The following is a 68962-nucleotide window of genomic DNA, read 5'->3' as shown; positions in this document are numbered from 1 at the left end:
CTCTCACGTTGTGGTAGTCTGACTGATAATCTGTAACACACAAGTGCATAGCTCTTAATACATTTCCTGAGGTAATTTCCAGTTTTAGAGAGAGAGAGTGAGTGTGTTGGTTTGGAAAACTCACTCTCAGCATCTAAAAACAAAACATACAGGCAGGTCTTGAGCCAGTCAGAAACATGTAATAATTCCTGGAATCAGGATGAAATGTCACAGTTAAAAATATATTAACAATTTCACAAACTTAGGTGAGTGTTTCTTCAGTCAGCCATATGTTCTTGTTTCCTGAGCTCTTTTGTTCACTCTATGTCTTTTCCTGCTCTGAGAGCATGGATCAAAACTCTGTATGCTTAGAGCACCCTGATGTCTGAGAACACTCACACTGATCCAGGCCTCTGGTAACCGTTGCTGGATGTGGCCGCAGAGTGTTTCGCAGTCAGATCTGAGCCACACCGCATGTGTGAAATTTTGCGTATGTGTGTTTTGTCCTGTGGGTCCAGCGACATAAGACTCTGTACAGATCCGTGGCAGCTTTTGTAATCTAAGATAAAAACACAATGAATCAGAAAAAGTAAACATGGAAGTGACAGATATTTCAACCTTTCACACTATCATCACACTTTATCCTGCAGATTCATCTTTGTCTTTGTGCAGCTACAAAAGAAATGTACGCACCCTCAGAGATGTGTAGGGAGGTGAGAGAGGAAGATGTGGAAAGTTGGTAGGGAAACAATGAAGAGGAGGAGGAAGAGGAGGAGGAGGCAGTCCTGTAAGCAGTCCTGTGCTGCTGAGAAGGAGAGGTAGAGTCCGTCACTCTTGTTTCTTTGACAGTGGAAGCAGTGCTGGATGCATTTCTTTGATCCACTGAATGAATGCTCTTCAGAGAGGAGACAGATGACACTCTCTGAACAAGCTGACCCTCCCTGACAGAGGAGGCTCCCTCCAATGAAGACTTCTGGATGGAGGTGGACGATGTGGAGGTTCTGGAGGGAGATCTTGACTCTTTAACAGATGACAAAGAGGCAGTGGAATTTACTTTGAGAGGCAAACTCCTCTCTGCAGAGAGTATAGAGGACATGGAGGAAGACACGGAGGAAGTCTGCTGGGCTGGAGTGAGCTGGGAGGAGGTCCAGGAGGAGGAGTAAGGAGTGAGTTGAGGGGAGGTGGCGCTGTCTGTTGGGTGTTTTTGATCATTCCCATTTGAGGAGCTGTGGGAGGGGGAGCAGGAGGAAACTACAGGGGGAGATGCAGGAGCTGGGGGGGACGAGTTGGGCTCGGCAGCAGGGGAGGACGGAGGAGAGGTCTGAGACAGTCCGTTCTTTTCAGAGGAGTGTGATGACAGAGACTCCTGGCTGCCCATCGGAGTCGTGCTGGGGCTGCTACTGAATGTGTCACCTAGCGAAAAACGGAAACATATCACATAATGAAGAGACTGAATGACAATGACTACATCAAGGTTACTGCTCAAGGATTACTGAATCTTCTAAGGACCGTCCCACTGATACTGTCTTAGCCCCTTTAACTCATTTGTATAAAGATTAAAGTCAAGCATTACCAAAAGTGTACATTCTTTAAACTTATTACTGTCACAATAGTTGGAAATGTTTCTGCTGCCAAGCTCGATTTAATAATAATTAACTAAGCCCATCACTCATTTTTTAATGTACAATCTTAACCTGAAAAGTAACCAGTAGCTATGTCAGATAAATGTAGTGGAGTAAAAACTACAAAAATTCCCAATGAAATGTTGTGGAGTTGAAGTAAAAGAAGCATAAAATAAAAAAACACTCAAGTTAAGTACCTCAAAATTGCATTTCAGCAGTGTAAATGAGTAAATGTACTTAATTACTGTCCACCACTGAAGGCAGGACATACTGTATGATGAGATACAGGATCTGTAGGTTGCAGAAAGACTCACTGTCGTTGTCTGCCAGGCAAAGAGCAGGAGGGTAGAGACGAGCCTTCCTCTTTCCAGATGACAGGCAGATGGCCTTGTTCCTCCGAGGAGTCGACCGAGAGGACGGAGCCTGAGGTAACGGCACCGACAGGTCTGGGGCCTCACCAAAGATCTGACAGGAACACACAGTATACATGTTTGTTAGGTGTGTGTGTTTATGTGTGTGTCTACGTGTGTTTATATGTGTGTTTATACCTTGTCATGGTTTTCGATGATAATCTCCACCACAATGTTCTGAAACTTGATGTTCATCATGGCGGCCACCGTCTCTTCTTGTGACCTCATCAATGTGGGGCCGAAGATCATTCCCAGGTTGGACACAGTCATCAGGTTCTGGTCGCTGTGAGAGGACACCCTACACAAACACACACACACACATAGAATAAGCATGTATATTTAGTATGTTCTATATCATTTAACAGGGAAAGAGATCAAATTTTTTTCCAATAAACTGTAATATAAAACAGAAGCAGAAAAAAAATTAAAAACCAATCACAGTTTCTGTATGTCCTCCTGCTAGTTTATGTAGCAGGAGGACATTATCTAGTTAATCAAATAAACATTCCTTAAAAGGTGTCAGTTTAATGAAATTTGAACTGTAATCTGTAAAAGTATTCACACCTCTGCAGTTTGGAATTACCTATCTTGCTATGAATCTTTTCCCACATGGATTTCACTCTTTGATGTTTATCGTAATCCATGACTGTTTTACATTCTGCCTTCTTTTACCCAGTTTGCCTACAAATCATCTGCCAGATGTTTATAATAAAGCTAAAAAGGGATTTATGGTGTGAGGATGACGTTCGTGTTTTCAAATAAGTTTTAAGGGAGAATAGGATACTCTCGAAGCTGAAGGAACATTTTCCAGGTGCAGAATGAAAAACAACACAATATGTGTTAATATACATACTTGAGGAGGTGGCTGGTTAAGCGGTCCAACATTGCTCTGTTTTTTTCTGGTAGTTTGTGAACAAGAGCATGAATGGCTCTCACTCTGTACTTCTGGTCATCATACTCTGTGAAACAAAGAAAGGGATATGATTCAGTGGCATCGTAATTCGCTTATCTTTACGTGACACATAATGTGGTATGCGGCAGTACATTCAATCCAAACACTGGAAACAATTACAGATTGTATCTTTCATACTCTGTGTACTTTGTGTTTTCAAAGAGGCAGATCTTACTTGCAGCCCTGATGAACTCTTTATGTAGCCTGTAGGTCAGTAATGGTTCTGCCAGACACCTGCATGCACATAAGAAATGATGAATTCATAATTCATGAAAAGTGTTCTTTAAGAGGACTATATGGTATGTTACCTGAAATAATTCTTTAGGCCACTGGTGATGGTCTTGTTGTCCCAAGCGTCTGCATCCAGCTGCATGTCAGAGGGAGCTGTTGCCGCTACAGAAAAGTAGAGACTTCATGATTCATCTATAGTGACACGCTTTTAATCTGTTGTTTGTTTGCTTGTGAGTGTTTGTGCTGGAGCAAACCCTCCCCACACAGGAAACAACATCATCCAGAGGAAAGTAGGCCATTTCTTACCAAACACACTCGTCATCAACCGCTGCACTTTGGAGTTGACTCCTCCGGTCCTGTAAAGCCCCAGGGTGGTAATACCTACACACACAGACAGGTTTTAACATTCTTGGTAAACCAACGCTGATTTTAATCTTCGGTCTGATTAAATAAGAATCAGTCTAATTATAATCATACACATTTTACGGAGGAGGAATACCTCTTGTTTCCACCAATTCAATACACTTCTTAACAAAGCTGAAGCCTGCCTCATTGAGAAATGCTGTAAAACAAAACAAAAAAACAAACATTAACTTAATATCTGATATGCTGCAGGAAATAGTAACAGATAAATCAGTATTTTTTTCGTTCTTCTGAACTAAAGAAAATGCAGCATTTGAGAGCAGAATAAATCAGATTACTTACTCTCCTCCTTTTTGCTAAGTAAGGAAGGAAGAGTGTAGATCTGTAGAACGAAAGATAAAAAGAAGATCAATTAAAAAGTCTGTCATTTCAAATATTAGTTTTTCAGTGATGGATATGACACATGTATTCATACAGGTTCTTTTCCATCCATTGCCTCCATCCACAGCCGCCTGTTGGCCTCGGACAGTGCTTGTAGGGTGATGACGCCATGTCTGCAAAGAAAGAAAGATCATTTTATCTGAGAATGATCCAACAGTAGCCATTTCTCAGTTTATTTATCCCACAGAAAGTCATGTGTTATGGACACTCTCATTCATCTTTCCCTCTCACCTCTCCACCACTTCGATGTCGAAGCAGAAGCGTTTGTCGATTGAATCAGTCTTCCTTCTGACACACGAGCGCAGCCTGAACATCTCCGGTGCGCCGTTCACCACACCATTCTGTGAAGAGAGAGTAATACACATCCAATATGTAGTATTTAAGTACTGTATTGTAGCAAAGAAATGTAGCCCCTCAATTACTGTACTATTACTAGGACTAGTACTTCTTACTTTTCAGTTTGTGTCAAAAAACTTAAAAACTTGTGAGAAGCTTGAGGTAAGTAATGCAGTTAAAGCTAAAACATTTAATGACACTGATACGGTTATTTATCTGTGCTGCCAGCTCACCTGTCTGCTGGCTGGTCTGGCCTCTGTGTTGCTCATGGTGAACATCTTGGAGCTTTTTTCATAAGTACAGTAGTATCTGGTCCACACACTGCCCAATGGACCTAAAATACATGGCGCACATTTTCATGCAGGTGCACTTTGAGTTTGACAGATTAAGTGACATAAAGAGACAGAGGGAGAGAGGAGAAAATATTTAAAATATTTCTGTGCATCTCACGTTTCTCCTGTATGTACAGGTATCCTTCCATGGTAAAGCAGCTGGGGCCTTTGAAATCTTCTTCTGCTGATCGGATCCTCTTCATCAGCCTCTCCACCTCAGCACGTGTACTTTCAAAGTTATTGCGAGCCTTAAAAACAAACATATGCATGAGAAACTGCATTAAAAGGAGGTCAGTGTACATATTTACGTGAAGAACATACAAAATTTCTCATTTGTATTTAAAAAAAGCGCCTGTTTTTATCCAAAAGAGTAGTTCACAAGGTGTATGAACCACTTACAAACACTTTCACTACCATCTGTGGGAGTTTTCTACTTTGGAACAGGTAGTGCCAGATGCATCCGAAATTATTCAACTATTCATAAGTGATATCAGACCCAGATTTTGCCTGGGGGTTTGCAGTAAACACACACTTACATTCTGCAGGTTGAACTGAAGCTGCTGCTTGTAGGGTTCAAACTCATTGGCCAGCTCATAGCCTTCATGGTAGAACGTAAACAAACCCTGCAGGAAGGCTAATAGCTGAAGAGCAGAGGGAGAAATCCACAGGAAAAATGTTAGGAGGGGGCTTGGGAGTTTAGAGTATAATGAGAGGATTACAAAAGAATGATTGTCAGTCATCTGTTCAATCAGTCAAAATAGGAGAAAAACCCCCGAACTCTGCCTGTTGTTTGGTTTTCTACCCATGTTTACTTTACAACAAAGAGTTTCCCTCTGTGTCAGACGGCAGAGATCTCCATGCAGGAAGTGCTGCTACAGCAACAGGAAGTGGGCTTTACTGATATGTATCATTAAAACGTTTTTATCACTGGCCAAACAGTGTGTGTAATGTGTGTTTGACCATAATGTATTTATACTGTGAACTCACTGGCTCCACAAATTCAAACTTCTTTCTCTCCTGCACCTCTTGGATCTTGAAGACATACTGCAGAGATGCATCATAAAAAACCTGTCTGTCCTTACTCATCTGTGAGTCAGCCTGCAACAAAAACACACAACACAGTTACAGCACTTTGTTATCTAACACATGTGGGAGGAACTAGGTGTGTGGTTTGTAGGAGTTGGGACAGTTTACCTCGTGCAGCTGTGACTCCTTCTTTTTGGAGGACAGGCTGAGGTGTTTCTCCAGGACAGAGTAGTACCTTTCTGTCTCTTTGTCAAACTGCTTCTTTCCCTCCTGGTGAAGTCAGAGGAAGGATGTAAACAATAAATAAAGGCAAGCTCCTGAACTTTTTCATCCGTTAATAAAGGTCTTTAAATTCATTTTTTTTATTTAACACATAAAGAATGTCACACTTACACAACTTGAATATAGATTTGAAAAAAATAATAGGAGTCTGACTGGGAATCTCATGTCCAGTTATCAGTACTTGACAGTTTTCAGTACTACTACTGTACTACTGACATGGTTCAGTTAGTACTAAAAAAGTATTGAAGTATGATATCCAGTCTGACTGTATAATAAATAAAACAACCAGACTGAATCTACAGCTGTCAAGCAGGTATAATATTTAACACCTGGATTTAGCCTATTAGCATGTGAAGTACAGCTGAGGTTGATCTTGAGAACATGGCTAGTTTCCTAGTGTCTCTTTGAGGCTGCACTTCAGCAATGATTGGTCACATGATCACTGTAACAATGCCAACACGCTGATGCTTAGCAGGTATTCACCATGTTCACCATCTTTTGCAGGTATTTGGCCATAAATCAAAGTACTGCAACTTTGAATATCTGTAGAAAATTTCATCGAAATCCATCCAATAATTCAAGACACTTCACAGAACTAAAAAAAAAAACCTCATGGTGGTGCTAGAGGAAACATCAGGGGCTTACCAAATGTCTGCTCCAAACTTCATCCTAAAATTCCTCCAATAGCTGTCAAGATATTTTCGTTTAGACCACAGTGGTGGTCCGACCAACTGACCAGAAGACTGACATGGCCTGCTCTGGGGTCTTACTGACAGTTTGGCTAAAAATAGCAAAATGTCACAAACCGGCAATGAGACCACAGCATCCCCCAAAACACCCGCAAATAACCCTTTATCTGATTTTCTAAAAGTGACAAAAGTTCAATGGGATTTTAGGATAAAGTAACATTCCAGCTTTGAGGGAACAAAAAGCTACGACGTGCAGCGGGACCATTAATAATCTAAATAAAGAGACTCTGCCAAAATATTTAGGACAACAGCTCCTTTCCAAAACAGCTGCAGATACAAACTCCACATGTCCAGCGCCTCTTTCTTGCTCAACAACACCAGCGTGAGGATGTACCACTCACACACTCCTGCTACATTCTACAGGCTGAGCACTCGCTTCAATTCAACACAGAGAAATAATCTGTGGTTTCAGGGTCAACTTTATCTGCGACCAGTTCTACTTTTAAAAACCCTGACGCTGCTATCTCTGCCTCTATTTCTGTTTAAAAAGAGAGCAAATAAAAAAATGAGAAAAACTGAATTATAAGATTTGAAACAGCTGCTGAAACCAGACCTACTTTGTGTTTACACTGCCTCACTGAGTTCAGCTATCTGTCTGTGACGTATTCCCTGTCTTGCCTCCCAGCGTCCGTTCCCATGACCTTGCTACTGACACTGGACTGTGATCCACCGTTTATCTGCACAAATTGGATTCTCTGACCACTGACTGAGAGACCGACTGGGACCAGAGCAGGATGATCTGTCTGATCAACAGCCACAATGTTAGACAACTAATGAACATGCTTAACGAACTGAGCTTCGCATATACTGGCCTGGTTGAAACCTCACCAGAGACTGTGTGACGTTCTGAATATCACCTGTGCTTCCATTATGTAAAAAACGTCAAAGCAAAAATGGATCAGTTACTTTGTGTTAATATACCTTAACAGCTCCAATCTGCTCCTTACGAAACCTCTCGAGTGGTGAGATCAACACGTCATCAGCATTCTGGATCTGAGAGTGGGGGAAACACAACTGTTTAAACAGTAAACACTACAACCAGCAATAAAAATCAGACAACAGTTCAGTCTCTGAGGGCTGCAGACACCAGTGACTGTTGTACTTAAAGTCTTGTACTTAAAATAGGTTTTGTGCAATCTGATTGCTCAATAGAAGCTTGTCTTTTATTTTCCTGAACATTTTGTCTTAAAGAGACAAATTTCTTGGCACTTCTGCTTTATCAGGGCCAATCTAAAATATATAGACTTGCTTTAGAGCAAGTGCAGCTTCCTCTGATTTTGCCCCTGACTTAGCCCCTCTGTATATACCATGAGCTGGATGACTGAGATTCTTCACCGACATATGAGCCAAGTCGAGCAAAGTTTGAAATCCTCCAAACGTAAAATAAAAGTGCTGCAGTTATGGTAATTGTTTTACAGCAGATTGCAAAGTGTGTATGAGAAACCCAATGTTGAGTCAAGCACTAAGGAAAGATACAGGGCTCTGGTGTTTGTATTTGGTCTCGGTCCTCTTTAGTCATGAGTCTATATATTGTGAGTCTTGGCCACATCTTGCTTTGGTCTGTGTGGCTGATTTAAGCATTAGACTCTAAATAACTTCCCAGGCCTGCAACACGACTTCACTTTCACTTCAGGTTACTGCACCAGTACCCAAAGAGAGGTCTGCTGTCTTTGTCCATCCTTTTTTTTTTCTTTTTTTAGCGCATTACGATAAGCAGGATGAAACTGAAAGCTAAGAGAATGAGGGGCATTGTCAAATAGAGACTTTCAGGTTGAACAGGTAGGTATTTGAGAGGAATCCATTTGCTGGGATTGCCCTTTAACTTAATAATGATAGTATTATTAGAAGTTCAGACCTATCAGCGGTTTTGCAGTGGTGCCACTCTAAGCAAAAAAAGCATACCATTAACACACACACACTCACTCACACACACACACACATAGAGCAGACAAACACACACAGGACCCTTTTATGGACTTTCCCAGGCAGTCAGGGCTGTGCTCAGTCTCACAGGGGAATTGGCAGAATAGGTTCCACATGGTTCCTCTGTAACTAGACCATGCACATAGCCACAAAGGCACACACACACACACACACACACAGGACTATACATAAGTTAGCACACTATGCACATACATTGCACATGCGCAGAAGTTTGTCTACACACAGACTGTGCCAGACCCCAGTCACTCCCACACAAAGGCCTCTGGTTGATGGAGGGTCTATGAGTCAAAGAGGTTTTTTCCGAATCGCCATGGAGCACTCTCTGCTGCTGGCACGAAGCTTTCACTACAAATGTGTGAATCAAACTTGTGGGAAAACCACATTAAGACAAAGGCATGAGGATGCCAGTGTGATGCATCTTGTGAAGGTTACTGAGAAAAACTGTAACCTTGAAACTTTCACTTGCTGACTGTCCAAGTTGGGTCAGTTTCATCTTGATGAAGCAGAGACACAGAGAGTGCAAAACTACGGGACAAGGGAAATTGTTGGTTTAGACTTATTTGAGCAAGAAGAATTCTTTTCCATGTAATTCCTTTCTAAAGATGTTTCTGGGGTTTATTCCCAACAGAATAAATGTAAGTGAATCACAAACATTTTATTTATGACTGTATGGTGCACAGAAAACAATTAATAAGAACAAAGTTTGTGTTAAGCACACTTATCTTGTGTGTAACTCATACCAGTCGCCTTTCATTTTAATGTAAACTGACCCCCTTTTCTTTAAGAAAGCCTACAACATAAAGACACACATTTTTCATTTTCTGTTCTTCCTCTTTTTCACACACACATACAAACCGACATTTTTCCTTACCAGTCGTTTTCTCTCCTCTTCCATGGTGCTCAGGAGCTGAGAGAACTCCTTTAAGGACTGAGCTGCAAAACAAATTAGACACCTCAAATGATTACCTTTGAATTATTTTGCAGTCTCAACTACTAGTTTTATCGATCATTAGGAACATTTTCATCTCACCTATATTGACCTCATCATCGGTCTCAGCATCTCCGATACATTCAAACTGGAAGTCCTGTAGAGACTGAGAGAAGCGCTGGACAGCAAGAGAAAGACCTGATAGAAAAACAGAGAGAATTTTATTCAGTCACTTAAAGCAGGTACAACAATTTACTTACTGCCATCACTTATTCATAACTACTGTAATTTCCCAGTTTCCACATAATGCACAAGAATGCTCTCAGCGTGCGTTTGCATACTGCCATTATTGGCTCAACACAGTGTAGTGCTCCCATTTCTCTACAAAGATACAGGCAACATCACTTATTCCCTCCTTTAATAAATCATTAATCGTGAAACTCTTGCATATCATCCACTATTGAGACATAAGGTGTCAAAGTCTGACGTAAACAAACTGCCACACCCTGCAGCAAACTCCGCTTCGCCCTTCTCTCTCTGAAAACTGTGTTTACATGTCCAAACAACACTCCAATAATAGCATTTAATACCACCTTTTAGCGTCTAAGGTGCACGAACACTTGGCACCACAAGGCAGCATTCTCTCACTCACACACCCACAACACTGGTCTGTAAGCCAGCTGCCATAATGCACTATTTCAATCACACCACTGCAGTATACACTGACAATAAAACCATTAAAATGTCCCTCAGTAGCATTTTATACCAGATTACTGCCTGGAGATCAGCAAAAAAAAAAAACTGCGGTCAGGCTTGACACATGAAATACAGTGTAGACACGTTTATTTTCTGTCAGTAAGTGAAACACTTCAATCATTAGTATCAATATACTTTTCATTTAAAGGGTCAAAAAACATAACAGTGCCCTTAATTCTAAATATTTAAAACGTACATTGCGTTGTGTTCAAATATCTTTCATACACAGCTGTGCATGTTTCCCTTAAGGGGAGCTGGACTGTGTTAATGCCAATAGTTTGTGGTCAGATGCCTGCAAAACTTTAATGTGTTTCACTCATTTTTACGACAGCGTTGTTCAGTCTAATTGAAAATCCCATTTTGCTGCAGTAAAACACACAACTTTTGAAAAGGATTTTCCAAAGAAAACAGAATCTCCAGTGGATTGAGATGGTATTGTTCTGTACAGCGTCAACACAGATGACTTCAACTGGCAGGTGAGTCAAAGAAACCGCAGGCAGCAGCAAAACGTAGGTGTGTCTGAGCTTAAACCTGAGGTGATCAAAAGACACTCCAAACAAATGGGAGGTACCTGCTTTTATAAAGCCACCATTAGCATATGAATATGACAGCCACCATCAAACTGTGCAGCAGTTAAACATCCACAGCTTTCCAGCATGATCCATTTTATTGTCACAACTAAACCTCTTCCTTTGTGGTCAGTTATTAAATGTCTTATTACCTAAATATTAAAACACAACGATAAACACAACTTTTTTTTACGGGAGAAAAAGTACAATTCAGAATAATCCCCATGCTAACATATTGATCGTTACACCACTTTCCACCTTGTCATACATACAACACACACAACTGCAGACTTGATGAATTATTGCAGAACCTTTTATAAATGATTACAGTTGAATAACCTAAACTTTTACTGTAATGGCTCGGGAGGAACCAAGAAACCCCCCAAAAAAACTTTATTAATGCAATACTAACATTTTTAACATCAAACTTATTAGAAAGTGTGAAACCCTAAGAACTTTATTATTGGTTTGCCAAAATGTATAAAAGCATTAGTACTGAATAGAAACACACAGCCAGTTCATTCAAACAAAAGAATGAAAACTTCTTAACTTCAAAATGTTATAAAAACAGCACTTACCATAGACATTTAACACTCACTGTGTAGTTCTTTCCACATTTGAAATATTTTAAGTTTTGCACACAGATGAACAGCTAGTCAAGACTCTACATATAAGTTAATAAATCGTTATACCATAATCAGTCTGTACTTGTAAATGTAAATGATAAGTTTACAAATGGACTTTGGTCCAGATGTCCTAAACCCCATGCATTAAACTGCTATAAATCCAAGAAAAGTGTCATACTGGAGGAGGATTTTCTACAACCTGGCAACTCAGAAGTCGTTCTTAAGAAATGCTATTAACTAATCTATAAAGCATTATTAAAAATATATATATTATGCACTAATTAGGGCTTTATAAATGGCACCTTGTGAGAAAGTGGTACCAAAGTCTTTGTTTTTGTAACATCATATCGACATGCATAACACTGTGACTACCTACCTAACTGTGCTGTCAATACCACCAAGCATAAATCAGTGTTGAAGACTATTAACCCAGTTTAATGTAGGCTAAACTCACGACACTGTTTGAACTGATGGCCTTGGGTTTGCTCTCTTGTTATCAGGCAGCGGACCGTGCAATTGTTTAAGCAACTTACAGTAATACACATTTTTTCCCCCCGAAAACGACTGATTAAACAGGGTGAACTTACTTCTGAGAGCAGATATGAGCATGTTTCCATCTTTGATGAGGTCTTTTATAAACCTGTTGGTGCGCTCCAGCTCTATCTCATGGCACTGCAGTCGCTCTCTGAACTCCGGACTGTCCAAGAAAGAATCACTAAACTCCAGCGTCGGCAGACCCATCGATAAATGAATACACACAGCCAGCTATAAGACGAATACAGTCAGAACTGTCTTATATCCACCTCCGCAGGTTTTACGACAGAAACCAGTCCTTCTCTGCGCTCGGAGAAAATCGCTCAGAAGTTTCTTCCAGCTCCTTTTTTTTTCATGCCTTTCTCACTTTTTTCCCACAGAACTTCCGGACACTGGAACACAGCAGAGCCTCTGGCAGAGGGGGTTTGGCTAAGTTATACGACGAGCTCCACGGTTCTTCTTTCACCTTTTAAATTGAAATATTCAAATATAACGTCACTTTGACTTCTTACAGACTCTTCAGTTGAGTCAGAAAGCACAACCCGCCGCAAAATAAAGCGGTTAGAGCTTAGTTTTGCTCTCGGCAGAGGCTATGGTGCTAACTCAGTCTACGTACGGCTCTAACTGAAGACTCGTTACTATGGGAACGGGAGACTCCTGCTGGCGCGTGCAAAAATCAGTGCAAAGTTTGCCAAATAATAAAATATATAATGACTGGACTTTAGAAGTCTGGCCTTTATAACAACAACAACAACAATAAGGGCGTCAAACAAACTGGTTCCTACTCTACATGTAAATATTTAAAAAATGGGACACAAATATTTCATTTTTTAAAAAGGCCAAGCAATTTCCTAAAAAAAACAAAACAAAAAAACAAAAAAACATCTGGGCATTGTAGCTTTCAGGAAATGTTATCCAAACTGGAGTACATTGTGTATTTTCAGGGAATATTTTCAGCTACGGATTAATACACATTTGATGTCTGACAACAGTGTTTATGGGATTCGTTCAAAATAAATGTTCACTACAATGAAGGAGCATGTCGCGCAGTTCGAAGGTGTGGCTCACTGATGCGCTTTTAATAGTTTCTGGACAACAATGGAGGTCTATGGTCTAGAAGAACAGGTTCTTTTGGGCTTTGGCAACACAAATAATACATACAATTTATTGTTGTTTAATAAAGATAAAGTGTCTGCTGAAAGGAATTGAAGAGTCAGGTGTAGTGCAGGAACTGAAAATATTTAAAAGCTGAACATTGAGTGATAAGTGTAAGATCTTAAAGTCAGTCACTTCTAGACATAAAAAAAAACACTGAATATATTAAACAGTATATAAGTAGATCAACATTTAAAAGAGGAGCACTCATCACCTGAAGAGGCTGACATTTTTTATTTAGAATGAATTTCTACTAGAAATATAGAAACCTAAATTGTGAATGAGATTTGTTTTTTGAAGAATAAGATATAGACATTATCTTTTATCTTACCTTGAGCTATCACTGTACATGCTGCACTGCAGGATACACTTCAACATAACTCACAATCTCTTGTGAAAATCTGCACACACAATAGTGAAGGCATGTGACAGATAAGGGTACAATCTTGTCTCACCTCCCTCTACTCACAACACATAAACTACAATATAAATAGAAGTGGCTTGAAAGTGTGCAGGAGCATTCTTGCCACAGAATACCTTAAAGTGTAAAATGATTTATGAGAAAAGGAGTTACAGGCTGAAACAGACCCCTCTAATGTGAAGGAAATATAGTTGGGATTTATGCCAGCTGAAAACTGGGAGACATGGTGCATTGCTGAGTGCAGGCCAAGTGCTCCGGGGCAACCACTGAATAGACAACATGATTTCACTTTCTTTCTCTTTTTTTCTCTTTTTGGTGTGTGTGACTATACACAACTGCTATGAGATTTATTTTATAATCATTATTCTTGCAACTGTACATCTTACCTGAGTAACTGATGCAAGATGCAACATTTTAGACATATTGTCTCAGAAACCAGGCTCAGCTTGGCACCTTGAGCTTGCTGAGACGCGTCACTCTTTTCTTTTTTTTTTTTTGTTCCCCACTAAAATCAGCCCTGCATCAAAACCTTTAACACTGGACTATTTTCCCCTTTAAAACTTTCTGTGCGAGCAGCCACCGCAAAGTTTTGGCTCTCTGTTGGTGGTCCAGCTGCTTTATTGTCTCAGTTGGTAACTACTGTATCTGCCAGTCACTGGAGAAGAATAGGATGCCATGACTACTGCAGTAAACAAGATTTAAGTAGCTCTGTATATTGCCTGAAACACACATGCACACAGCACCGAGAAATGTAGACAGTATAGTGAAACTAAAGAAGTGTAGAACGTCTTGTGTTTTGCCTACATGTAAGGTAAGCAACACAGTAAATAACTCTTAGAAACGTTTAAGGCTTCATACTGGTTATTTGAAAGAAAAATTTAAAAGCTTGCTAACTTTCTGATTCTACTGAATATGCATTTTTACAGTATTTGCTGTACCAGACACCAAAGATTCAGAGCTGCTGGTGATGCCAGTGAGCCCACAGGACAGCCAGGGCCGGACAGACAGAATGTTCATTGAAGATGCCAACCCACAACACCCACGTCGCCGCCATGAATTCTTTCTGCGTTGTCGACCCTACAGGGGGGAGCTGCCGACGGTGGCAGGTAAAGGTTTGCTGCTGATAGAAGATTAGGTAGATAGATAAGAGTGTCCAGGTTCCCACTAAGGAGATACACTAAATTATCCAACATTATCACTATTTCTGTAGTTGTGCTTGAAGCCCAGGGCAATTTTCTGAATGGATAAATAAAAATAAAACATTATATTCATATCACAGATATCAGTTCCGTGTTTAGTATATTTTTTTTTCTGAAGCCAAAGTAAATGGGCTTAAATGAGCCATGACCTGTGCCAGCAATTCTTATAATTTACACAAGGATAACCAGCTGGCTTAGGGGGTTTTCCAGCTCAAAGGCTAAAACAAAAATACTTCATTGGCAAGACTTCAACAAATGTTAAATGAGGTCAGCCCAGTTGCGACGATGTGTTAACTGGAATTACTCCAAAGTACTGTTTAAAAAGAAAGAATTTTGAAAATGCCAGTAATTAATTGTAACTTGTAACAAAACCATCTCATTTCGACTGCACACAATAGTTTGTAATCAGGCACTTCTAAAGCCCCCCTCTCTCTGTTATGTCCTGACCTCCTTAGGATTTCTCCTCTACCCAGACACTCCTGCTAAGATGGAGACCACGTCACGGGAGGCTTTCTGCTTCAGGCCCATCCCACAACAAGACAGGGTCAAAGGTCTGCAGTCTTATCTCAAACTGGAGAATAACCTTATCTGTTTGAAGATAGACTGTGTGTTGAGTTGTGTGTGTGCATGTTTGAGTGTTTCAGTGTTGACAGTAGGCACACCAAGAAGTGTGTTGTGTTTTGTGGACATAAAAGTATATGTGTGTGTTTTGGCAAAGGTTTGTGTGAGGACAAGTGATTTATGAGTTTTTTCTTTCGTTTAGAGGTTTAATCAGTCACACTGCAATATAATTAATCTACTGTCATAATACTGAAATGATAATACAGTAATTAATACTTAAAATATAACAGAAAAACTTCTATATAAGGTTAAACATAAAAATGCTTTAACTTGTATATCAAGAAGGAAAACAAATGTGGGTCTTACAGACCCAAATACCTTTTTATTAATTGCTAAACACTGCCAAGTGCTGGCTGAACTAATGAGGGTTTAGCCATTAGCCTTAATCTAAATGTAAATCTAAGTCAAAAATTGCCATTAAGATGTGATATTACAGGTCCACAATTTAAACGGTATGATAGTTTAAGATTTAAAAACAACATTTATCAAAATTAAAGATGACTAACGTCAAAAAGTGCATCAGAATGACACTGGGAGAAGATAAATCTAAGATAAAGATAAAGATGTTTAGGAATTATAAGCCTTTGACTGAGAAAGCAGAAGAAGACCTGAATAGATAGAGACTGCCACTGAATCTTCTGTATTGTGTCCATAGTAACGGTTCAAATGAGTGTTTTACCAAATCCATAACAAGTTTACGATTTCCCTTCAGGAGACCATATCGCCCAGAACACGCAGCAGGAGCCCCACTGTCCTCAGCCCACATCCTCGAGACAAACAGGAAGAGGAAACGGCAGCTGCAGGGAGAGGAAACCAGAGGAAGACGAGCAAGAAGACAGACATGATCAGACAGCGTCCACAGCAGTAAAAAATGAACGAGATACAACAGAGATGCTGTCTCAGTATCAGAAGGATTTCCCTCCCCCGTCCTCCTGCCGCAGGAGGCGAACACCCGCCCTCCCCCAGCTGGACAACATCGGCATCAACCCTGCCTTCAGGTGAGCATGAGTTTTAGCAGTATCACAGTGTCCTATAGCTTCGTGTAGAGAGAAGCTTGTCAGCGTCTGTGTGTTTTGGTTCACAGGATCGAGTTTAACACAGTCCAACGAGAGACTTACCCTGGTTGGCCCGTTCTGAATCCCAGCAGGCTGAGAGCGACCTTGTCCAGACGACCAAACCTGAACTCTGAGAATTAGTCTTTAACGTATGTAAGAAATCAGTTTAGTATGTGCACTTCAGCAATAAGTGACAAAACTGTTGCCTCAGACTCTCTTGTGATATGCCTTATTTAACCATTTGATGTTATTCTAGTAGAATTCCACATTTATATTGCTATAAATCCCAGTTTGTTCCTGCGATGATAAAATCATAAAATACAAAGCACAGTAATAAACAGGATTTCATAAACCAGTGTTAGAGGTTTTTTATGAGACATGGGTGTGTCTTTGCATCAGTCCTACTCTCTCCCCCCAAAAACTGCATTGTAGTTTAGACATGGGGTTGGATTAGATTGGAGTAGATCAAAATTGGGCTCTTTCATGGCACGCCTGTTTTTTTTTGTTGTTGTTGTAGTTGTTGTTTATTTGTTTTTATCGTATTTGCATTCTTATAGTTGTCTTTGTTCAGTTACTTGGTTACATCAGGGTTACCAAGGAATCTGTTCTGTCCAGCACAAACGGGTAGCAAGTGATGCATTTCCCAGCAGTGAGCTCAATCTCATGAGCTAATGGACTGATGTGTTCAGAGCATGGAGTCACTGGATAAGACTTAGCGAACTCATGCTAATAACAGACCTTTAGTGTTTTATATTGGTGACCTCTGACATAATGTCTTTGGTGTCCGTTTCAGAGTAAACAATCCGCTTAGTGACTCATAACGGAAACATGACCTGGGTCTGTGGGCAGGACCAGGGATCAAACAGCTGCACTAAGACTTCAGCAGGAGTCCCAGAGCTGGATAACTTTTAAGTCACAATATGTACATTTGCAATGCTGTTTTTTGGTATTACCATTACGCAGCAAAGTTGCTAGTGGCAGAGCTACATATAAAAGAAAAAAAAAACATTGACCTGTCCACCTTAGAAAATTTTAATACATCTCAGATTTCACAACAGAAACTGAAACACCTTAAGAGGCTGAGCAGCAGATTCAATCTGATTTACAGGCACTTTGTACGTGCATAATATAAATAATGACCTTTTGACCTGACTTGGCTGGACAACATCAATCCTATAAAAAAAATTCTAATCATTGTAAAGTGATTTTTTCTCAATATGCTGAATTAGAACACAGTCTTTACTGCTCAGTGTACACTACAAAAGCATGTACGGAGTCAGATTTCCCTGAGAAATACTGAAACGCTCAAGAGTAGCAGAATATCCAGGTCCAGGTTGAGATCCCATTAACATACAGTACCATTAAACGAAAATCAACCCAAACCGATTTCATGACTCCACAATAAGATCGTTTGTTACTGAAATAGTTGTTCTTTCCATAGACCAGTACTACATGTGCAAACCACAAAGCAGTAACAGTCACATTTTCCTTCACTGCCCTCTTGGCTTTAAATTCATCCACTGGATCAGCTGCAGCAGCTGGACTGGACAAAACATGTGTCACAGGCCTCGGCTGAACCAGGTGAGATTGGTACTTTGGATGGTAAATAGGGGCTTCATCTTCTGTCCCGGTGCCTGCTTCTGTCTCTGTGTCTGCGGTCATCCCTCTCTCTGCCTCTGTCCCGGTCATCCCTCCTCCCTCTGCTTCCCCACTCAGCTTCCCTGTGTCTGTCCCGGTCCCGCTCCCTGTCCTCCCTGTCTCTTGCCCCTTGTCTGTCCCACTCCCTCCCTCCACCTCCACCACCTCCCCGCTCCTGCCCCATGCCGATCCCGAGGTTGATGGGTTTCCGGAAAGGCCTGTCCCTGCCGCCGAACCTCAGCTGTCCGGACTCCTTCTTCCCTCCCAGTCCGCCACCGAGCCGCCGCGGGACCCATCCTTTGAGGGTCCTCTCCTGTTCAAAATCCACAAACACTTCGTGCTGGTCCACCACCAGTTTGTTAGCGTCCCGGCGAGCCCGGACAACAGACCGCTCCTCCTTGTATTCAATGAAGGCGTATTTTTTAGAAAAACCCGTGACGATGTCCCGAACTAGCCGGAGCTGCTGGATGTCTCCGTACTTGGAGAACACTTGGTACAGTTTATCCTCGGTTGTCTGGGGGTTCAAACGAGCCACAAAGAGAGTGAGCAGCGGGTCCCCGACAACACCCTTGTTGGGCTTGTAGCGAGCTCCCATTGCCCTCCATACCGCCCGGTCATGAGGCTCCACGTCCGTGCCGTCGATGCTGCCAGCTTTTAGCGGGTCGTACACCTTCGCTATTGGACTCCAGTCAACCATTTTCAGCCTGAAATGAAGCTACAAGAGTCTCCTTCACTCCACACACTTTTACCCCAACTCCGAGCGCCCTGCAGTCCCACGTGCGTACACAAAAACATTCCGTGGTGAAACAAGCCCCCGCACCTCACGTTTTAATGGTTCCTACTTAGTCGATGAGGGTAGAAACCTCTTTAAATAGTCATTGCTGGGGACAAACGGCCTAAAGATAATTGTTCTTATTTGTAACTGTCGGTTATTTGCATTTTTTCTTCATAAGTTTGCAGAATTAGCACAACAATCGCTCACACTGTCCCCATTTGTTAATGTCATATATTGGTCAAATACGCATAGGCATACAAGCTGATTATTTGAATTACAAAGCTATAATTTCACTCATCAGTCCCAACTCAAAGCCCTCATTTGTTTCTTCGGGAACTTTCAACTATTCAACCACGATCATGCTCAACAAATAGAGTTAATCTGCTAAAATGTGGTCTAAATGTTTAAATGTCTTGTGCTATGTGATCTTGTCTAATTCCCAGCTGCAGGGCATTTCATAATATGTGGGACCAATAGCCTATCTTCTTCTTCTTCTTCTTCTTTTTGTTTTTACAGCAGACATTTTGATTTATAGAAGGAAAATCAATACATTCAGGTGTTCCAGCTACAGGGCTTAGGATCCTATTTTGAGTGAATAGCAATTTTGATACTTTTGAATTTGAGAAGGTGTTAAAGACACCCAAACAATTTAAGTAACTAAAGGCTACTGTTTGTGAACACTTGTAACTCACGGCACACCAGTTAACAAAAACATTATTTAATAAAACAGTGAAAAACACATCTCTGTTGGCTCAACATTAAACCAGTTATTACAAAAATCATAAAGATGCTGTCACCTCACTGCTATGTACAGTTGTTTATAGTTTAACCCGATATCTACTGTACAGTACGGAACTGCTTTGGAAAGCTGAACAAAATCTGTCTCAGTTTATATCCACATTTCAGTACTGCTGAGTAGATTGTCTAATCTGCAGCTGCTTCAACGGGACAGATTAGATATTCTGTTTCAACTAATTCTATAGAGGTTCAACAGTCCCGCACTTCAGATCTGCTCCTAATTCATCCTTTTTTGATTCCCATTACATGTCCTCCACGCTCCATTTATAAGCTGCCTCCTGGCCAGCTTTTTTATCTGCGATTCGCATGTAGCGTTTCTGTTCAAAACCATTTGACCTGCGAGACACAAACAAACAAAATTCCACTGTCAACTCTGCAATCACATCCTCAACTCTTTGATTTGATTCAACTGAAATGAAGTAGGGATGTGTTCACATTAATCCCATTACAAATACACTCCATTTAGTCACTCTTTCACAGACTAACGCACACTGTACCTGTCAACTCCATCCCAGCGATAGCCTGGTAGAATATTGAACCGGTTTGGAGGCGGTGCTGGACCTTTATACCGAGGCTTCTCTGTAAAACAAAATTACAAGTTTACAATATAAACTGTGAGTAAACAACCAATTTGCATCAGTCAACTTAAGTATCAAGGTAACCTTTATATAACCTTTAACACCTTGTGTCTTTGCACTGCGTTCTTTTTTCCGTCTGAGCATCGCAGCCATCGGATCTCCCTCCCTTTCCTGCTCTCTCAACATTCGGTCAAGATCCTCGTCATCGCGGTGACGTGCCAGTGGCTTCTGGGCTTCATGCAGTGCATCCTCAAGTTTCTGCTGATGCATCTGTCTCTGAGCCAACCTATAAACAAATGTTGACTTTAAAAAATGGAAACAAGTTGACACAAAACACATTTCAGTTATGTGGTCACAATCACCCTCAGTAGCCTTCTCCAATGTGTGATAACTGTCTGCAGACTCACCCTTTCCCCCACTGAGCATATTTCTCATCCTTTTCTGCCTTTTCTCCAGCCTTCCTCTTCTGTTCTTCTCTCTCCGAATCTAAATCCCTCCTTTTACCGCTCTTGTCTCGGAATACAGTCTGGGCATTGCGGGATTCATCTATTCACAGTGGGAAAAGAGATATAACATGTCTCTTGAACAAGGACTTCATCATTCAACTTCATAAGAGCTAATCCCAACTATGCCTCAGTAAACTTTTGGAGTATGGTTGGGTGATGTGGATATGAGATGGAAAGTCCTTTGAGCTCTGCCATCAATAGCTGTGAAGGAAAAGTATCTTAAAAGACAAAAGCTAAGCTAACCCTCTAGAGGCTGGTTGTTTCTTTCTCTGCGTCGGTTCTCCTCCTGCTCTTTCCGTAAAACATCTACAGAAACCAGACCAGCCTTCCCACCAGAAAGCATCCTCTGGCCCTGAAACAGAAAAAAATAACAAACATTGAAAACACAAAGCAATTGAAGGCAAATCAAATTTGATATTAGTCTTCATTCAAACAAACACAATTTTCTCACCTGTGACTGGCCAGGTCTACGAGGTGGCGACAGATCTTCATCTGAGTCCTTTCCACCCTGTGGCCGCCGCCTGGGTGGAGACTGGTCAGAATCAGAACCTTGTGTTGTTTTGGAGGGCCTCCTCAGAGGAGACTGGTCAGAGTCTGAAGCTTCTCGCTTTAATGGCTTTTTTCGAGGAGGTGACTGATCAGAGTCTGAATCGTGCCTGTTCTGAGCCCTCTTTGACAGTGGTGACCGGTGAGGCTCAGGTGAACGTCTTCTACTTGACGATGCTGAGCCGGCCTTTCTTCTTGTGGGGGATGAATCTGACAAAGATTTAATTAGCTGTTTAGTGAAGTGTTTATATAACTGAACATTGAACAACTTGTTAGAAGTTGAAGCAAGAAAATGTGATGGATGACAACAGGACCACTTAACTAAGTTCACCATGTATACAGATGTTGGAGGGTCTGGTTGTGATATTTTAATTTTTTTTTTTATCTCACGTTGCCCTATGCAAAAAGAAATCAGATTCAGCTTCAAATATTGCTTCTAACCTTTACTTTGCACCTTCCCTGATTTCCCTGAACGTTGCCGTGGAGGTGACAAGTCTGGCGAGTCATGGCGACTTTTTCTGGGAGGTGAAATGTCTGGCGAGTCATGGCGGCCTCTTCTGGGAGGGGACATATCTGGCGAGTCGTGGCGGCCTCTTCTGGGAGGGGATGTGTCTGGGGAGTCGTGGCGACCTCTTCTGGGAGGGGATGTGTCTGGCGAGTCGTGGCGGCCTCTTCTGGGAGGGGACGTGTCTGGAGAGTCATGTCGCGTCTTTCTGACGGGAGAATCATGTCTCCTCTTTGATGACAGCTCTGGTGAGTCATGGTGATTCCTGCTTGTGTCTTCATCTTCATCAGCTATTAGGAGAGGACATTCAAAGTAAATCATGATTGTCTTTTCCACAGAGGCACAGATTCTACATCTTTCACAAATACCATTTACCTCCAATAACTTTCCATCTGTTGCTAGTTCTGAAAGCTTCCAGCTGTTTCACCTCCTCTGGTCGATCATCAATGACCTCAGCAATCTGAGTTAACAAAGGATGAAGTTTCCAGAAAACATTAGGAAATATGATATTATATTAATCATATATACAATATGATTAATATAACTTTGACAAATATCAATATACAATTTGCCATACAATTTGTACCATGGAAACTCTCTCTCACTGGAAAATCTCTTTAACACCTCTGGCTGTATTAGAGCATTTTAGGCAATGATGGAAATCAGTGAGGAGGACTGCCTTGTGGCAGTATTGGATATGATTTTACCATGAATGTGATGACGGACCTTGGTTTACCAGAAGAATAACAGTATTACAGTTAGAGCTGAAATGATTAGTCAGTTCACAGAATAGTAATTAGCAGCTATTGACGAATCAATTTGCTGATTACTCAATAGTTGCTAATTCACATTTTTCAAGTAAAAATAGGAAACATTACCTAGGTCCAGTTCCCCGACTGGATTTGCTGGTTTTCTTTATGTTATGTCATACTAAACTGCATATTTTTAAAAGCTTTACGTTATAACAAGAAATTTGAAAAACTTCATTGGACTTTAGCAAATTAATTACATGATACATTGATGTCACAATGTAAAATTACATATACCATGACAGAGGTTTTTGTCCGTGTTGCCCACTTCTATCTAAAGACATGCTTGTCTTTCAACAAAGCTGTGCATTTCTGAAGTTAAGGTACTTTTTTTTCCCAACACTTACATACAGATTATGACTTGTGTTACAAATGATATGATGACGCAATTAATCCCAGAATAACAGTAATACACGTAGGCTATCCATGTGAAATGAATGGACTCAGGCTAAACAGCTAGATAACGTTAGCTGAAAGCTCTTACCACTGGAGCTTCTTCTTCGTCCTCTTCAATTTCCTTCTCCTCTTTGACCATCTGTTTCCAGTCTATGTCATCGTCTACTATTTTAAGTCTTTAAAAAAATAAGTAAAAGTGAGTTTGGTAACGTTACATACATGTTTCGCTAAAAAACATGGAGTTTAAGACAGTAAGCGGCGTGACTTCAACTAGCTTAACTCACACACAATGTGCCCGGCAACAGCTCGATTAAAACGTCCACCATCGACTCACCCTTTTCCGGGAACCTTACGCCGTTTCTTTTTAACCTTCTCCTTTGATTTCTTGACATCTTCCTCAGCAGATAAGTAACGTTTCAGGTATTCAGCTTTGGACAGTTCTGGTCCCTTACTGCTACCAGCAAAGGCGGCCATCGCTATGTTGTCGGAAACTACGGATAGCACCGAGGCTCAAAAACGCCTATTTCAGCCAAGTGCCAGTGAAATGACGCCAAGAGCATTTGGGAAGAAAATAGTGAGAGAGCGAGAGAGAGAAAGAGAGAGAGAGAGAGAGAGAGAGAGAGAGAGAGAGAGAGAGAAAAAAGAGAGAGAACGCTGTTAGGATGAAAATGAGAATGATTTCCAACATGAAATGCCTTTGTGATCCCCTGGACTGTCTGAAACCTGACTTGAAGTTAGGTCAAACTGAGGGCAGGGCAGGGAAGTTTCATATTTTATTGTTTCACAACATTAAATCTAAGTACACTTAGGAAGACTTTAAGAAGACCCTTAATGTCAAAGTGAAAATAGATTTCTACAAAGTACAAATAATTTTCTAATATCACAAAATACTTGCTTTCATATGTATTCCAGTCATAATAGTAGTAACTAAAGCCTTCAGTCTGTGTGGATAGGCCTTTGCATTGTGCACACTGCCTGAATGGCATGGCTTAATGGTAAGCTGAAATTAAACAGAATCATTGTTAATGTAATTACAGTCCATTTTGCTATGACAAGTCAAAATGTCTGCTGTGCAAAAGGTCTGTTGGTTACATCAGTGATGACTTAGGTTTCTCCTATAAAACGTGGAGAATGCTTACGCAAACAAGTATTGTGTCATTCATATTTGTATTAACTAAGATCACTTTACAGATATATTTTGTTTGACATTAAAGGATCTTTTTCATTTGATGATTATATTTCCTTTAATTCAATGTTGCAAGAATAGAAAACATAACTTCCAAAGGGTGTACATGCTTTTTTCATATGCACTGTAGATCAGCTTGAAAACTTTATAAACCACATGCTCCCCACCATACTCTAGAACATGATATATGTGTTAATTTTAATAATGTAATTCATTAGCTGTCATTTGTGTCACCTTCGTCCGACATTATGGAGCTTGTATGTATGACACAACTTTAAAAAATAGTGAAATACCTTGTTGGACCTTGTCTTTCCCATCTGAGTCCCAGTTCTGTCCCAGGTCTGAATATTGAATGAATATTCACAGCAAGTCAGCAAGTCTGAATTTAAATAGCGTCCCTTTATTGAAAACATACGCTTCAGCTTCCAAAGTAATATTTACATAACAAGTTACTCAGTGCATTTATACACATACAATACAGTGTGTGCCTCTGCAGCAAAAAGCACTTCTCTAAACACTTCTGTTGAATTATCTTCATTTCTCCTGAATCATCTTCATTACTTCCCACTAAAGATAGTTATGAAAACATTTTAATATTCTTTCAGTGCTCTCGGGAGGAAAACGAGGGAAGGAGAATCATAGTTGCAAGCTGCTGACAACATCCTTTAAACACGTGCAGGTATTGTTGGGATGTTTGTGGATGCGGACAGATGCGTAGGCATGGTTAGATGTGTGTATGTGTGCCAGCAGAACACTGTGTGTTTGTTTAGCAGTGTGTGTGATAGAAGAAGAGCAGCAGACAAACGATCCAGGAGCAGGAGCTTTTCAGAAACACGCTTACAGCTGAACACGGGGCAAGTTGAGCTGCAGAGGAGGAAAAGCAGGGATGCAAACAGTTGACAAAAACCTCTCAAATTTGTCTCCTCACTCACTTCTTCACACGCTCACTCCCTCAAATCTCCCCCAACACACACACGCACGCACGCACGCACGCACGCACGCACACACACACACAAAATCAATCCACCTACCTGACTGCACATTGACTCTGGCAGCCACGCCGGTTATTTTGCACATGTACGTGGTGTTGTGTGGGAGTGCTTCTGTGAAGCCGGTCAGGGTCATTCTGTAGCCGTGGGGCTCCAGCTCTGTCACAGTGCTTTTGTCTTTGAACTGAGCCTCTGCTGATGAACCAGACACATTAGTGTTAATGAGGGTCTCTTTGGTTCCAACGGTCCAAGAGAACTCATAGCTGTTGATCATGTTGGGCTTGGGCTCGATCTGACAGTCTACTCGCAGGTCCCTGTTATCTTCAATGCACACAGAGATTGGTTCGCACTTTGCTGGGATCAGCAGCACTGGGGCAACACAGAGAAGGGTCACATGAAAAACACAGAAGGGATTAGGGCATATTTAGAGATATATCTAATTTATTGTATACACATTTTTCATAGAAATACAAGTCTTTGTATTCCAGTGTAGAAATATTTCTTTAAAGTGATTCTCACCTCCCAGCAGTCCAAACACAAACAGAGACTTGAGCATGATGGAAAAGCGCCCATTCAACTTTGAAAAAAAAAAAAAACAATAGAAGAAATGTGAGAAAGGAAAGCATTTTACAAAGGCTATCATTTAAAAGCTAAATGTAAACAATTTGTGACTTTACAGTGATGCACCAAAATGAGTTAAGATCCATTTCTGCTTCTCAACCAACTGGCCCGTCTCTCCAGACAGGCGAAGGTCATGACATCATTTGTAGTGTGGAAACAAAAACAACCCAAAAAAAAAAAAGATTAAAAAGATACCAAAGGAAACAAACTAAAAAGATAAAGTCATCCTTTTGATACAGCAAAGGTGACTTTATTATTTGGATCATGAGTCAAAAAGCTGGTGATACCCTGATCTAATTTGTAAATGTAAAATGTAAATGTCCTCTGGCTGTCTCTAGAAATTGACCGGAGCCCACCTAATGACTGGACACAATTCAGTGAGAAAGATGACACAAAGGTTTTCTTTTTTTCTGCTCTATTGCCTGTTTATTATACTATTCCTCACATTTTCCCACTGCCATATCCCAAGCCTGATATTACATAAGAAGTTTTTTAATGTCAAGTTATAGACTAATTTTTACACATCTCTGAACATAAGTATTTTCTGTCATCATGCCCTGCACATTTACATGTTCTAGCACATTCTTTGTCTTTCTGATAGGACTCTAGTGCTCATGTCTCTTCCTCCCGCTGCAAGCTGAACATCTCTAAGGATACATACCTCCTGTCAGGGCTGGATGATATAGCAGCTCCTGCCTTCGTGCTGTGGTCTGGATGGGGAACGCACAGTTGGTGGTAGCTGCCTCAGCGCGCAGCACTGCAGAACGTCTCACTCCTGAGGTGAGGTGGGAGTGACAGAGAGGTGGAGAGAGAGTGGGAGGGGTGAGGGTGGAACCAGAGAGCTCTGATTCGTCTTTCTCCTCTGCAGTGCCTGACGGAGTAGGCAGGCAGGGTGAGGCTGAAACTCGGTCATCGTCATCGTTTTTGCCAGCAGGGTGTGATGACCTTGCCTCCTCTCCTGTCTGGTTCTCTCCTCACCTTTGTCTCACATCCAGAACACCCTTGTCCTGATTTGCCCTTCATGTCTCCATATCCCCCTGATTTCCATTTTTAAAGCTGGTCTTACATGTTATAAATTACTTCCACAGACATTAGAGTAATTCTTAGAATATGCTCTGTGTGACCTATAGCTGTACACTTACTGTGGTGAAAACTGAACATTGTTTCTGAGAGAATATAGAGAGATTTGATTGAAAGCATGCTTGCACGGTATAAACTCATACCATTACAGGGTGAATTTATGACCTCCACTAGGAAGTTCTAGCACTGTGATTCTAAATAAGTCATGGTCAGTGGCTCAGTGTCTCCACCCTGAGGCCAATAGATGGAATTTCACAAAGAGAGATGGATGCAGATTCACAGCCTGCATCACCAGGTGCCAGTATTAGGCCATGTGAAGTTTAGTGGTTGCTGTATGAGGATGGATACGACCAGAACTACTAAGACTATTGGCAATGTAGAGTTTGGCAACACAAAACTAAAGTTCACTTTTTTGAGAGTGAGAATAAAATGCTGTGACAACGCAGATGAAAAAAAAAAGTGAAAAAAATTGTCGTTGTAAGAAGTTGTCAAATGTATGGTGGAATATTTTGCAGGTAAGATTGTGAAAACTTCTCTCCCTTTACACGTTTCATGATCACAGAGGACTGTGTCCTTCTGAGCATGCACTGTGCTGAAAGTAGGAATCTGGACAGGTTACTGGTTCATCTAGAGGTTAACACAGGTAGATTGATCACATTCATGTGACTGATGAGTCTCCAGTCCTTATGACCTACATGTATTTGGACAAAGGAGTAACCAATAAACCCAGAGAAACCTACACAGAAAATACATATTTTCTGGAGTCCTTTTTGGACTGCATGAGCAGAACGTATAAACCACTGTGTAAATATTAATGAGCAACATCTGAGGAGTTTTGATTTTATTTATTTATTTTAGACAAATTTAAAGACATTAAAAGAATATCGAGTTCTAGCACAGTGGGCATGTGTCAGTGAACACTGATAATAATATATTAATATCATAAAACTAGAGAGGCTTTCTGTGATAACATCCTCTTGATCCTCCAGTTAAATCCCAACTTTATTTCATACGAGTTATGTATCTAACTACACATTTTGCTTGTGACAAATAAACTTTGAAACCTTTGAATTAATAACACCCTGAGCACCTTTCCCTGTCAAACAGACCTGTCATGGTGCCTCCTACACCATCTCTCTGTCTTTCATCTTCATCTTCAGACACAGTCTCAGACTCTTTCTTCCTGCTCCCAGTGTGTTCAGTAGTTTTCCAGTTTCAGCTTCTGTCATTTCTAACCTTCCTTCACCGGATTCATCTTCTGAGCTTCCCTCCTCTGCAAATCACCCTGGACATTCAGCCAAGGCCAAACCATTTTACAATGATGTCCTTTATGTAGTCCTTTAGTGTAATAGGTACATCTGGGTGTGATTTGTATGAGACAGGGCTGGATATCTTAGCCTATTCTAATGTGTATATCCAGTTCACATCAGGGTACAAGCGTTACATTACCATTTCTATTCATTAATTTCATTTATTATCTATGCAGCACACTAAGTGTCATGGAGAAAAACAAATTCATGCACATAGTTTAATAATTTGTTAGATTTATGCTTATTTATCACCTTAATGCCATTGATTTTGTCTTGTTTGTATCCTTCGCGCCGTCATGGATCTGTGACAAATAAAGTCACTGTATACTATATATATACTGAGGTATACTTCAGGTTTTGGCTGTTAAACTCAGTGCTATGTTATCTTTGAGACCTTTCAGAAGCACAATTTACAGGACAAGCTCACAGGCTCTTCCTCCGCACAAAATGTAACGTTACTGCAGGCATCATCTCGTTCATAAAAAGCAGATTTGGGGTTTGTCTTCTTCAATATGCAGAGACGTTTACTGCACTAAATAAACAATATATTAAACCAAAAGCACAAATTAAGGAATTAAAGGAATTAGAGATCACAAATGATTAAATCGTATGCATGAATTTGTGTTTTTATTCCACGACACCTTCCAGGCTCTGTAAATATCCATTCATGTATTAGTTTTATAAGTCAACCAGCACTATAGATAAGGCAAGGGCTAAAATCCAAGTTTCATTAGTGGATAGTGGCATTAGGACAGCAGCACAGCACAGGGGGCCTGTAGTCACTGGGAGCTAAATTTCTGTAGCTGCGCCTCTGTCTGGGCCCCTAATTGCGTCTATTGAGTCTGTTCATTTAAAATAGTCTGACAGCGCCTTTTCTCTAAATGTGCACACGAGCCGGCTGGCGGTTTGCTCAGCTCAGCCCTCGCACTGTGACAGATAGTTGTCGGTCGGGACTAGGGGGGTAGGCTATCTCGGAAATAATCTGCCCACGCGTTAAGCTGCTTTATCCCCCGCCAAGCCTCAGCCGGACAGAGACTGCTGCAGCTCCGTTAAACCAGTCGAAGGGAAGTCGAAATTAGAGTGGGAGAAAGAAAAAGTGACACAAGGTGCGTTGGGGGGTGGGTGGGAGGACAAGTTTGAGAAACCTCTCCAGGCTGACGGTTTGGCGAATCAGGAGTCTAGTGGGGAGCTCGGTTTGTCGCATACATGGAGACCTGACAGGACCCCGACAGACGGTCCTGAAGCTGAACCTGCGGCTGCTGCGTGTTCAGTCTGGGAGGCTGGAGGCAGAAAACAAGTGCACACTGGGAGTTTAACCACAGCGAGAAGCTGGCAACGGTGGTATGGGCATGGAAAACACTGGATTTTGGATATTCCTGATAACAACTTGTGTTGTTCCAGGTAGGCTACTCTACTTTTATTTATTTATTTATTTATTTATTTATTTTAGCACCTGTTAGGTCATACTGATATGACACTGGTGATATCAATCCAGTCGGAGGACTTTGATTGATTTCTCTACATCCTGTATCTACATATCACAATGTGGATATACAAGCATAGGGTAGAGATTTAATAGTGCAAAAGAACAATTCAGTATCAGGGTCATGTTTCCACTATGTTGTACATTCAATGTACAGTAAAGGGTAAACCCACCTAAACTCAGAGGTAAATTAAAAGTAGAAGTCATAGCATAATAGTGAATAGGGTCTAATCACATTTTTTTATTTACCCTTTTCATGATTTCATGTCACAACCATCTGTATCCTGTGTTGGTATGAGCATGGCAGTTCAAACATTTGCTTTCTGTTTTCAGTTACATGTCATTGTTTTGATAAGTGATTTAATATTAATTCAATAGTGTATTTTATCTATTTTACATTAGTGTTGTGTTATCATATAAGTGTTTATTGAAACACTTTGAGTTACCAGGTTGTAAAAAAAAATATATAGGATGATTATCATGTCTGCAGGTACCAATTTGGCAACCAATTTGGCTTTTTTTAATGCCTTACAACTGGTGCATTAAGTAGTAAATGATTTATTAACTAAGCGATTTGTTGCAACTCCTTAAAAGGGATGCCAGATTATTTATGACTTCGCTCCAGATCAGTGCAGAAGTCAAGTCAGACCATTTCAGTGCCTTTTTTTTTTTAGTGCCCAAACTTCACTGTGTCCACCTAAACTCGCCTGGTATCAGCAGGTGCACTGCTGTAATCACACTAAAATGTGACTGCTCCTGCAGATGGCATCCACACATCTTACAGTGTTGCGTGTTTGTGTGTTTCAATGACTAGACTAACTCTTGCCTCATTGTAACAGGTGCAGCGGTGTAATCACACTAAGCTGGGGCCAAACATACAGCTGGCATCAGAGTTGTAGCTGTGTAATAAGAGGGGGTGCGTCGGTGGTATGCATATAACGTAATGACAAAAGCAATTGTGGCAGCATATGCATGTGTTGAACTGCTGTGACATCTGCTGTGATTGCTTTTTTCATTCAGTCCGTGATAAACCCCCATGCGCCAGTTTAGCAGTAATTTGCTGGTGTGCGCATACGTGTGTACGTGTTATTAGCGAGTGTGAGGCCGCGCCATGTGTGTAGGATTGTCATGTTGAAGGACAGAGCAGTGGATTAAAGCTGCACAGGGAGCAGGAAGGGTGTAACAATATGATCACTGCCAAGTCCCAGGCTGCTGACTGTTGCTGCAGTGTGTCTGTCTTCTCCTGGCTGGTGCAGATTCAGAGCACCTCCGCAGGTCTGTCAGTTCCTGTAGGGTGTCCCCAAGTTGATGTGAGTGCTGTCACAGTTAGTGCACTGACATGTTTTCCCCCTTCGCACAAAAGTTTGCAATCCTCTTCTGCAGAAAGACACAGAAAAGGCTGACTGAGGCTGACAGGCAGACAGGCATCCACATGAATTTCAGCATAATCCACTGTCCACAGCTGGAACACACAGACGCTACCCCACAGAAATAATCCAGCACAAACACACAGCCCTTCTGTCCTCTGCCTTTTTTGTCTCTCTCTTTTGTGCATCTCTCTCTCCAGAGTTGGCCCATCTGAGGCCTCCTTTCTCCCCCTCATTATCTCTCATCCAGTTGATCTTCCTCCACAGACATGTTCTTCATTTCTCTCCATCTCCTCTCTCTCATGGGTTTATATTCTACTCTCATGTCCCAAAACACAGATGCAGCCGCAACAGTCATCGTAATCCTGTGAGCTGCCCGCTGAACATCAGCCAAACGCACACACTGCGTTCCTGCAGTGCCACAGAGATTACACACCCACACAAACACGCACACATGTACATACATGTGTGTGTATGCACAGATGCCAGTCAAAAACAATGAGAGATTATAATCGATTTAGGGACAAAACAAGACGAGAAGAAGTGTTTTCTCCATTTCAATCAGGCAAAAATGGAGAGGAGGACACATCATTTGGTAAAGTGAATGTCCAAAAGTCAGTTTCCGTCATTGGTAAAGTTGTTGCTCTTTAATGCAAAGCTATGCAATCTGTTGAGAGTTGCCATGTAAAATAACAGTCTAGTCACAGATAGTGTCATACAGTAGTCATACCACAAACGAGTTTTTAGCTTGACCATTGTGTGTTTTTGTGTGTGTGTGTGTGTGTCTGTCAGTTGGTCTTCTTTCTGCCTAAGGTTTCCCTACATTGTAAGTCACAAGACCAAAGAAACAAACACAGTGTGTAATCCCAGATCAATCACAGATTTGATGGCGTAAAGATTAAACGGTTAATCTGTCCTCTGGTCTTTCTCTCTCTCTCTGTGTTTTCCATTTTCTCGTCTGTCTCATGGGGTCAGTTTTTTTAGTATCTGAGACCTTCTCGTAGCCAAGTGATGGAAGATGAAGGTAGATGTGTTTTATTTAGGCTTGAAACATTGCAGTTTAACGTGATGGTCTTTATTAAGAGCACCACTGCTGAGTGATTTCACCGTCATAGTTTTAATCTAGTCTCTAATTTAGGTTAGTCTTCTTTCTGCTTTCTGTGTACAACATTTTCAGATTGAGTCAAAACTTTAATTCATTCAATACTCTGGTTTATGACCAAATACCTGCAAAACTGATGGCATCAGCTGCAGAAACAGTGCATTTACTTGAATTAGTTTGATATTTTAACACTATTTAGTATTTAGTGATAATTAGCAAATATTACAAAACTAACATCAACTCAGCATCAGCATGTTAGCATTCCATTGTTAGCAATTAGTTCTAGTTAGCTAGCTGGTTAGTATGCTAAGTTCAGTAGATATCTTTGGATCTTGGAAAACATCTTTTGGATGTTTTAAACTGAAATACTTAAATATAGTAACCAGACGGTGTACAGAAACAATAGAGCAATAAAATAATATTTTCATTGTAACCTACAGCAACGCCTGCTACTGTCTCCCTGTTGAACTTTCATACATACTAGAAAAGGTTAAAAATAATAATAGTCATATAATGAGTTTGATGAAGAAAGCTTTAGGATGTCCATTTAGGAAATAGACAAAAAGCCCAGCACCATGTTGTGATTCTCTTGCTGTTCTTAAAGGCTGCACATTCAAGTGTGAAACAATATTCCCATTGTTTTGTTACGTTCCCATGGTCGACTCTTGCCTGTGTGCTGCTGTTTATGGATTATTGTGAGGAGGACTGGTGAGATCATTTCCCATGGTCTAAACAAAAGAAGAATGTGAATGGACCCAGCGGAAAAGAGGAAGGTTGGAGAGATGTGGGGCAAACGAGATATAAATGTGTGTGTGTGTGAATGTGTAAGCGTGTGTGGGTCTCAGAGAGGTATAGGCTCTCTGTTTTACTCTGCTCTCACCTAAAGCCCCTAATCATCTCAGCTGCAGGGCTCAGACGGGGGGGGGTTTGAAAACTAATCAGACTAAGTGAAAGGTATTTTATCTCTTAAATTACAAAATGGCTTGTTAAAAAGGCTTTTCCATATTTACTGAGCATGTTTTTATATGTTTTCATCAAATAAACACCTGGTGTATGTGAATGGAAGTTTGCAGAGGGGCAGTAAATGCACCACAGACTTCCTCCCAAAGGACTTACTGTAAAGGAGAAGTTTGACACTTTGGGAAATTTGCCTTTTCAACCGGTCTCTGTGCTTAACTAAGCTAATGTCTGATGTCTGTAGCTTCATATTTCTCGTACAGGCATGAGAGTGGAATCAGTCTTTTCAGGGTATTTCTCAAAATGTAATTTGACATGTTACTGTTTGGATGATCAAGATTAATCTACACAGATGATGCATTTTAATAAAGAGTTTGCGTGATCTAAATATTAGATGTTTTGAATGCATTAGGAGAATACTGCGCATTACTGCTTTGATAAAAGGCTGACCCTAATAAAACTCAGCTCAGATTTATCACATGAACACCAACAAAATAGTAGATATTCTCTCAGTTAAATTCTCAGTATAACATGAGTCTCATTATCTAACTAACTTCTAAAGGTCTTCTTCACAGGTAATGGAACCTTAAAAACATACAAACAAATCTGTAAAGACTGAATCCACAATTTCAGCAAAAACATTTTGTAACTGTGAGCTGTCCATATGTACAGCAGCAAATGGGCCATACACTGGGCATCTCTAATGCAGATGCACTAATATCCTAAATGCTGTAATCTACTCCCACTGCTGGCCTTCTTCCCTCCCAGTGACCCACGCAAATACACACAACGGGTTATAAGAGTAAGGCACAGTGAACTCCTGCTCTAGTACAAAACTATTAGACTTATTAATATGACAAAACACATAGGGCTCAGGCTGTACTGTTCATCATGGGATGGCGTTGGTCGCATTTTTGATGATTGATGTCAGCAATGCAGAGGGGTTTTGAAAAGGCTATCTGAATTTGTGTGCTTGTCTGCATGCACAAATGTACCATATACCAAATGCATTTTTCATATTAAATTCTTTATATTAAAAAACACCAAACTAAAATAGTGAAGGAATACTTTCTCTAACCATCTTAGTTTAACTGAGGCTTTGTTTTTGTGTTTTGATTTGATCAGGTGATAGGAACCAAGCAAGCCCCTGCTGGAAATATCATGTTTGCTTCTGCAGGAAGCTTCTACACAGCTCTGACAGAAACATTAGGATGTCAAAAGACTGTTTGTAGGTAAAAGCATTATTTCATGGTTGACAACCTTGTCAGAGGGGTGAACAGCCTTAGTTTTCATGTATGCCCTGTCAGCCCGGGGTATTTTGTGTTTGGCTGTCTCTGTGATTGAGATTAGACTAAAATACAGATGGACCGATCAATACTCCTCCATTAAGAACATGGAAATATTGGACTACATGATGAACCGTGAACTATGGTACCTCATTATATCTGTTTTCTTTTTTTAATACAATATTTCAAACATGGAAATCACCCCTGGGTATGAGTTAGCCTACATTCACACTGTCTAATTCATCAACATGACATATTATAACATTTCCATTTGTCTGACTTGTGGCATTAAATATGTGAGAAAGTTAAAAGTAACCAGCTGAGGTAAAGTTTGCAGAGGTAAATGGTACCTTATTAAATCTCATTTTTGTGACTTAACCTGGGGCGTCTTTTATAGTATATGACTGTTTCCATAATCACATTTATTTTTTGAATATAGTGACACACTTTTTTGCTGCTTCTTCAGATTCTGTTGTGAGACTCTGACGAGATGTCTGACAACTACGTTTGCTGTTTATGTTTGTTCACAAAAATAATATTCCAAAACTAATGGGACCACCAGGCTGCTTTTTGGGGTAATCTAGAGGAAGCCAAAAACCGAGGATCTTTGTTGGAAAAAACAAAAAGAGCTCACACGATCATCTTATCTGTGAGCTTAATGTGTAACATTGATTTTATGTTTCAAAGCTTTTGTTTCGGCATTATGAGCCAGCATTTACAAGTTTTCAAGTAAATGTTTGATGAAAAATATGAATTAAAAGTGATATTTTCCCCTGTAAATACAAAAATACAAGTTTTCAAACTCAATACATTTATAATATGGCGAGAATGTGCTATATCTTAAAGAACCATGTCTCGATGTATTTCCCTCTCATCAGCACACACACATACACATATTATGTGACTGCTGTCACATTTAAAGCACGAAGGGATTTTAAACGAATTAACTAAAAAAATTTAATTATTTTCTCATAAAAAGGTTTTAAAGATAAAGAAATATTAAAGGTAAAACTGGATATTTTTAGATATTTTATTTAAGGTTCCTGTGTGTGTGTGTGCTGTATAATAATAATGATATGTGTGTATGAGAATGAGAGCAGTCATTGTTCTGAGCTGTTTTGTTCAGCGTAACCATCATTGTTCTCTATCCTGCATCATGAATGATAATAGTTTTAGTCTTAATAAAGCTGCCAAAACAATGTTACTTACAGTTTATCTGACAAACACAAGTAAGCGCACGTGACTCGTGTCCACTCAGGACGTGGGTGTGGCCCTGCTGTGGATTTGTTAAAGGGGATCAGTAAGTCAGTGAGAACAGTAACCAAACAAATTGCGCTTATTTATACCTCACTCTAATCCACAACCTCTGACCTCAGCTCACCTCTCACGCTGCTAAAATGTATCACCTTTGACAGCTCAGCTCACTTTATAAGCTCAACCTGCTGTGCTGACTGTGAACAGCTTAGAGCATGCTAGTCGGCTCCTGCCAACATACGTGCTCTTGCGTGCGTGCCCAGTCTAGGTGAAAGTGTTTCTATGTCTATGTCTTCTACCTATGTCTTAACGCTTCACGTTTCTCCTCCAGGAGTAAATGGCCAGAGGGTGGAGATGGATGACGGGAAGTCGGGATTTGTTGGCTCAAAGGTGGATCTCCGCTGTCGGTTCATCAACAGCTCCCCGCCCGTCAAAATCTCCCAGGTGTTGAGTCGCCCACCTTAACATGTGGATTACACCCAAGCATAAATACATAAAATATGTAAAACTCGCAAAAGCAGATAATGCCATTCACACCCAGATTGTGCCTTCCAAATTCCAGAAAAATCAGCATAAACTCTGTCAATGTGTTTATCTGAAATTACGTAATCTGGTTATTTTCAGCCTTCTGCGGAACCTGATTTCTGTGATGAACCCAGTTTAGTTAATCGGGTCAAGGAATTACAAGAAACCCAGTGAATGCAGCTACATTGTCCAGGAGAAATCTGATTTCTTGTAAATGTTTGTGCTTAATTGGATTGTTAACTGTGTTTTTACATGTGAAAGTGTATGACAAAAACTTAAAGCAGGGCCAGACTACACATTTCCTCACCCCATCACTTCGTTCTCAAGGTAACGTGGCAGAAACTGGTGAACGGCACCAAGCAGAATGTGGCAATTGCCAACCCCTCCCTGGGTGTGTCGGTGGCCCCGCCCTACAGGGACCGTGTCACCTTCAAGAACGCAGCAGTGAGGCGGCGAACCCCGACCCTTGAAGATACAACCATCACCTTCTCCTCGCTCCGCCTCTCTGATGAGTCCACCTACATCTGTGAATACACCACGTTCCCCGCAGGGAACCGAGAGAACACCGTAAACCTCACTGTCTACGGTAAGACAGACAGATGTGTGACCATCTGAGGTTCTGATACATCTGTATGTTACAATCAGAAATTAGCCAACAGCGTGAAAATGTAATTTTTGAATTTTTTTAATTCAAAAAGTTTTTGTAGTAAGTTAAATATTGTGCTATATTATCATGCTGTAAAATCATTCTCATGCCAAATCAGCTGGATGCTTTTGTTCACGTTCATTCCCTCAGTTCGTCCAACAACTCAGATGAGTCTGTCCACGCCGACACTGGTGGCTCGTTCGTCCAATCTTAAAACGCCGGTCGCCACCTGCATCTCTGCCAATGGAAAACCACCCGGTAGCATCAGGTGTGTGTGTGTTTATGTGTGATTTAGTGAAAGATGAGGAGTGTTTGAGTTTTCCACAGCGCGTTTTAAGGTTTGCATTGTGACAGCTCTGTCGTAGATGTTTTAATCCCACTAAACTACAAATTGGTCTACCACGTTTCACACACTGATAAATATATCTATGTACCTCTTTTTATTGTTTCATTGTTGTAAACAGGTGGGAGACGAGGGTGCCGGGAGAAGTGACCACTCGAGAGTACCGAAACTCAGACGGGACATTCACTGTTCAGAGCGACTACATTTTGGTGCCCAGCAGAGAAACACACAAGGAGACTCTCACATGTGTCACCACCTACAACGAGGAGGTCTTCACTGACAGTGTCACCCTCGATATTCAGTGTAAGTGTCTCTCGTATGTAACAATAACCACATAACTAGACAGCTCGAAGTAAAGAACTGAATTTTACAGGCTTGATTTTTGTTTTTTGTATGTGCCTGTGTTTCTACCAGATGAGCCAGATGTTTCAATAGACGGGTTCGATGGAAACTGGTATCTGAACCGAGAGAACGTCCAGCTGAGCTGTCAAGCTGATGCCAACCCAGCCGTCTCTCTGTATCAGTGGAAACTGTGAGTTCAACTCTGTCTGCTCTTGTTTCACTCAAATTTACTAAGTTGTAGACGTGTCACGCAGCTTTTCTCCAGCACACCATGCTAAATTCACTAAACGTTTTCATCCATCTTTCCTTCATCACTGTGGTGTCTGAGGCTGTTTCCTGGTTTACGTTACACTGAGCTGTCATGTGAATTCACTGGAATTCATAGAATTTCCCAGAATATACTAATTTTTGGCAAATTGCACTTCAAGGTCACAAATGTTCACCTCAAATCAAGTTATTCACACGGACACCTGTGTGCACTTGTTATTCGTTTTCTGTACGTTCTGCAGGATTAATGGCTCCATGCCGAGCAATGCTGAGATCCGAGACAACGTCCTCACCTTTAAAGGCCCGGTCACGTACGACCTGCAAGGTACATATGTGTGTGATGCAACCAACAGCATCGGGACACGATCAGGCTCTGTGGAGGTCAGCATCATAGGTATGTTTGCCTGAGGTCTGGACTCATTTGATTTCATTATGAGAAGAGCAAATTAAAAAATGAACAAGAATTCCTGCTAATATTCTAATCCTGCAACTGCTTTGCACTGTGCTTTTCTATACACTCTCGTATTTTCATACTGTACTTCCAAAGTTACTACAAACCAAAATGTGAGTTTTATTACACGTCTGTGTGTTTTCTTTGTAGAAAAACCACTACCACAGATCGCAACAAGTGATGTCATCAGCGTAGTCGCCTTATTACTGGCTGCTGGAGTGCTCATGGGCATCACGATCACAGTCCTGGTGCTCAAAATAAGAAGCAGAAAAGACAACTCCTCGTACGTAAACAGTCCATTATACCTCCTTCGTTTTGTTTCACATAGCTGTTTGTCCCAACATAGTTTGTGTCCTGCATTACAATCCTTGTCAACCATCTTTAATTCTCTTTTCCTCCTTGATCAGAAATGATTCGCCATCCAGAAAACTGTCCCAGCCAATAAGGAAAAGACCAGGGGATGATATCCAGGTACACTGTCCGTTGTATTTGTTATTTACATATTATATGGTCAGAAGCTCCAAAGTACATACTATATGTACTGTATATATGTACAGCATATCCAGTTCACATATGTCGTAGAGTAGGTATATTGTTTAAATTTTTCTAATTTTGATGTATCTTTAATGTAGACCGCATCTCACATCTCTCCACAGCATTCAGGACGGTTTTATGAAGAGCTTCCAAACACAGCAGACTATGTGAGCTACAGACTGGCGTGTAACAAGGAGGACTACCCGGAGCCCTACTCCCCTCCCATCAACCCTCCTCTCTCCTTTCTGCCCCAGCATCCCTACCACTCCTCACAGCCAACCACTGCAACCAGCAGCAGCAGCAGCAGCAGCACCACCACTACTTCAAAAAACACCTTCTCTCCTCCTTCACACACCACGGCCATCTTTAAATACCCCTCAGTACCAGGCCTGTCTTCTCCTCCCCCAGGAGCGGCGGCATACACTTTTCCTAAAGAGCAATACGTCTGAACCGACACCTCTTTACAAACTCAAACCTCTCAGATGAAACGTCCCCATTCAAACCCGAAACCTTTCCTAAGAGGGGGTTGGGACAATATGCTGATCCCTGGACTTTCAGGAGCTGTCCCTGCTCTGTCTGTATCATTGTGGACGGCTCTGGAGGTCAAAGGACAGTGCAGCTTTTGTTGTTGGACTCGGAGTTAAGTCCAATTTTGAAACATTTACTCTTTTTTTTGTCCTGTCTTTTGCTGTGGTATCGATTCTTTCAAAAGGGAAGATTGTTGAACCATGTGTCAGATATTTTCCAGCAAGTTTAAGTTTTAGGTTAGAAGTGGGTCAAGTTAAAGATGATTTGACTGTCATTGGAATAAGTGTATGATGCATGGATGTATTACATTTGATTGGAAAATACTACAGAATGGATGGGATTATCTCTTGGTGTCCAGTGGTTGATCCCTTACTTTATCCTCCATGGTATCAGTTTGTTAAAAAAAAACAAAAAACAAAAAAATATTATACTTTCGCTCTCTCTCTCTAATGCCCACTCTCTCTTTATCTTGCATCGTACACACTGACAATCCCTTTACTGTGGAGCAGCAAAGCTAACCTTTTGGTTTTACCTCCTGTCCTGGTGTAATACTTTTACTGTGCTTGTATTTTGTATCATTGATGTTTTTCTTTGAAAAGAAAAAAAAAGAAACATTTTTATTTACTGAAGACATTTTGTCGATTTATGAAATTGATGTTTTTATTTGTGGTATCTGTGGGTTTTAGTATTCATTGACACTGGTTGTTGGATGAACCTCGAATTTTTAGCATTTAAATAAAAATGATCATGTAAACGTGTGCTCTTTGTTTACTCTAAACAGTAGTGGGCTAATGTTTGATTCAGTGCCAGTATTATGATGTTGACTATGAAATATGCATTAGCAGTTAATGGTGATAATTTTATCAAAAACATGCCTGTTGAGAGTGATTTCACCCACATTAACGTCATTGCTTGATGAATGGCAACTGTGGTCAGGCCACCATTTCAGTCCAGTCTGAAATCTCTTCAACTACTGGATGAAAGAAACCACACTTGCGGTCTTGAGCACTTAAGTGTGCATTCATGCACTGCCAGGTAGTTGCCAAGTGTGTCCTTTGTCGAAAAAATATCTACACACAGTTCAATTTTGCCTTTACTTGTGGCATTTGGGTATTTGGGCAATTACTGGAAATACACTGCACTTGACCACTCGCTAATACTGCAAGTATGGCCTCTGAGGTAAACTTCCCTCTCCGCAATGCTGCCGAGAACATCCTTCTCTAGCTCCTGTTCACCTCTTAAATGAGCACAGAGACAGATCAGATCACTACATTTACCAGCAAATATGATGTAACTTTCAATTAAACGACCCCAGGAGAACATAGAAACTTCAGCTTGGATGCTGAAATAAAAGAAATGAGCGGCCATTTGCAGTCACACCCATTTTGATTTGTCCCCATCCCCCACCACTCACACATGCACTCACATGCACACACACACATACACATGTAAATTGGCCTAAACCTTCACAGCTTTAGACAATTATTTCTAAGTTCAGTACTGTCTCAACCATAACAGGATCACGAGTCAGGTGACCATCTTCACTGTGAAAACAATCAGACACGACAAGATGGCTAATTCCTGTTGAAGAGACAAAGGAAGTTTGACTCTTTATTAAAACTACATTTTTGGACTAAGGGAGCTCAACTTTCAAGGAAATAGACACAATTATATAGTGGTGAACATTACTTATGTCTAATGAATACAGCTTACCTGATGCGCAAACAAACTAACAATAACTGAGAGCCAGAAACTCCTGTCGTCTCCCCTAATGTCTTGTTTTTACTTACTGCTTACTTTTTTTTTAGCTGGAAATCAGTGGGATTTACTATAAAGCTTTCCACCAAACAGTAGATAAAAGCATGTCAGGTAATGACGTCTACAAAACACCAGCTGGGGTCATTTTACTTGCGGCTCAGAAGAGACCAAACCACCGTGCTCTCCTCACATAGTCCTGATTTCCTGGAAGGAGTCATTCATAATTTATAATGTGCTATAAAGATCAAACATTAGACACTTCAGTGCAAAACACATTTTAGAGCTTTTCAGACATTTACAATAACAACAGAAAACTGAACACATTAAGAAAATGCAAACACAACGTTCCCATAAAGTACACTGAACATTGGTTCTATATATGGTTTTAAAGTTAATGCAGTCAGAATAAAAAGAACGTTCCCACTGCATTCCTAGTGTGATAAACCACTGAGGATACATATTTTAACAACATCTTCATATTTGAAGTTATTATCATAACTTCTTTTGCAGTTTCTCTCTATTGCAATGTTATTTTTATAGGCATGTACAGACCTCGTTGTATTGTGGCCCTCAGTCCTCATCTCTGCCAAGTGAGGAAAACTGATCTCTGTCCTGCATTCATTCATGACAAACATCTCACATTACATACTCGTGGCTCCACTCAACAGTCCCTCCTCCTCTCTGTCTTCATTATAAACTCATTAACTCATTACTTTATCTTTAAAGAATCTTTAAAAACACTGAATAACAATAACTGCTCCAGAGACTAGAATGTGTGTAAGTGCAGGATCAGCGTCTTGTTTCCTGGACACTTTACATCTTTAAACGCTGGCCTGCACAGTGCTGAGGTCATAGCACATTGCAAGGAAACACAGAGCATTGCTGCAAGATGCCAGATTTCTAAATCTAAATCTTAATCCCATCAGTAGAGTTTACTCTGCTTTCTGGTCCTCTCACGACCTCTGAAATTAAAATCTGGAGCCTTTAATTTTACAACTTGTCTGAGACTACTAAAAACAGAGGAAACAGTCTGATCTTACTGTAACTAAATAATAGAACATCTTAGCTGAGCACATCACCTTCCAAATCAATTTCAAAAGCAAGTTGTTTGTGTAGCACATACGTTTTTTTTGTCCTTAAGAAAGTACTGACACAACCAAAGGGCAAACTAAATCTAAGAAGATATAAATCCTTTTTTAATCCCTGTTTTCTGTGTGCTTCCACTGTAGGGCTGGTGAAAGAGTGGACTGTTTATATCTTTTCCTTTATCTTATCTTATCTAAAATCTTTGTAAGATTCTCAACTTTTCAGTGTTCAGGTTGAACTGGAGTAACACTTAAAACAAGCTTTATGTAGAGGAATGTACTTGCTAAGACCCTCTGGATATCACTTATTAGTTAATGTGCAGGTGTGTGCATAAGTGTATGTGTATGGGTGTGTGTGTGTGTGTTTGTGTAAGGTTAACCTGTCCACTCATGCATCTCTCTTCTAAAATAGATGAGCTCAGTATCACCGTGTTATTCTAACCCTGCAGGAGAAAAAGGAGAGATAGATGGATGGAGAGAAAGGAAAAACACATGAATAATTGAGCCCAAATCAGTTTAGTGACCCTCCGTCCCTTCCTACTCTCAGTCTAATGAAGTCAGAACCTGCAACTGGATTCTCTTAGAAACTTCTGGAAGCGGAGAGAGGGAAAGACGCGACCTCAGGCATCTGAGGGAAACCAGTTTTTGTGGTCCACAAAGTTTACCTTTAGATCATCTCTACTACATTTTTTGGAGTAAAAAAGGTTGTTGGACTCAGGATCATCATGATACCATGGTGGCCCAACTGCTAGGGCTGGCCTTTCTGTTTCTACCTACCAGCCTGGTCACCTTTACGACTAATGGTAAGGAGTTTTCCACTTTTCTGAATTTTCTTATATATACATATATAAAGAAGAGAACTGCCAATAGGACTGGGCAAAAATTGTTTATTTACTGACTTTCAGTGGAATCTGTTGTAAATCTCTTGGACAAATTTAAGATTAAAGTTAAAGTTTAGCATGACAGATGATACTGGAGGTTGATAACATTATTTTAAAATATTTGGGAGAAAACCTATGGTTGAAAACAAAAAAACTGACAGTGCTCTTTGGGAGAAAATCTAAAAAGCAAAAACACCATTTCTACTGATACTTATCGGTCTGGCTTAAATAAAAGGAGCTATATTTCTTTTTTTGTTTGTTTGTTTTTTGTTTCACAACTGAGGAGTTGTTTTTGATGCATAACAGATGAATACTGTTCATTTAAATCAAAGTCAGTTTGATTATTTTACACGTGATCTTGCACAATTTTTCACTTAGGATCACCCAACCCTAACTGCTTATCATCTGGTGTATAAGAAGGTGACAGAGAAAGAGAACAGTTAAAGAAGCAAAAGATGGCTGATGAAGAGAATGTGCCTGGAAAAATAACTTGACTTATTTAGTTCTCCGTTTTGGAATCCCTTATTAAACTATTAGAGTGCGTCTGAAACTGACCGAACAATCAGTCCTGTAACTGAACACTGTCAGGGCACATGACACCACCATCTTCTTTTCCTTCACATACAAACACACACACATTTGGATGCATGTCTGTGTGTATCCTCTCCCTTCTCCAGCGGTGCAGATCAATCACAACGGGGAGGTGGTGTACCAGGACACCAGTGTCTATGGGGTGGTGGGCAAAGCGGTGATCCTGGAGTGCGGCACCGTCGTACCTGACATGTACATATGGAGCTTCACCAAACCCGGCACTGAAGCCATAAAAGCTGTGGTGTATGATTTGGGGCAAGGACCAAGAATGCAGAAGCTGGCCGAGACGCTTGGACAGCTGACAGTCATCTCAAACAGTGCAGGGGTGAGCATCGAGAAGCTGCCGCTGGCTGCACAGGGCCTGTTCACCTGCCAGGCCTTCTACGACATAGAGCAGGAACCCAAAGTCTACTATTACTATGTCCACCTCACTGTCCGAGGTAAGACTTCTCAGGCACTGCAATATCTTGTGACTTACTTAAGTACACAGACAATTCATTTACACACGTAAAACACATATGACAGTGTTAGAAAGAGGTGAGTCAAAAATCTCTGCATTTTGAACTGAGCAATGCTCCATGATAATGCCATCTTTGCACAGAGCTGTTTACGTTTTCGTAGAAAAAGTTCAGTGAAAATAAAATAATTTCAGTGTAGCTCAGTAACTTTGAGACCCACTGAGACGCTGCAAACACAACCACTGTAGTGTAGCATGGCTGCGACACTGCTGAAAGAGAAATAGGCTTATTTTTTTTCTTGCTAAGATTTATATAGGTGGAAAGGCAACATAATCTGTCTGGATACAAAGATACATATATTTATTGGACAATGTTCTCCATCCACCATGCAGTTCCGGTTAGTAAACCCTACCTCCTGATGAGTGATGCATCTCCAGTGGAAGGATCTACAATGTGGATGCGCTGCAATTTGGAGAATGGGACTGGGCCAATCCAGTATGTGTGGCAACACGAAACCCGGAGCGGCAACATTTCAACCTTTGCGCAGGGCAACACCAACTTGATCAACGTGACCGACGTCAACCGCAATCACACCGGATGGTACCGATGTGTGGCCAGCAACGCTGTCAACAGTGAGAGCTCTAACCGGTTATGGCTGGACACTATCTGTGAGTACTTTGGGGTAGTTTGGGGTAAGATTTGGGTTTTCTCACTGAACAAAATACCTTACAAGTGTCAAAGATTTTGTGAAATTCAGGATAAGCACTTTAAATATCAAGGAAAATCCAGATTAGAAGGAAAAGAAATACAACCATGGCATTGTTTCTTCTTTAGCTTGTATTTCAAAAAGAGGTGCATATAGCACCTAAAGAACCGGATATTTACTTCAGGAGTGGGTAGAGACCAAAAACAGAGCTAAAAGAAAGTGAACATTGGACTTAAAATCACCTGGTGGCTACAAACATGACTCCAATGATGATGCTGCAGAGTAGAAATGAACTTTAAATTTTAGCTCTCAACAGGCTAACATGTCCATGTCCATTATAAGCCGAGTGCCTTCATATCCTTTCTTGTCAGTTGGCCCGGACATTCCTCAGATAGACGTGACTCCGTACAGCATGACAGAGCGGGGATACTCAGCCCTGGAGAGAGAGACTGTTTCTTTGCTCTGTCAAGCCCAGTCCAACCCGGCCAGTCAGTATGTCTGGTTCTACAACAACTCCCAGGTCTACACAGGGCCGCAGTTCACCATCACCAAGATCCTCCGCATGCACACTGGCGACTACGCCTGCTTGGCACAGAACACCTACCTCAACACCCGCTCCAAAAAAACCATCAGCCTGACTGTCTACTGTGAGTGTGATCTTTGACCCTTGACCTTGGACCATGCCATCAGTCCTTCTATTCTTCTGCTAACCTCTCTACTCAGTCCTAACCTGTGCTCTTCTGTCTTGGTACTGCAAATGGCATAGACTGTAAAATGCGATTTTTAAATCGTTTACATTTATAGTACAAGACGAAGAGAACACAAATCCAGGCTCTCAATCACCTTTGGTTTTTCATCTATATTAACACTGAATCTCCCTGATCATTTCAATCACACCTCTCCTGTTTTCAATGTTACCTAGAAACCTCATTTGCTTCTTCTGTTTTTCTGTTTTACACATTCTTCCTCCACTCAGTACATCAATTCTCACATTTATACTCTCAGAACACTTCAGAACACACCCAAAAATCTTGCACATGCACTCATACGCCAACAAACAACACACAGCAGAGTGTGGAAGTGCTGCAGACCTATTCTCCTGTTCGGGCCGTCTGGGAAGTTGATGGGACTCTCTGGCAGGTACCTCGCTGTGATGTCACAGCCATGGCAAGCGTTGGTTGGCTAGAAAGCCGGTGCTTGTCATTTCACTCTCCTGTGAAAAAAATACAGAGCATTGCCTTATTGCACACATCTTTCACGTTAGAAAAGACAGACTCTGTAGTACTGACTTGATATTTGATTGTGTTATCCAGCTTTATCCTGAAAAAAAGGCATCAAATGAAAAACATATCATTCTTCTATAATTCTGGTAAGACAATTCATACCAAACATCCTAAATACCGCAGCCCTGCCGGCACTGTCTTTGGCCCTGATGACCTCACATAACCCCCACTTTGCACGTCAGTTCCTCGTTATGATGTATCTTATCCCCACAGACCCACCCGATGGCTCCCCCTCCTGTTCTGTGCAGCCAGCTCTGAATCACACCTCTCTGAGACTGAGCTGCTCCTGGCCAGGTGGATTCCCTTCCGCCTCCCTCCACTGGACCGGAGAGCTGGAGAGAGTTGGACAAGATGAGGTTGACACAGGACAGCAAACAAATCCACTGACCAACACTGCCATCTTGCTGCCATCTGAAGGCCTGACTTCCAACAACAGCTTATTTACATGCATAGGTTCCCATCTGGCGCTCAAACAGTCGACAGAGTGCAGCTCACGTGCATGTAAGAAACACAAAGATGAGTAGACACAGGACTGGTTTTGTATATTCCCACTGTTCTCCAAACCTCTCACACATCCCTTCAACCTCTTCTCCTCCACCAGATGTTCCCCCTGCAGAGCCAGTGTGTTCTGCCTATGTGACTAACAACCAGCAGTATCTGATGCTGTCTTGCTCCTGGGATGGAGGGGCCCCAAAAGCTTTGGTGTGGTGGGAGGGCCCGGGTGGCCAGGGCAAAGGCGGGGAAGAAAACTCCAACATCCTGATCCTTCGCTATGGCACTGCCCGCAGTGGGAATCCGTACACCTGCCATGCTAAACATCCACTTCTAGTCCAAACTAAGACCTGCAAGCTCACACTGGGTCAGTGCACATTGTCAGTCACACCTTACTACAACTAGCAGATATGTTTTGTAATTAATTCACTAATATATTCACTTGTTACCTGTAGAGGCCCCTGTGTTGCTGACTCAGCGCAGAATTGTGTCTGTTTATGAGGGGAGTGATGTCCAGCTCACCTGCAACCTGAGAGCCAACTATCTTCCCGTCAGCGAAATCATCTGGTTCAACAATCAGGGTTTGGACATCCAAGACACCTCAAAGTACACGCTGCTGCGAACATCTGCATGGGCCAATCTGACTGTGAGAGACACGGATGAGACTCAAGACAGTGGCGAGTACAGGTGCACCACTTCCAACGCAGTGGGAGGAACTGAAATCAATGTGACTTTAGTGGTCAAGAGTAAGATTTTTTTTGTTATGTCTGTTGTTGTCATGCCAGAGCTTTTCAAGGGAGTAGTTTGACATTTTGGGAAATATGCTTGGCTGCTTTCTTGGAGGGAGTTATAGGAGAATATTGATACCACTGTCATGTTTGTACCATAAGTGAAGCTACAACCAGAAGCTGATTAGCTTAGCTTAACATGAAGACTATAAACCAGGGACAACAGGAAGACTGGTACACAAAACTTAAATGTAAAAATGGTAAGCTGTGGTTTACGAGGGTAAACTTCGTACCAGCACTAAACACGAAGTACAGCTGAGACTGATGGGAATTATTTGGTTTTAAAGTATTGGACATTGGACCTGATGATGGTGCCTTTAAACTAAAAGTGATGGGATCACTAAAGTAATTGCAATTCATTCTCAGGGGAACATGACTATCTGTACAAATCTATCATCTATCAGCACTTTTGAAGTCATTCAAAAGTGCATATTTCCATTTGGTTGTGTTTTTGCTCTTTGTCAGAGTACCCCATGCCACCCAACGTGACCCTGATCAAAGTGTTGTACAACAGCCGACATCGCAACGAAGTGGAGCTGGAGTGGCAGGTACACAGCGAGGAACAAGTGGGTTGGACAGGTTTCATCCTGGAGCACAGATGGTTGTCAGAGAGACCAGGAAGGAGAGGCAGCAGCAATGATTCAAAGGAGGAGACAGAGGAGAAAATTGGTCCGCCAGTCTGGTACTATAACACCATCCAGGACCCAGAAGCCAGGAGTCATACAGTAGGGAGACTGACACCGACCATTACCTACCAGTTCCGCATCACACCTGTCAACCATCGCACCATCGGACACCCTTCTGCAGCAAAGACTCCAGGTATAGTGTGGTCAGACTGTTGGCAGAGAACTGAGAAAATACAGAGACTTTAGTTAGGGATATCTTAACAAACGCAAGATAAAAATGGGCAAAGGCAGGGAAAACAAGTAATAATGTGAAATTTTAAAACGTGACCACTGGGTCAAGTGATTACTCAAACATTGTTGATGCTGGTGTCTTACTGTGTCTTGATGACAGTCTAACATTTTTTGTTTTTCTTTTTGTTATCCACTTAGGTGAAAGACTCATACACAAACAAACAAACCACATACAGACACCTACACACACCTCACTGCTTCATGCCTCCTGGTCACTTCCTCTTTACCTCCTTCCTTATCTTTCCTCAAACTGGCCCTGTGTGCTTCTTCTTGTAAATTCTTTGTGTTAATTGTACCATGCGTAGCAGGATCTGATCAAACCAAGCCAGGTGATTGTTTAGGGTGTAGACAGGCTTGTAGGTGAGGTGTCAGGGTAGGGTAGGACAGTGGTTTTCAACCCCTGTATTGTTAATGTATCAGTAAACTAGATTCACTTTAAAGCAAGTCTATGCAACTTTTGCTGGACAGCACCCACTGTAGCCAAAAGTGATAATTATGGTATAAATTAAATGCTAAACCCTGGCTCAGTAATGTTAGTTACACAGCAATACCTACCTAATGTGTGCTAACATTAGCCACAGTATAACACTGTGTATAAAAATGAACATGGGTGGGTTTTATTGTTTACAAATTCAACTTTTATTTGTAAGAGAAAGAATGTGTTTTCCTTCTTTTAATAGTTGCATAGTTAGTTTTGCTTTAACTTGATGATTTTTGTCAGTCAAACTGATTAAGAAACTCTTTGTAAAATTCTCGTATTCTGGCTCTAAGAGCGAACAACAGTTTTGGTGCTCATTGTGCCCAACAACACAGCACAGACATGGGTTGAGAACTACTTGAGGGAGATGAAACATGAAAAAAAACACTGTGCGCTTTGCCAGAGACGTACTCTTTTGCAATGTGTAACTGTGATGTGTTTCAGCGGAACCACGCTACAACATGTACCCCGCTGTGATTGGAGCAGCTATAGGCGGGATGCTCTTTGCAGCCATCCTCACAGTGCTGCTGCTCGTGTACATAATCCGTAATCGCAACAACAATCCTCGTGAGTCCTGCACACAAACACTGACATCCCAATGACCTCTATAATGAAGCATTTGCCCCATAACGTGGCATTAATATTCTGTTTTTCTCTTTCCCCCCAACAGGACTACATGACATGCTGTTTGGCTTGTGAGTATCTGTGACGCCACCCATGAAAAACTAGCAGTTTGTCATGATGTTGGCAGCGAATCTTGTGTATACACATGGTGTTAAAAGTGTTTCTCGTTTTGGTGTGCCCAGGCAGCACAGCCAGTCGAGGGAAAACATCAACTTCCCAGAGGATGAAGTGGTAGGCGGGTCAGAGGGAGGAATAGAGGAGATTGGTGGATCATCCAGCCCAGGCAAGATGACCCCACATCAAACACATTTTCATTCATATAAATGCCTGGGTTGCCACACTCATTTGGAAGTAAATATTGCCCGGCTTGAGGTGCTATAGGCCTCAGCTGAACCTTATTGGAAACATTTTATGTAAACGTAATGTGACTATAACTTAAAGAGAGTGACGAAGATATCAAGGTCTGTATATGCCCACAGTCCTGAGAGGAGCTCTAGTCACACAAAATACATAACAACAGAGGGAGTGCACCTTTTACTTTTGTGTACTTTTTTTGTACTTTGATCTGTGATAACTTTATAATCCATCCAGAGTTTTCAAAGTACATTTGAATCTTGTAGAAACTGCTGACACCTCATCATATTTTATGAGAAGTCTGTTGCAACCACCAGCAAACCTAAAAAAAATCTTTATCATCACTTGTCTGCCTGATGCTGAACCTTAGTGCTGGCCTTTTCCAGGTCCAACCATGGCTCTACCACGGGCAGCTTCACCCCTCACCACCTCACCCATGAGTGCCACCCCCACCACAAGCCAAGCCCCTCCTACAGGAGACGATAGCGAACCTGTCAGCGTCACCATCACTGTCAAGGCCACAGGCTCATAGGAATTTAACATAGTTCAAGACTGCAGCTGTAACGTAACCTGGAGTTTATATTTTTTAGACAGTTAGCTTGCACACTCAATACCGCATGCATAGCCTGTGACTTAGATTTCATCTCCACTACAGTAACAGTTACAGGGTGTCCTCATCTATCTTTTGCTATAAAACTCATACCATCATCTGTCAAGTGTGGACATAGGGGCTCAAATAAGTTCTACATTAAATGGTATGTATGTGTACTGCTCAGCCAACAGGAGTGCTGTTTGTGCAACGCTGGTCTTTTAATAATTTATTCAGGACTTTGGACTGTATCATGTCAAACATAATCAGAACAAATCAGTCTTCTCAAAGGCAGAACATAGGCACACACACACACACACACACACACACACACATACGTACTTATATCTTTGTGAGAACACTTGTTTACAATATGCACTTCCTAGCCCCTTATGCTTTTTTTGGTCCTCACAAAGATAGATGTACAAGTACTCACACACACTTTCATCCCTTTGTGCAATGTAAAGGTTCTGACCCTGTTCACATTCTAACGCTAAACTAAACTTTATCGCTAGCTCCTTAAACATGTGACAACGGGCTGAAATTAGTTTTCGAAGATGTCCTCCCTCCTGACATCTAACACTGAACTGCTTCTCACATGATAGAAGTACATGAAAACAAGAACCAAAACACATAAAGAGAACAGCAGACACATTTAAAATATAAATCAAACTGCTAAAAATATGTGGGTTTTCTCTCCAATGTCCATAGCAGTTTGTTTGTAGACACTAGAAACTGTGAGACTGAGGCTGCTCATGTGACGGGGAGTAAAATCTTCTGAGTGATGACAATGACGCCAAGTTTCTGCTTTATCTTCACAAAGAGACGTTTGAACTCCAGACCATCACCCTGGAAGAAAGTTATTTTCAAGTTCAGGTTTAAGTTACTTGATTCAGTTTAGTTTTATACCCAAACATATTGTTATTTCCCTAAGACAGGAGTCTTCAAAGTCTATAATTGTGGGCCCACCTAAGACAAAATTAAACCAACGGCACCCCTACACTCAGAGAGTCTGTAAGTGTGCTGTGGGCTACAACCGGGGCATCTATGATTTCCAAGCAGACTTCTTGATGTTTATGTGTAATGAACATTGGGGATAATGATATCCTGTGTAAATCCTACTGAATGTAAAAATCGTAAAAAAAAGTGTTCAGATTTGAAAACTTCCACCTTAAGATAAATAGGGCTAAAAGTAGTAACAAAATCTCTACCTAGATTTGCACTAAGGAGAAAACACACACTGACATCAGATAACGGAAGATGGGAGTTTACTGGATATTAGGTAGAAGAAAACAGATGTTAGTGGCTATTACGCTGTTGTCTCAGCTTTAAACTGCTAATGGATTATTCATGTTAGAAACATTACAGACATATTAGGGAAATTACAGAAATATTAAAACCCACCTTAGACAGTCTGAAGTCCAGCAGCACTTTCTGATTCATCTCTAGCAAATGGACTTTGAAGATGAGTTTGTTATTGCGCTTGTCCAGTGTGCTCACTGTCACCTAAGGGGGGGGGAGAGAGGTCCGTTAAAGCTTAAGTGTATTATGGTCCATGGCAGCTGTAGGAGGCTTGTGTGTTAATCTTGGGGCCAGCTGAAACAGGTAGCGTGGCCATGCGTGTGTGGCTGCTGGTGTTTTCTTCACTCATCAGTGTCAAAGAATGTATTGAACTTCTGTAAAATATCTGAATCCTGTATACTTGAGTACAGATGTACCTGTTTGGCGCAGGTGAGTTTGAAGCCAAGTGCCAGGCCGTCACAGACGTCTTTCAGGGCAGATAAGGAGGCGTCAGCATCCACGGCGGTGAAAAAACGAGTCATCCTCCGCACTAATCTCTGCCAGGGCGACTACACAGAGTAGGAAGTAGTAGTTAACCCGTTAAATAACTGACAGTATTATTTGCAATAATGTAGGATTTTAACATTCATTTGCTTTGTATAGATTTTTATCCATTTAAATGGAGATCAAAAGCAAACAATTTGATAACCAGACAAAAACAAAAAAAATATTTGCTTCTGTTCAGTCAAGTGTTGTTGAACATTCACACAGATTGTCAAATGTACTGTAAAACAAAACACAAACTGATCATGTTTTTTACCTGACTGGCTCCCGGCGTGCCCAGTAGTTGACTACCCAACAACATGTGCTCCGGCTTGGTCGGCTGGGAGAAGCTGACTAGACCGTCCGTCTGACTGATTAACAACATGGCTTCCCAGCCGCCTGCCGCAAGATCAGGCTGAGAGCTGGAAAACTGCATCCTGTCATCACTATGGAGGGAGGAGTGTGGTGTTCAGATTATAAACAAACAAAAAGAAATACAACTTTGAGTTAAAATAAGAAAAGACATAAAAGCTCTGACCTGTTGGCACGGGATTTTAGTCCCAAATCTGACTGAAGGAGTTTGTTTCCTCCTGAGCCCAGAGGACCTGGTGGCTGCTTTACACCTGCAGAGAACCACAGACAGAAATCAGTCCAGTGAACACTGAACTTAAAGTTGAACTGATTCAGTTATACTGATACTGAGACTTGCCTTGAGCAAACCAGCGATCTTTCTTTATGTCTGTGATAGTGATGCGTGCATCTGGACTGGCCAGCAGTAATTTGGTCAACAAACCTGAGGAGAGAGGTTGCATGTGAATTAAATAAAGCTCCCGTGAAACGCAGCATTTAAACTTAAAATAATTTGAAACTCACTAAGAGGCATTGGTTGTATTTTCTTCCAAGGAGGTAGATATGTTTTCTTTTGAAACCAATCTGAATACTCTTGACAGTTCTCAGTGGGCTGGTCCCACGGTAACTCTGATGAAGCAGCAACACAAAGACAGTGATGAAAAGTTTCCACACATTAAACTGGCACCAGTAAAAGTATGCTGAATAGAAAAATGCACACACAGTTCGTAACAGAGTGGCTACCCTACAACTGCACAGGAAACTACAGGTTCAAAAATGACAATCTTAGAAAAAAATCTACAGACTTCACAATACCAGGGCTATTATATTCTATTGGAGCACAGAAGTGCGTATGATATTGTGTCTACCCTTGTAAACACAGCCTTTGTGATCTTACCTCCAGCCAGCATGGCAGTTAGGACTATACCACAAGCCCAGATATCTGCAGGCTGAGCTTTGTACTCCGTCTGGCTGAGAAGCTCCGGAGCCACGTAGGGAAGCGTCCCACAGAGTCGACTCAGAAGACGTTCTCGTCCTTTGAAACGAAACATGGTGGCCAGGCCGAAATCTGTCAGCTTCAGGTTGTCTAAGGTTACAGAAAAGCAGCATACAGTGGTTATAATTAATACAAACCAAAGCTATCCCCTCAGCATTTTGATATGCATTATATTTCCACACCTTTGTCATCCAGCAAAATGTTCTCTGGCTTTATGTCTCTGTGAGTGATGCCCACGCTGTGGAGGTACTCCTGCAAAAGTGCGACTGAGAATTTAATAACAGCAGAAACAGGTGCAGGAGGTCATGTGTCAACGCTCAGATTTGTTTCACTCACCACAGCTGCTATTAGCTGCTGGAAAAATCTATGAGCATCCTTCTCTGGCATCCCCACATCGGGCTCTAAAATGAAAGTAAGAGAATAATTTAATAACCTAAATGAATAGCAACCACCCAAAGAGCATTTTTAATGAGCAGCCACAGCTGTTATTAGTATTTACACCCATCTGTCAGGTAAATTTTAATTGATTCTATGCAAAAAAAAAACAGACTCAAGAATTCGCTGTGAGTCAGATAAGTCACAGTAGGAGGAATTTATTGATGATCTGAAACCGAATAGTTGTGATTCTTGGCATTCATGTTGTAATGTAAAAAAAAAAAAAAAAAAGACTGAATGATGAAGTCATATTTTGGTGACTGATTTGCCAGTCATCTGTCTCACCGATTCGGTCAAACAGCTCCCCTCCGGTGCAGTACTCCAGAAAGAGGTACACGGTCGGTCCTTCCTTCCGTTGGCCGAAAAAACGTACAATGTTGGGGTGGTTGAGCATCTACCAAACAGTAGTAAATGTTGTAGTTTAAGTGCACACATTCTGATTCTCATAAAGCAGAAACCTCTAACCACATAGGAACATGGTGCCTTGTTAACAAATATTATGCTTTCAGCACGAAAACACTGACTACACTGAAAGCGCCTGACCTACCTTATGGACGCAGATCTCCTTCTTGACATTTTCAGCACACTCTTTAGCCTGAGAGGTATCAATCACCTTTACTGCAACCGCCTCCTCCGTCTGCCTGTTCACCAGCAGCCTCACCCTGAGACCACGACATGACACAAAGACGGGACGGATTCGATCACAGAAGACAACAAGAAAAATCAGAAGACGAATAAAGGCTGTGATGTGAACACAAGACCAAGAGTGCATATTTATCTCACTGTCTTTCATATTTTCAAACTAGCAGCTTGTTTTGCTGGTTTTCTATAAGCTGCTCTAGATTCAAATTTTTTTTTAATCTCACCTGATGGACATATCAACTCTACCACCCTGAGACGTACTGTTATGAAAAGTGACAAATGATAAGAATGATAAATGAGGATTCATACTCTCCGTAGGCTCCTTCTCCCAGTGTCTGAACAAGGTCCCAGTCCTGCACAAAAGGCACCGCCATGCTAAAAATCAAACAAACAAAAAGAGAGAAACACACGTAATATTTTATGCATTTTCCAGGCTAACATTAACTCATGTTTCAGTTCATTGTGATACTGTCACTCATAAGCAGCGTCTGTTCATTGAATATTTACCATTTTTTAATCAAACTTTTGCTGTGTAATAAAACAGCGCTGTTAAAAGTCATTAAACTCACATGACGCCCTCAACCAAACAGAACCAGTCGGTGCAAACTAACTCGTAGTTAAATAACCATCTTACCTGCACAGTCTTCCTCAGCGTTTTCCAAATTTTCTTCTTTTTTTCTTCCTTTTTCATGTGTTTGAAGCAGCGACATGCAGTGAACCTCGCACAAATTTGGCGCGTTATTGTTGTTTTTTTTTTTTTTTTTACTGACGATTACTTCCGACATGTTCGTCATTTCCGGTTCTTTGAGGTTTAAACTCCATGTATGGTGTTGCACTACCGCCATCTACTGGAGCTGGTTCACTCCTACAATGTCCGGTTTGTCCTTTTATCAGTCCGGGGCCTGCATTTGTCCAACTTCTAACAATTTAACCGAACAATGCTCTAAATTGCCAGTTTGAGAGTGTGTCCCTAAAGTGTGAGCATGTTTCTTTTTAAGTTTAAGTTCATTTTATCTGTTGTGAAGTCTTTAAATATCCAGGAACAATTAACACAGTCAATCTATATGTATGATGTATAAATATATACATGTGGAAAGGAATAATAAGAAATTGGCTGAAATGGAAACAGAATCCTGCTGCAGCACATTCTGCTGATGGTAGACGAAGAAGTAATGTAATAAAGGGAATTCAGTGCCACCCTGTGTGGTGCAGACACAGAATCGGGATTGTAAATAAAATCAATGCCAGATTTATGCTTGTTGCAAAAAAAAAAAGAAAAAAAGCCCAAATGTCCTGTCTTGCAATGCTAAGAAATGTTAGATGAATGGGCTCTGTCTACTATTACGTAAAATTTTGTGTGACATACTGCTTAAAAAGGACATGAAATAATGGATGGAACATCTGGTATTAGATGATTTAGTATTGTCGTTCCTAAAGAAGGAGGTGCAGTCAGTTTTACAGGAATCAGCCTTCATTAGATTTTGTGTACAGCTGATATTTTGAATTGAAAGCAGGTAAATGCAAGAGTTTAAAATGAAAAATATTTCCACTTTAGAAAGTGATTTTAATCCATGAATTCTGATAAATTTAAATAAATAAATAAATAAATAAAACAAGATACACCATACAAATCAACCTGTACTGGAATGAGAACAACTTCTCAACTGTCACTGGCCCATCCTCAAGTCCCTTTCTACCAGCTGGAAAGACCATGATTGACAAGTGCAATTCACACTACAACACCACTGTGTGTAACATCTCTGAGTCAATACAGTGACAAATCCAAATTATCTTGCATTGATCAATTGTGGCATCAGCCATTTGAGAAGCTGGAGACACGCCTCACATAAACTGTGAAATGATTACTAGAATTTGAATTGCTGGGAAACACTGACGGAAGTTTTGTTTTTCAAGAAACCATGCAGGCGACTTAAACATGTGAAGAGGAGTAGAGAGGACTGTGGTTGAAAAGACATATCAGACTTAAGAGTTAATCACTTCTGACAATGATAACACTCAGCCATGAAAGGGTCACTGAATAAGGCTCATGGGCACAGGTCCAGGGGTCCGAGAAGTCTGGGGGGCCTTTGGACAGAGCCTCTGTTTGAAGTGACTTGTAACACATCCACTGCAGTTGCTTTACAATGGGCCTACAGTGTAACCAGTGTAACCAACTGGTTACACTGACTAACCCTTCACAGCACAGTGAGTCTTTCACACGTTTAATGGATCATGAAAATTATTAACACATAGGTCTGCTGAGTAAGTGACTGAACAAATTAGAGGAAAGGGAGCCAATCAAATGTCAGGAAGAGCTACAGTCAAATCGGTCTGGTTTGACTGGGAGTTCAGTCAATAATTGAATCAACGTGTCAATAAGTAATGCTTAACAGTGCCTCTGAATTTTGGGAAATGACGAGGCAAATGTTTGTACTTTGTCTTGGTTTCACAATCTCTTTGTTTTTTCATAAAACATGTGACTGTGTGTGTACACATGTCGGGAAATCCAGGATCAAAAAGGAAAGGCTGTGGCCTACTTAAGGTCAGGACACACACAAAAAAATGAAACAAAAAAAAAAAAAAACAAAAACCAGAGGAATATTTGGACTACAGCACTCAAAATGAACAGGTAAACTGAGCTGCATTAAAATGTTCCCAGTCTTTTGGGAAAAAGGTCAAACATTGAGAGTAGAACGTAAGATTTTTTTTCTTTTTCTTAAAAAATGTTTTAAAGATTTAATATTTAAAGGCACTACCAGTTGTTAATATAGAAATTAATATGGTTTATTAAAGGTGCCTTTGTTTTTTTCTGTATCAGTGAAGCTCATTGAAATGGAGTTATTTTAATCTCCTTGGTATTGTGATCTAACGCAGTGGTAAAATTCTGTTGAAAACTGTTTGTATGTTTTCTGTGACATACACTATTGATCTCCTTTTATTTGTCATGAAGTTAATAAGTACCAGGATGGTCTTTGTTTGTCCAGTCCCTCTCTGTGAACATCACCATCCATTTTGAAATAAATGTACTGCCCCTGAAAATCCTCTCATTTTTATATTGTTCCCCAGTTTAAGGTTCAACATGGGATTTTCTGTCCACTGGAGCTGGTTTGCTGCTCTTTCATGTCTCCTCTGTATGGGTAAGCTAATTTTATCTTAGATATAAAAATACACACATTTTTCATATGTTATCTTTGATTTCCAAACGTGCAAATCATCCATGTATTTTATTTATCATAGACATCAGTCTGATTTTTTTTTGTGACATTGACATAATAAACGTATAAATATTTACAACAGATATTTACAACAGATTTTTAAAATGTTCAATCAAGATTTTTTTCTGAGCAATTCTGTGTAATTTGTCAGTAGCTTAAGGACTGAAATAAAAATTCTAGTGGAACGATACCGTCTGATATTTTGTCTCCAGTCCAAATGTCTGCTTTCTGAAATATTAATTTTTCATGTGAAGATGAGTTTAGTCATTATGTAGTACTACTCAGCTTGTGAATACTGCGCTTGGCTCTGGAGGGAGCTTCCTGAAATATGAGTACCAGACTAAATCCTGGCCTCCATGCCCCAAAACTGTCTTTTCTTTTCAGGAGGTGAAGTTCGGTGTGATTGCACAGAGCAGGGTATACAAATTCAAGGAGGTCATTACAAACTGACCAAGCAGCTGACGGCAGGCAGCCTGTTGGTCTACCACTGTCCTGAGGGCTACTATCCATACCCTTCTTTGACCCGCCTGTGCCAGCCTAATGGCACCTGGAGACCGCCACCCAAAAGATTTTTACCTCAGAGATGCAAGAGTGAGTGATGTGATGGCGATGTTTCTCACTTTGCCTCAGGCTTCCTGCTTTACATGATAACTCAGGTGCTTTTGTTTTGTTTTGCAGTTGTTGAATGCCCAGACCCCAGTGTGCTGGAGTATGGAAACGTCTCGCCTCCTCAGGACAAGTACTTTGTGAACAATGAGACCACATATGAGTGTTACTCTGGATATACAATGCGAGGCTCAACCAGGCGTGTTTGCCTACCAAATGGGAAGTGGAGCGGTTCCACTCCCATCTGTAGCCGTGACTGTAAGTCCTGAACAGCAGTCTACTAATAAGTAATAAGTAATAAATAATAAGTGTGAAGTTGTTATATGTATGAGTCATCTTTTGTCTTTTTTTTGTTACCACAGCAGGAAATAACTGTGCTGATCCTGGCATCCCAGCTGGCGCCTCAAGAACGGGGAACATATTTGGAATTGATGACAAAGTAACATACAGCTGCAATGGCAACCTGTTTTTGGTGGGGTCGAAAGAGAGAGTGTGTCAGGAGAACGGCCAGTGGACTGGCAAAGAGCCAGCATGTTACTGTAAGACAGATACCTACACGTGCTGTTGACATTCCGTGTCACTTCATCCAAGTCACCTTGTGACAGTAATTCCAAACGTCTGTTGATGTGGCCTTTGTTTCTTCCAGACAAACACACCTATGACACTCCACTGGAGGTTTCAGAGGCATTTGGCAGCGCAATAAAAGACAGCCTCACCACTTTGGAGCCCATCGGTAGGGGCTAGGACCAACTGGACTCACTCACTAACCCTTCACCTAACCCTAACCTTAATATGACTGTTAGCATAATTTAACGGTAATGCTATTTGATAATTTTTATTACAGCATGTTGTGAGGCACCTGGCAATTTGTTAAATCAAAAACAAATGAGTGATCATTTGAAAATTTACACTACTTTTTAGTTAACTGTCAAAACTCAATCATCTGAATCATGATATACAATACCCAAGTTCTGAATATATTAATTCTGTGCAGAAAAAAAAAAAAGAATATGGTGTTTTAAGTGTATTGCAAAATAATTTCACAATTTCTTGTTCAGAGGACACACAGGAGGGGAGGAAAATCAGGATTTCGAAAAATGGGACATTGAACATCTACATCGCTGTCGATATTTCTGAGAGCATAGAAGAGAAACACTTCAACGATGCAATTGACGCTGTCACAAAACTTATTACAAAGGTAAGAGACAGACAGCTTTACTCTTGATTAATAACATGAGAGAGTAAAAACACCAGAGACAGACTATCACAAACCAAAGCAACATTTTTCTGAATGATATAACTGCATGTATTAAAAGTTTTACAGTGTTTTTTGTTGTTGTTTTTTTTAAATGGATATGGTGACAGAGCACTCTCTCTCTCTCTTACATTATGCTGAATTTGCAGTCTACAGTCAGCAACACCGTGCTGGGACTAGAGACCTAAGTTATATTGGGATTGTTTTGCTGATTGTGGGCCCAGTTTAAAAGATGCACACGGGGTGAAAGTACAGACTGCTGTTGATGGATGTTGGCAGTAAATTTGCTGAACTGTTAAAACATGTTAGAAATATAGCAGTTAGCGTGACCAGTCCGGACATTTAATCAATCACTTCATCTTATAGGAATAAAATGAAAATTTTAGCGTTTTTATTGTGTATGGCAGAGGAAGCCAGTCAGCTAATTACTTATGGGTCGCAATAAGTAATTAGGTCACTTCTAAATATCTAAAATATCATTATTTAGATATTTAGAAATTTTACTTATAAGTATTTTTTCTCAGCAAGGATGAAATAACCTTTCATAATGATGAGTTTTTAAAATAAACTGGATTAATTCACTGTTTTCTTATTCTGTTATATGATTAGTTCGAATGAATTCATATTATTATTTCTCAGTGTCTTATTAATGTATATATATTACTCTCTGTGTATCCATGCATCTGCAGCAGACGTTTTATTCCTTTTTTATATATATTTTTTCTGTTTATAGCATATTTTTCTGTTTAGCATATGAATACACTTTGTTTTTACTGCATGACAAACAACAGATTACAGAGCCATTAGCTTCGTAATTCTGATCCCATGGAGAGATCTGGATTTTGCTATTTGAAGACATACACTCTTCCATATTTGTGATTTAAGCTGACATATGAAGCATTTTATGTTGTCTGACACACTTTTAGAAGCACTCTTGGCATGCTCTGCGCAAAACATGTACAAACATAATCTCATCCCATTTGGCTGCCAGGACAACAGCCCATTAGAATTAAATTTCATTATGAATTACACATCATAATCTTGATTGATGCTTCTTGGCAAGAGTCCCTTGGCTTGTTGTCAATGCACACTACGGGATACTCTTTCTGCTGATAAATGCATCAATTACTCAACAAAATAACAACCATAAGCAGTTTGATGCATAAGGAGGTGTTGCGTTAACGAAATATTTCACAGCAGTGCTGCAAGTTTACATGTGTTTACAAAGCTGTGTCAAAAGTTCGTACAATATTTAACATTAACCACTTTGTGTTTTACGGATTTGCTTTATGTCCCCCCACAGATTTCATCCTTTAGTGTGACTCCAAACTATGAAATCCTCTTTTTCGCTTCTGAAATAACTGAAGCTGTCAACATTCTTGATTTTCTGGATGGCAAAATAGTACTGAGCTCCGTCAAGAATAAACTGGAGACGTTTAAAGTAGGCGGTGAGTCAAATAGATCAGAGATGCTGTTGGAGATGCTGTTTTAATACACTGCTTGATCCTAAGGTTGTTTTTCACTTTGTGTTTGGATTCAAAGACAAAAACACTGCTGGAACAGATCTGAATCTCGTCTTCAAGACCTTCTTGGAGCGAATGGCCATCATAAAGCGACGAGTTGGAGATGAGGGTTTTAAGGAACATCGTCACGTCCTCATAGTTTTTACAGATGGTAATTGCAACCAAACAAAAAAGTTCTAAATGCTGTATTCTGACTAAAGCTTAAGCTTTTTGCTTTTGTTTTGTCTGTGCTGCTAACAGACTGGTTTCTGTCACTGCAGGTGCTTATAATATGGGCGGTTCACCTGCACCCACTGTGGAAAAAATAAAGAACATGGTTTACATGAACCATAGTAGGGAACAAGAGACTAACTCAAGAGAAGAATTTCTTGGTGAGTTTTTTATTTTATTTTATTTTTTAATTTTCTGTGCAGATTTCTGTTGCCTTACCGCTGTTGTTAGGACTTTCCTTACAAACATATCCCATATTGTCACTGACATTTAATTATTAGACATTAACACCTAGCAACAGAAAGAGCTTAACTCACCATGCCACATTTCATTGTGTTACAGACATTTATATTTTTGCCATTGGAGCTGAACTCTTTGATGACGACCTGCAGCCCCTCACAGCAGGGACCGGTGGCCAGCATTACTTTAGAATGAAGGACATTGAAAATTTGCAAGAGACCTTTGATGAAATAATTGGTAAGGCGTCTCTGGAAGTGAAGTTAGAAGGTTAAAACAAATGTGTTGGTTTCTGTTTTTAGTTCAACTTTGTCTGCGTCTGAGTGCTAATGTTTACCCTGGCATTCATCTCCACCCTTGAACCTGACACAAAGGAGAAATATGATCATAACTGGAGGGTAAAACATGGTTATCTTGTTTCGCAAAGTGCTTAAGAGCATGCAGAACCATCACTCTTGATCTTATGGTGTCTCTGTATAATACATAGCCTGACATCACTGATGGTGTAGCATAGACAGATACGATAAAGTATTCCACTGGACCACATTTATTCATACACAGGCATTATATATCTGTCTCCAACAAGAGAATGGACTATTAAAAACTACAGACATACACTATGTTTACATTAAGAGGAATTATACTTACAAAATCGAGAGATTTGTTTTTACAAATTACACAGATGGAAATATCTAAACAACTATTGCCAGGAAATTTTCTACAGACACTCATGGTCGCCAGAGGATGAATCCTAATGACTTTGGTGATCCTCTGACTCTGATGCCATGCTCAACTGAACTAGACTTTCGAGACATTGAATTCCAAATTAATTACAACTACTTTGGATTTTTTTTTTTCATGTAGATGAAGAAGAAGTTAAGGGTCTATGCGGTCTTCACAAGGAGTATGACAATGGCGACACAGACAGCAAGAGGAAAATGTATCCATGGTGGGCATACATTGTTGTCCAGGTGAATGTTACAGTATTTCATTTAACGTCATAATTCATCTGTGAAAACCTTTTTCCTAAACAGCAAATCGCTTCCTGCTTCTGAGTGTTATATAGCTACTAAATTATATTTCTTTATCATTTAAAACTGAAGAATCAAGGAACGAAGAAATGCCTTGGCTCTTTGGTGACCCCGAAGTTTGTTTTGACTGCTGCTCACTGCTTCACATTTGGTGATTTACCCGAGCACGTCACGGTTGAGATTAATGATGGACAGGGCAAAGGTAATGAAAAATGTTTGTTTAATGTCTGTATGCTAACACGTGCCTCCACTCTTCAGGTATTTGAACATGACTTATGAGAATTTTGGCAATCATAGACATAAGTGTTACAGTATCTAGTTAAGGTATTTGCTTTGGTGATGGATATTTCTAAATTTCAAAATTAAAATATAAACCAACAAATTATTTTATAGTTGCTGTAACATTTGACTTTTGTTTTTTTTCTCAGTGAAAAAAGTTAAAACCTTCATGTTACACCCGAACTACAGTATTAATTCTAAAACAAATCAGGGTGTGAAGGAGTTCTATGACTATGATGTGGCTCTCATCCAACTGGAGGCAGATGTTCAAATCTCCAGTGCTGCTAGGTAAGAACTCATGTCCTACAAATGCCATACGATTTACACACACAATCAAAAATCTGACCTGTAACAATGCACTGTATATAAATAAATATCCTGTGTTACAAGTTTACTTGCAACATCATCCTCGTCATGTTATAATGTTTTTGGTATCTCGTTCAGACCTATTTGCATACCTTGCACCCAGGAGACCAGTGATGCGCTACAACTGGTTGGTGAATCCACCTGCAAGCAACAAGGTGCAGTAACTCAACCAACATGCTTTAAGGCTATTCTCTATTTTGTGCTAAATAGTGTTGCTAAAGTTGCATGGCAAGAAGGCAATATTTGACAGTTGGCAGCCTAGAGAGAGAAAAGAAACTCAGGCAGAGGGAGAGGGTCATGGCATCCAACAAAGGTCCCCTGGTTGGGAATCGAACAGAGTCTTTGTAGTAATGTGATATGCACCTTAACTATTAGGGCACCAGAGGCCCATTTGTTTTCTCTCGTAACATCACAAAAGGCTTTTTTCAGATGAGGCCTAACTGATGAGTTTGTGAAATGTAATCCTCCAGGGTAAAGTTAGCTGGGGTGTAAATTTCCCAAAATCCAATAAGGAGAAAGACAGAGCAGCTAATGTTGACCTCAGCTCTAACAACATCCAGGACCGGCTTCCACACCATCAGGAAATACTACACAGTCGTTAACAGAGCTGCTATCAACAGCAGTTTTAATCCATACCTTACCTTACTTTTATTCTTCAGTTTTTGGTTTTCGGTTCTTCGGTTTTTGTTTATGCATTTGTCAAAAACGGTAAAGAATAAAAACTAGATGTTTAATATTTAATAGTCATATAAAATAAGTCTTACAACTGCATAATATTAAAATGTTAATCACTGTTTTTCTGTTACAGATGCTTTATACAGAGGAATTGTAGTTAATAAACACTTAAAATCTCCTTATATCTGTTTATAATTGCATCAGAGCATATTCTAGTGTGTTATAAACAATTTATTAATTGTTTATATACCACTTATAAATGCTAAATAGGGATGAAATTACCAGTTTTTCTTCTGTCAATTTAGTGGCCTTGCATGAAATATGAAATATCTGTCTCAAGAACAACTTTCTGTATTTTTGTGTTCCCTGAAAAACAGAGCAGCGTCTGTTGAAGAATCATCTTGAAAAACTCAATTTCCTGACCAAGACAGGAAACTCGGTTGAAGAAAAAGATGCCCATGCTAAGCTTGGAGACAATGTAAGTTTTAAAATACCTGCAATCTTCATTTTTCACTCAAAGGCTAAAAAGCCACTTTGAGCCATGGTTCTTTTTCCTACTCTCCAATGCAGAGAGATGCATGCATCAGACACGCACTAGACGCAGAGGGGATCACAACAGATGATCCAAAGGTTGCTGTGACTGATAACTTCCTGTGCACTGGCGGTCGGGCTCCTTTTAGAGATCACATAGCATGTACAGGTAAGTTTCCCGTATTGCACATATAAAAGGTATTTCTCTGCTTGGAGATGAGCTAATACTTTATCCTATATACATCCTTGAATTGAGCTAAAGGTAATTTCACCAACACTCATACATTAAATTCAAACTGAATGCAGACACATTAGAGAGATGTCCACCTTTGTCTTATTTAGGGTAAGTGAGGAAAATGGCAGGACACCTCAAAACAAATAGGCATTTTAATGTCCAACATTTTTCACTTTTGTTTTTGAGCCTCAGCTATGAAGTAACACATGAAAATTCAAATTCTTGTTTGCTTGCTTTTGCATTCTTCATGCACAATGAAAAGTGTGTTCAAAAGTGTGAGTGTTATTCTTTTGTGTAAGATGTCAGTTTAGTTTATACTCCAAAATATGAACAACAGTGCCTGTTATTTTGGGTGTGATCAAATGTGTGTGTATCTTTTGGGACAGGCGACTCTGGAGGTGCCGTGTTCAAGAACTATGAGCATCGCACAGTACAGGTAAATGGCTGTTCTTTTTCTGTGCATCCAGCTTTATATCACAAATGAGCACTACCTGGTGGCAAAATTAAAGGAAAATAATCAATCCCTACAAATGAGGTGACATAATTTGACTATAAAAGTTCTTGTTGGCTGTGTAAAGTAACCAGTGATTTCTTTCACAGGTTGGAGTGGTCAGCTGGGGAACCAAGAACCTGTGCAAGGCAGGGGGTGTCGTCGAGTCACAAGACAATTCCAGAGATTTCCATATTAATCTTTTCAGAGTTGTCCCTTTTCTCAAATCTGTCCTTGGAAATGACACCCAGGATGACTACGCCCCACTTCAGTTTTTGGACAACTAAATGCATTCACACACTGTAATTTGTTTTTCTATTTCAGTTAAATGATTTGTGTAAACTGTGTGTTTAGAAACTTTGTTATTTTTCTATTTGATCCCAGAAAATATAACATCAAAAACATACAAACACACGTACACGTTCACAAAAAGGCATCACAATTTTAAAACCCCTCGGCATCACCCATTCTCAAAAGGGACAATTATAGTCATGCAAATTATCAGCTATGCTGTTCTGTTCTGTACTTGTCTGCACGTACATTTATTCATTGTTTATTCAGCAGTTCCATTTTCAGTGGTCAACCAGTATGTAAAGAAGTTAATAAATCAGTATTAACCTGGGCCTTTTTTTTTTTTTTTTAAGAGAAGCAATTCCAAATGGTTCACATACCCTGAATTGGGCTCTAATCTTTCTACCATTTATATAGTGGGAGATGTTCATTTGACACTGCTGCTGACTGTTTCGCCATTGTGACTAGTTCTGCAAGACAATCAGCAAAAGTCCTTTATGTTTTGTATCATTGTGATAATTTACCTTTATTTGTAAAGGTTAAAAAATGGAATAGCCAAAACAGACATTTCTGTGTCTGTGTTTTACCAACAAACAGTTTTTCAATAATTTTCTGAAAACTTTACTATATCACTGTATGCATTGTAGGTACCAGTGAATGGTGATAATGCAATATCTATCTATCTATCTTGGACCAACCGCTTTGTGCTGGATTTAAGGTCACAGGTCACAACTTGATGAAATAAACAAACAAACAAACCAGCTCCAGTAAATAACAACCACCCACATCATTATTCTCTCAGAAACTGGCACGAGTGAGGAGAAGAGTCAATTAGAAAATCTCCAATACAGCAGAAGGGCTTACTGTAGCAGTACGGCTTCAGTCCTGATAGGTGAGTGCAATGCAGCGTGGCGTCCCCCTTGCTGAAACTGCTCCACTGCTGGCTTTGTCATGTACACAAGTTAAAGATATTCTAACATAACTCTGACTGTAAGAGGAATGAAATGTTAATTGAGTGTATATTCATAATGTTTGTTAATTAAATGGATAAGATGTTACAGTATTTTTTGTAGTGTGCAGTATTTTGTGAGTTGCAAATTGCACATTGTCTCTATGCAGGAGTTAAACAAAGACGATTTACTTTCAAAATAATTTGATGCAGAAAATGTTGTTGTCATAATTTACATGACACACTGTTTATGCATTCACAATCACAGGCTATTAAACAATTTCCTTCTCTCAGGCCTTTTCGAACCTGTATAAAAAAGCAATGACTAAAAGAATTACTACAGCACTTAAAAGGTTTCATCAAAACTCTTTTATAGATGCTCTGCTCTGCTGATAGAGCCATTCAGCTCCCCCTCAGGTCAGTGACTCAGGGCCCATTTCCAGCTCCGTGCCGGCGTACGCAATGCGGACACTCAGTCTGGCAGCATGCCAACTCAGGCCATCTACATTGGATTTAGTGGAAAGTTAAGTTATTTGTTTGCTGCATAATTAAGTTTTTCCCTTCTCTTTCTGGCTTTGAGATGGAAATGAACTGAATTTGTCATTCATTGCCCCATTTTTACAGCCCGCAGACAAACAAGGCCATTGCATTACAAATGATTTCTTGAGGTCAAAGCCAGTTTCTGGCTTTAGATCATGTTATTTTACTGTATAACTATGATCTGTTGACCATTATGCTGTCAGGCTTTGCCTTGGTGAAAATTCACATTTAGCAATTCTCTTTACCAATTCGTATTGCTTAAATAATATCCTACATCACAGAACAGTGGTCAATTTTCAACATCAATGCTAGGTTTCTCTGACACGGTGAACCGTGTGTGTGAGGGTGTGTCTGCATGTGTGCGTGGTGGTGCGTTGGGTCAGTGATGTACTGGCTCCCATGGGAGCATTCATCTGGTTTCCGTTTAACTAATTGGGAGAGAGGGAGGAGGTTTAGTGGGATGAGGAAGGGAGGCAGAGACAGAAGAAGACAGACTATGTGAGAGGAGGGATGAATGCGAGAGGCATAATTGAATGAAACCCTCTCCTGGTCTCAGATGCTGTAAACAGGGAGGAAATTTAAAACGAGGACCATTCCTTATTGAATCCCCCTGGAGGACTAGGGAGCCTCTCTGTATTTTATTGTTCAGAGTATCAACTGATTATGCCAATGTCCCGTACCCCACCTTCAATTTAAACAAAACTGAAACCCTTTGACTGAAATCAATCTACACCTAAACGGATTAGCAGCGTCTGGATAGAGCAGCATGCATGAGGACAGTATATTCACGGCAGCCTGTCTCTCCCCCCTCCCTCACTCCCAATTCACCGCTAGCACACACAGCATATTCCTGATGAAGCATCCTACTGTTTAAACTCTGGCTGATCTGTCTCTCTGCAAGCCCTAAATCACCCTTATGGGCCATTTTAGAAATTACTACCATTAAGAACTGCACACATACACTTTTCCGCCATTTGTGCTCAGAAAAGCAGGTCCCGCTCACATGCAACCATGGTTTCTGCTGATGCTGATGCTTGAATATGAAATTTTAGATGGCCGAGGAGCTCTCCCTCGTCAGGCAACCGTAAGGTCAAATTTCATCTAAATAATGCGACGTGTCCAAGCTGAGTTTGTTAAATTAAATTAAACTTGTCAACAAAGCGTATTTCTATTCTTCTTATTCTTATTCACCAATCTTAAAGGAAAAATTTGGGGAAATATGCTTATTCACCCTCTTACGGAGCGTTAGATTGGAAGAATGACTCCACTAATGATTGTACAGTAAACAGTTGGTTTAGTTTAGCACAAAGACTAGAAAAAGCCAGTCTGCCTCTTCCAGTGGTAATAAATCAAAATCTTTGTTTAATCAGTTTGTTTAGTAAGAAATATATTTAACATGGTAGCTGTGAGCTTTAGAGGTGGCTAGCTAACTTCAGCTGTTTTCTCCTGTTCCCACTCTTTATGGTAACCTAACTTGCTAACTCTGGACTCATATTTAGTGCACAGACAGAGAGTGGTTTTGATCTGACTCTAAACAGTGAATAAGTGTATTTCCCAAAATGTCGAGCTAACTATTCCTTTAATTTTAAAATCTTTTAAAAATAAAAATATATGTTTTTAATTAAAATAAAATAATGTAAACTGTAAATAAACTGTACACAGGGATGTTATATGGTTATCGTGTGCACCACAGAGATGCACATTTTTTGCAGTCAAAATTACATATTTATCCATTGTCTATACAATTTTGCAACTTAAATTCTGAACCATAGACCTTTAAAGGCCCTGAGATCATTTTTATCCATCAGTCTATTATCGTGAGTTGAAGATGCAACAAGTTTTCTCTGTTTGCATCTGTGCTCTTTTGCCTAGTTTGAAGTGGGCATGGCTTGATTGGTAAAAGGTGATGTCATGACAGTTATAAGG

The 68962-nt window shown here is 40.5% G+C and overlaps 8 protein-coding genes across 10 annotated transcripts in view; 4 read left to right on the top strand and 4 right to left on the bottom strand.

Moving 5' to 3' along the window:
• Positions 1-12481, bottom strand: part of arhgap42a (Rho GTPase activating protein 42a) — a 14270-nt gene extending 1789 nt beyond the window's left edge. Inside the window, exons 1-22 of one of the 2 annotated variants that reach the window (XM_041051297.1) lie at positions 12134-12481; positions 9698-9793; positions 9539-9600; positions 7645-7716; positions 5861-5962; positions 5654-5764; positions 5203-5307; positions 4785-4914; positions 4568-4668; positions 4230-4339; positions 4033-4111; positions 3900-3939; positions 3694-3756; positions 3501-3575; positions 3272-3356; positions 3139-3197; positions 2865-2970; positions 2150-2309; positions 1916-2066; positions 673-1392; positions 379-538; positions 1-30 (exon numbers count right to left, since the gene is read on the bottom strand). The exon at positions 1-30 is cut by the window's left edge and continues 42 nt beyond it. In XM_041051297.1, the coding sequence (XP_040907231.1) occupies positions 1-30; positions 379-538; positions 673-1392; positions 1916-2066; positions 2150-2309; positions 2865-2970; positions 3139-3197; positions 3272-3356; positions 3501-3575; positions 3694-3756; positions 3900-3939; positions 4033-4111; positions 4230-4339; positions 4568-4668; positions 4785-4914; positions 5203-5307; positions 5654-5764; positions 5861-5962; positions 7645-7716; positions 9539-9600; positions 9698-9793; positions 12134-12287 (2771 nt within the window). In that variant the 5' untranslated portion in view covers positions 12288-12481. Of the gene's footprint in view, positions 31-378; positions 539-672; positions 1393-1915; positions 2067-2149; positions 2310-2864; positions 2971-3138; positions 3198-3271; positions 3357-3500; positions 3576-3693; positions 3757-3899; positions 3940-4032; positions 4112-4229; positions 4340-4567; positions 4669-4784; positions 4915-5202; positions 5308-5653; positions 5765-5860; positions 5963-7644; positions 7717-8859; positions 8937-9538; positions 9601-9697; positions 9794-12133 lie in introns of those variants that run through there. The other variant, XM_041051298.1, reaches the window with a different exon arrangement.
• A 628-nt stretch (positions 12482-13109) lies between these two features.
• Positions 13110-16928, top strand: si:dkeyp-69c1.9. Its single transcript, XM_041052050.1, has 5 exons — positions 13110-13137; positions 14583-14762; positions 15311-15406; positions 16189-16474; positions 16561-16928. Exons 1-5 carry the CDS (start codon positions 13110-13112, stop codon positions 16670-16672), a joined length of 702 nt encoding a protein of 233 aa, XP_040907984.1. The 3' UTR covers positions 16673-16928.
• Positions 16929-17547: 619 nt separating this feature from the next.
• On the bottom strand, positions 17548-18943 carry snrnp35 (small nuclear ribonucleoprotein 35 (U11/U12)). Its single transcript, XM_041051742.1, has one exon. It carries the CDS (start codon positions 18864-18866, stop codon positions 18147-18149), a length of 720 nt encoding a protein of 239 aa, XP_040907676.1. The 5' UTR covers positions 18867-18943; the 3' UTR covers positions 17548-18146.
• A 703-nt stretch (positions 18944-19646) lies between these two features.
• Positions 19647-23562, bottom strand: bud13 (BUD13 homolog). Of its 2 annotated transcripts, none has more exons than XM_041050818.1 (10): positions 23417-23562; positions 23171-23258; positions 22253-22337; positions 21814-22167; positions 21278-21582; positions 21070-21178; positions 20728-20866; positions 20416-20606; positions 20240-20321; positions 19647-20078 (listed from the first exon to the last, which is right to left on the bottom strand). In XM_041050818.1, the coding sequence occupies exons 1-10, from the start codon at positions 23554-23556 to the stop codon at positions 19985-19987; spliced, it is 1587 nt and encodes a 528-aa protein (XP_040906752.1). In that variant the 5' UTR covers positions 23557-23562; the 3' UTR covers positions 19647-19984. The 2 variants fall into 2 exon arrangements, with proteins under 2 accessions (XP_040906752.1, XP_040906753.1); XM_041050819.1 differs by having other exon boundaries at positions 20425-20606.
• A 5802-nt stretch (positions 23563-29364) lies between these two features.
• On the top strand, positions 29365-39951 carry nectin1a (nectin cell adhesion molecule 1a). Its single transcript, XM_041051762.1, has 10 exons — positions 29365-29669; positions 36049-36161; positions 36570-36828; positions 37039-37156; positions 37353-37534; positions 37646-37763; positions 38083-38234; positions 38442-38574; positions 38699-38762; positions 38948-39951. Exons 1-10 carry the CDS (start codon positions 29612-29614, stop codon positions 39272-39274), a joined length of 1524 nt encoding a protein of 507 aa, XP_040907696.1. The 5' UTR covers positions 29365-29611; the 3' UTR covers positions 39275-39951.
• Positions 39952-42929: 2978 nt separating this feature from the next.
• On the top strand, positions 42930-50300 carry LOC121191073 (V-set and immunoglobulin domain-containing protein 10-like 2). The gene is made up of 12 exons (XM_041052138.1): positions 42930-42999; positions 43755-44108; positions 44519-44794; positions 45204-45479; positions 46329-46616; positions 46717-46974; positions 47063-47353; positions 47861-48214; positions 49235-49357; positions 49461-49485; positions 49597-49697; positions 50155-50300. The coding sequence occupies exons 1-12, from the start codon at positions 42930-42932 to the stop codon at positions 50298-50300; spliced, it is 2562 nt and encodes an 853-aa protein (XP_040908072.1).
• A 279-nt stretch (positions 50301-50579) lies between these two features.
• chek1 (checkpoint kinase 1) lies at positions 50580-55351 on the bottom strand. The gene is made up of 14 exons (XM_041051681.1): positions 55238-55351; positions 54913-54978; positions 54509-54623; positions 54247-54355; positions 53863-53927; positions 53709-53778; positions 53428-53616; positions 53055-53159; positions 52891-52974; positions 52720-52804; positions 52459-52627; positions 52076-52207; positions 51762-51863; positions 50580-51206 (listed from the first exon to the last, which is right to left on the bottom strand). Exons 2-14 carry the CDS (start codon positions 54975-54977, stop codon positions 51111-51113), a joined length of 1386 nt encoding a protein of 461 aa, XP_040907615.1. The 5' UTR covers position 54978; positions 55238-55351; the 3' UTR covers positions 50580-51110.
• A 2253-nt stretch (positions 55352-57604) lies between these two features.
• Positions 57605-65635, top strand: LOC121190536 (complement factor B-like). Its single transcript, XM_041051342.1, has 18 exons — positions 57605-57740; positions 58203-58409; positions 58497-58682; positions 58787-58963; positions 59071-59157; positions 59483-59622; positions 60983-61127; positions 61222-61353; positions 61463-61573; positions 61755-61889; positions 62514-62620; positions 62753-62882; positions 63109-63247; positions 63404-63480; positions 64378-64478; positions 64571-64700; positions 65153-65202; positions 65367-65635. Exons 1-18 carry the CDS (start codon positions 57683-57685, stop codon positions 65541-65543), a joined length of 2289 nt encoding a protein of 762 aa, XP_040907276.1. The 5' UTR covers positions 57605-57682; the 3' UTR covers positions 65544-65635.
• The last annotated feature ends 3327 nt before the right edge of the window (positions 65636-68962 follow it).

Source organism: Toxotes jaculatrix, chromosome 12, assembly GCF_017976425.1.
Source record: "Toxotes jaculatrix isolate fToxJac2 chromosome 12, fToxJac2.pri, whole genome shotgun sequence".
Lineage (NCBI taxonomy): Eukaryota > Metazoa > Chordata > Actinopteri > Toxotidae > Toxotes > Toxotes jaculatrix.
This window is presented reverse-complemented; position numbering and strand designations above follow the sequence as displayed.

Coding starts and splice junctions, on each gene's coding strand:
- si:dkeyp-69c1.9 (XM_041052050.1), top strand. CDS start 13,110: ATGAAGGAGCATGTCGCGCAGTTCGAAG. Junction 13,138..14,582: donor GCATGTCGCGCAGTTCGAAG/GTGTGGCTCACT, acceptor GCATTTTTACAG/TATTTGCTGTACCAGACACC. Junction 16,475..16,560: donor GGCATCAACCCTGCCTTCAG/GTGAGCATGAGT, acceptor TTTGGTTCACAG/GATCGAGTTTAACACAGTCC.
- snrnp35 (XM_041051742.1), bottom strand. CDS start 18,866: ATGGTTGACTGGAGTCCAATAGCGAAGGTGTACGACCCGCTAAAAGCT.
- bud13 (XM_041050818.1), bottom strand. CDS start 23,556: ATGGCCGCCTTTGCTGGTAGCAGTAAGGGACCAGAACTGTCCAAAGCT. Junction 20,607..20,727: donor TATGCTCAGTGGGGGAAAGG/GTGAGTCTGCAG, acceptor ATTTGTTTATAG/GTTGGCTCAGAGACAGATGC. Junction 20,079..20,239: donor CGCTGGGATGGAGTTGACAG/GTACAGTGTGCG, acceptor TGTGTCTCGCAG/GTCAAATGGTTTTGAACAGA.
- nectin1a (XM_041051762.1), top strand. CDS start 29,612: ATGGGCATGGAAAACACTGGATTTTGGATATTCCTGATAACAACTTGT. Junction 29,670..36,048: donor AACAACTTGTGTTGTTCCAG/GTAGGCTACTCT, acceptor TTTCTCCTCCAG/GAGTAAATGGCCAGAGGGTG. Junction 36,162..36,569: donor CGCCCGTCAAAATCTCCCAG/GTGTTGAGTCGC, acceptor TTCGTTCTCAAG/GTAACGTGGCAGAAACTGGT.
- LOC121191073 (XM_041052138.1), top strand. CDS start 42,930: ATGGTGGCCCAACTGCTAGGGCTGGCCTTTCTGTTTCTACCTACCAGC. Junction 44,109..44,518: donor TGTCCACCTCACTGTCCGAG/GTAAGACTTCTC, acceptor TCCACCATGCAG/TTCCGGTTAGTAAACCCTAC. Junction 45,480..46,328: donor CATCAGCCTGACTGTCTACT/GTGAGTGTGATC, acceptor TTATCCCCACAG/ACCCACCCGATGGCTCCCCC.
- chek1 (XM_041051681.1), bottom strand. CDS start 54,977: ATGGCGGTGCCTTTTGTGCAGGACTGGGACCTTGTTCAGACACTGGGA. Junction 54,356..54,508: donor AGGAGATCTGCGTCCATAAG/GTAGGTCAGGCG, acceptor ACTGTTTGGTAG/ATGCTCAACCACCCCAACAT. Junction 53,779..53,862: donor AGCAGCTAATAGCAGCTGTG/GTGAGTGAAACA, acceptor GCACTTTTGCAG/GAGTACCTCCACAGCGTGGG.
- LOC121190536 (XM_041051342.1), top strand. CDS start 57,683: ATGGGATTTTCTGTCCACTGGAGCTGGTTTGCTGCTCTTTCATGTCTC. Junction 63,248..63,403: donor CAAATCTCCAGTGCTGCTAG/GTAAGAACTCAT, acceptor TATCTCGTTCAG/ACCTATTTGCATACCTTGCA. Junction 64,701..65,152: donor AGATCACATAGCATGTACAG/GTAAGTTTCCCG, acceptor CTTTTGGGACAG/GCGACTCTGGAGGTGCCGTG.